We start from the raw sequence: 70,713 nt of genomic DNA, 5'->3' as shown, positions 1-70,713 counted from the left end.
ATAATGTTTGTGGTACTTAATTATTGTTCTTATTATATATAATTTATTTCTTAGCTTGGTATTGATAAGAATTTATTTATATTCTTATGTAGGACTTACTTCTTGTTAATTAATTTGGAATGAACATGGAGTATTTATTTGAAGAGTATAAAAAGGAACAACATGAAGAATCAAAATTACTTTCCATTATAGAAGAAGAAACATATGAAATTGAAAATATTTCTGCATTAATTGGTCAATATGCAGTTAATTATCTGTGCAAAAAACTATGCAGAACTAGTGAACAAACAGGTTATTTATGGGTGCAAGAAATTTTATGTGGCCATGGCATTCGTTGTTATGAAATGTTTCGGATGGAAAAACATGTTTTTTTTTAAATTTTGTGATGAACTAGTTGAACAAGGATTAAAATCTACAAGACAAATGGGAGTTCAGGAAATGGTTGCAATGTTCTTAAATACGGTTGGTCATGGAGTGGGTAATAGGATGATACAAGAAAGGTTTCAACATTCTGAAGAGACAGTAAGTAGACATTTTCATGAGGTATTGGTTGCTTGCTTGAGATTATCTATTAAATATATTAAGCCATCGGATCCTAAGTTTCAGAATGTTCATAGCAAAATAAAAAATGACCAACGATATTGGCCATTTTTTAAAAATACTATAGGAGCAATTGATGGTACTCATATCCCATGTGTGGTTAGCCCAAGTGATCAACCCAAATTTATTGGAAGAAAAGGATATCCAACACAAAATATAATGGTTGTATGTGATTGGGACATGTGCTTCATTTTTGCTTTACCTGGATGGGAAGGCACTGCGCATGATGCTCGTGTATTTGATAATGTTATTACAACTCCTACCATGAATTTTCCGCATCCTCCTCCAGGTTAATTTTTATCATTTTCTTACAAATAAACTATATTTACTTGGTTATCATGTAACTATTTTTTTTCTTCATTAGGTAAATATTATTTGGTAGATGCCAGTTATCCAACACCGAAAGAATATATTGGTCCATATAAATGTGAGCGCTATCATCTTGCAGATTTTAGGCGTTCTTCTGGATTCACAAATCATAATGAAGTATTTAATTATTATCACTCAAGCTTAAGATGCACAATAGAAAGGACTTTTGGAGTGTGGAAAAATAGATTTGCTATCTTGCGACACATGCCCAAGTTCAAAATTGAAACTCAAGTGCAGATAGTGTGTGCAACAATGGCTATTCATAATTTTATTAGAAGACATTCTGAAACAGATACTGAGTTTAATCAATATGAACATGCAAACATTCTTGATGGAGAAGATAATAGTTATGTTGGTGAAAACTCAGATCAAACTCTAACCATTAGCTCTTCTGCAGAAATGGACCGTGTTCGAGATTCGATTAGGGATCAAATTATTAATCACATGCAGTAGAAATAATAGTATTCTTATGTAATAATTTTGTATAAGATATTGTTTTTTATGTATTTTATTAGTGTTTTATATTTTAATTTAATATTTATTAGTATTTTTATGTATTAAAATATATTTTGTCAATTTTTATATGTTACTTTAATTTAGTAAGTAAATATTAACTTTATTATAAAATGAATTAATAAGATTTATTCAAATATCTAAAGTAAAATAATAGAATAATATAAAAATTATTTTAATTGATGTCTCTTTTAGTAATTTTTCATCTAAAAGTGATTTTGAGTAGTATAATCCAAACAACATTTACTTTACTATAATCCATTTTGACATAAAGATTGCCAAACATAAATCACGTTAACACAAACTTACTTTTCATCAAAAGCAAGTTTGCAAAATCACTTTTATGCAAACTCCCGTTTGCAAACTGAAATCCAAACACACACTATATCTTTGCATTGTCCATATTAATATAAATCTCATTCAGAATTCTTATTTCTTCTGATCTCTTCTCAAATTCATAAAGCTAGTTAAGATATGGGTTTTACTGGAGAATTGGTAAGAGGTGTCTTCTCCAGAAATGGTTCTGCTGCATCATACGAAAGCAAAGTGAGTCTCTCAAAAATGCTATATATATATATATATTGATCATATCACAAGTTTGTTACTTTTTCTCACGGTAGGCGAAATTCAACAGAAAATCGAAGATAGGGTTCTGTTAGATCATTCTTGTGTGGAAATGAATTCAATTCAGTTGTGGCAGAGGAGGATTCGGCTTCACTTAAAAAGTTCTGAAGTTACAGTTACACAACCAATAATACAAGAGAACTTCAGTGATAGAGAATATGCCAAAAGTGAAGAAACTATGGAGAATATTGTTGAGTTTGAAAAACTTATGTTTAATTAAATGACATTATTAAAATATAAATTAAGAAATTATTTAAATTATTATTAAGTGTCTTATTTAATAGCTTTCAATGGGTTGTTTGATATTTTTGTTAGTGTGCTGGAAGAAAAATAAAATTATTTTTTGGCCCAAGTGATGAAAGTCCAATTTAGTTACTAAACATGCTTAGTCTAATAATAGTTGTTTTCTTCAAGTGGCTGAATATTAAAAAAGAAAGGAAACCAAAGGAGTCTAAGTCTCTCAAAGTCTAATATTAATTGTTCACTTCATGTGGCTAAAAGGTAAAGAAACTCAAAGTGGTCCAAGGATTTCAAAAGCATGCTTTATTGCTCCATGCCTTAGTTATTTTCAATTCAATTAACTTTATTCCTTAGTAACCAAAAGTTTGACACGTGACTTTATTTCATAGTAACTGAAAGCTAAAATTCAATTGAGTTTAATGTGCTTTGAAAGCTTCACATGGGGAATAAAAGTGGAAATTCAATTTGATTTAATTTCACTTAATGCTTTCACTAAAAGCTTTCTTCATTCTCTCTCTTCTCTCTCCTTGCTTTCGCTTATATCACATCCATAAGAGAAAAGAAGCAAGTAGAAGTTATCAGAAGAAGTCATCAAAGCCTAATGAAAGAAAAGGCTAGGATGGAAGAAAGACTATGAGGAAGAAAGATCTAAAGTAAGTCAAAGCAAGATTTTTGCCATTGAAGGCATGATTTGAAGAAAAAACTTCAAGATTTTATTTGCCAAAAAAAAGGAAGGATCTGCCTCGGTGAAGAAGCAAATCTGAGGTGCAAAAGTTCACTTCCATTTTTATTCATCAGAGAAGGAAGTTAGCTGCTGAGCTACACATAGGAAGAAGCAAATATGAAAGGCAAGCAGCCAGCCTGGGTCAGAACTACGTCAATGCTTAGAATCAAAACTTGGAACCAAAGCAAAGTTCAACGGCTCAGATTCAAGATGCATGAAGAAAAAGGTTGAAAGAGAAGACTGAAGATATGGTTGCATGTTTGATTTGGTCACTTTTTCTACCCTCTCTCTCCTCTGTCACGCCGCTGCTACATGTGTATTGGGAGAAGAGAACCATAGAAAAAGCCAATGAGTGGAAAAAGGTAGAAAGTTAAAGAAAAATCCATAGTTATCTCAGAAATTCTTTGTATGTATTTCTGTTTTGTTGTCATGATCTTGAAGGGATTCCCTTGCAAGTTGAGTTAGCACTTTGCGGATTAAAAGCTAGGTTTGAATCCTAGTCAAGTTCAGGTTGGGTTAGAATCTAGACTTGTTCCCTTGTAAGCTCGGTGAGCACTTTGCAGTTGAAAGCTAGGTTTTGAGTCCTAGTCAAATTCAGATTGGGTATAGAATCTGGATTTGTACCAGATAGGAATGGGCAGTTCCTAGGGAGAAATTGGTGTTTGTAATGTTGTGATAACATTACGAAATTCTATCATTGTTGTGATGGAGACTAGATGTAGGCCACATTACACTTAGTGGCTGAACCAGGATATATCAAGTGTTAATTCTTCTTTTCTACTCATTTCTCTGTTTCTGTTAATCTGGAGATGAAAACAAAAGTGTCTCTCAACTCGGCAAGAGACAAAACAAAAGTGTCTCTCAACTTGTCACGAGACAAAAGCAGAAATATCTCCTGAAGGTTCTCTAAAAGGCGAAAATTAATATTCAGCAAAAAGGGGTTAAGATTCAACCTCCTTTCTCTTAGCCACTAATTACCATCAAATATAATAGAACAAGAAGAAATTCCAAATTCAAGTAGTTCTACATTCTTGAGTGAAGAAACAGCAGCAATTCGAATTCAATAAGCATATAGAAGCTTTCTGGTTAGCTCAATAAACTTAAATTACATCAATTTGCATATATTTACATCAGTTATATCAATAAATTCATTATCTATATGATGCTTAGTATTTTTTCCTTCTTCTTATGATTATTGTGCTATAAATTTCAGTTAAGGCATCGAAAGGATGAAATCAGATGCAATAATGGTAAAGTTCAACTCAATTTAGTAATTGAAAGTCCAAATAGAAAGTCCATGGGAACCTCAGTTGAAGACGAAAACAAAGCAGAAAGTATAACAGAAGACGGTGTTAAATTCATGAAACTAACAAGTAACAGCTCATGATTTTGTTAGAAGAAAAACAAGTATCTTTGGTTCACTTGAAATGTTGTCATAAATTCAAAGACTTGAATTCAGATTAAGCTTAAAATAATTCACCAAAGCTCATCTTATTCTTGCATAAATAAAAAAGTGTTAAAAGAGTGATTGAAGGTGCTAAGCTTATCAATTTAGCTATAATTTGCTATAGATCGAATTCTGTTAACTAGCATAGTGCATGAGATTTTCAGGAAGAATGGGATGATACCACTGTGAGTAGCTATGTATCGAAAATGCGAATGCAGAACAGAATGGAGGCATCAACCAGAAGAGAAAGAGCACTAGCTTATGCTTTCTCCTAACAGGTAAACATCTTAACACTATTTTCATAGAAAGAATGGATAGTGCAGGGAGGGAGTTATCGGAAGGGAGAGGTTGACGACGGTGATGAAGAATGAGGAAGACGGCGATGGAACCAAGAAGACGGCAACGCTCTCTGGAACACACAAGATGATGACGCTCTCTGACGTGACGATGTTCTTCTCGGCTGGGTGAGGTGCGCACAAAAGCTGCGGTGATCTTGGTAGGGTGCTGTGGAGGAAACTTGTTTTTTGTCTTCTTTACCAGGGAGAAGAGACGAGATTGAAGAGAAGAGAAGGAGATACAAACACAAAAGAGATACGAAGGTTGGGTGAGAAATCTAGCAAAACAAAGAACAAAGTAATTTTTTTAGTATTTTTTAGATTTGTTTAACTTTTTTTGTATGAATGATTGATTAGGATTTATGGAAGGATAAATAATTTTGGTAAATGTGTTTTTGTTTTTGTTTTTTAGATTATTTAAATTTTAAAATGATAAAATTAAATATTTTGATTAATTTAAAAGTGTAATTTTTGTCTAATATATTAAAAAGGGTATTTAAGTCTTTTAAAAAATTAAATAAAAATATTTTTTATTTTTATTAAATTATAAGAGTATTTTAGTAAAATTAGTGATATGATATATATTTTTTAAAAGAAATCTGATGCTGACGTAAAAAATAAATTTCATATGGCTTGTTGTTATTTATCCATATTTTAAACGTATCGGTACATATGAATTTACCATCGTATCGAAGCAAACACCAAAATAAAAAGAAAAGAAATTTTAAATATAAAATGAGTTTACATTTATTTTTGGACAATTTACCAAAATAAATAATTTGGCTTCCAATTTTACCAGAATACACATTTTACAAAATGGATACCAAAATGCATTTTTTTCTTAAATTATGTAAACCGCAACAAGGACCCACGGTTTACAAATGAACGTAAACCGCTGTAGGGGTCTCGCGGATTACGTTTGAAGCCAAACTGCACATAATCCGCGATAGGGGTGTGCCGTTTGTGTGTGAATTGCAAACGTCCATGAACCGCGACCTTTTTCGCTTCTGTATCTCCCTTTTCTTGCTCTCCATCACCATGCATCATTATACCCCTGGTATTAGTCCCACTACTTGATTCTCCCATCATGCTCTCCAATTCTCAGGTTATTCCGCTTTGTGTTTATTTATTTAGTTTTGTTTTCATTTTTTTTCCAGGCGATGCCTTCTCTAACTATTTGTTCATTTCATTGGCTAAGTTCTCTGCCATTTGATCAAGGAAATCTCAATGATACTCTTGATTTTTACTCCATGTTTAAGAACAATTTATTTTTATATAATATCAAATATGAAATAAATTACAATCTTAAAATAATTAATTGTATTTATATAGATCAACCATCAAAAAATAAGACTAGTCACAAAAAACCATTAAAAAATAAGACTAGTAAATTAATTTATTATTCACCATAACTCTTTTAATTCAGGTAGTACGTACTCAGTACTAAATAAAAAAATTTAACAAATATACTTGTTCAATCCTAAATTTTAGAACTAAATTGACTATAAATTCAACAAATGTATTTCATGTTTGATATTATATAAAAATAAATTGTTAACTTAATAAAAAGTTAAATAACTAAAAACGTGCATTTAATAAAAATATAATTTTATATTTTAAAATAAAAAATACATTTTAAAAATAGACCAGCTAAATATATTTTTATTATTTTCAACATTTAAAAATAAGGTATTTTTTAAAAAAATTAAATGTAAAAAATTAAAAATAAAAATTATTTTTAAAAAAATAAAAATAAAAAACGAAATCTAAACCCGTTCTTAACAACTCCTTCTCTCTTTTTGTTAAACATCCAAGTTTATTATTGTTTAAGTAGGAAGATTCAATATGATCATTCCTTATCCATTCTAATATTCTAATGGAAGTCATTTCGCTTGCGACAGTAGAAAAATGGCCACTGCTCTATTTTGTAGGAGTCTCATTTCACAGGTGTCAGTTGTAACACCCTAATTAGCTTAAGCTTTACCTCGCGTCATAAGGTAAAGGTTAATCAAAGGTTACGACAATTCTAAGCTTTTACATATATTATATAGAAGGAATTGATAATATTTAGAAGCCCGATGAAAAATATAGCTCAAAAATAGGATTTCAAAAGTGCAAACGTAGTAACGAAGCTATTGACTTAACGCATAAGAACAGATTTAGAACAACAAACATCATAGTATAATAGTATAATATCATAAGGCGCTAGCCACGTCTCGTGGAGTTTAAGCCGGCTAGCCAAGTACAAACCATATATAAAACCAGATAGTAAAAATAGCTTATACAAGTTTTTGTTCTCTCAAACACAAGCCTCTAGGCGAAACAAAATACAAAAGTGAGAGACATATTCAAAATACATCAAAGATTCAAAAGAAGTATCCGGATCCTCCGTTTCTGTCACCAACCAGACAACTTACCGAGGTGGATTGTGACATGCATCTGAAAAATACAACAGAAATATGCTATGAGAACCAGAGGTTCTTAGTATGGTAACAGTGCCCAGTGATGTAGGATATAAGACCTCGGGACGCCAAAGGCAATCCTAGACTCCATATCCATCACAAGAATTCAAACTTAAAGCATTCCAAAACAAATCAGCATAAAAGTAATTCCTTAACTCAACTTAAGCCGTAGTACCATATAAGGGTATTCTATCTTAGGGGATTTCTATTCTAATCAAATACCGCTGTCCCACAGCTTTCACCAACCGAACCACCATGCGATCCTGTCACCACCGCCTTTCGAACCTCCTCAACCCCAGTAAAAGTATAAGTATATACAACACAAGTAAAACACAAGTAGAGGCATATACAGAAACTAATACAAGTAGCAATTAGACACGTTAAACAGATAGGGAAAACAATATCAAGTCGACAAAGCATACAAATAGGTAGAAAATACACATGATGAATGCCTGCCTTACTGGCTGTGATATCACATTGTCGGTTCAACTGCCAACCTGACATATCTCCATGGAGATGTTGCCCTTCGGATTCATGGTGTGGGAACCCCCGAGATATAGTGCTCAGATCACTGCCCAGGATTTTGCGTCTATACGCTCTGATGATCCGAAGGGATGTGAGCGGGATCTATTACCTCCGACCTCATATCTAAGCGCAAGCGGGATGAAGCACCGCTCTTACATTGCCGCCGCTACCTCGACAGGTGGGATCCAACCTCGGCCCCTGCCGGGCGCATAGCATCTCATAATCTCAATGAAAAAGTGGCACAATGATTTTCAAAACATTTTTAGTACAAGACAGATCCATCACTTCATTCAGAGTCCTAGACTCTTTTCAACTACTGTTCATTCATATTTCAATTCCTTGATTTTGCATCTCATTCATCCACCATTCATCACACGTCATCAAGCCTTTCCCAAAACAACAGAAACCTAGTACTCAGTTTGCTAACTTTTTCCAAATAATAATGTCTAAAACCTTAAACCATTTCCCATGTTTGAGCGCCCAAAAATATGTCTAAAAATCTTAAAAAGGTGTTATAGAAACTTACAAGATACAACCTCATCGGGAAGGTGAAATAGTTGAAAACAAAGCAAAATTTGAGAAACAGGGCGTGTGCGTCCGCACAGGGGTGTGCGTACGCACGCCAAGAAATTTTTTTAAAAGTGTGCATACGCACAGGGGTGTGTGTACGCACAGGTGTCAAAACATAAAAGGGTCTGTTCACTCGCACAACCTGTGCCAGCGCCTCCAACAGATTGGCCTCCCCAACGTGTGCGTGTGCACAGGTCTGTGCGTACGCACATGTTGCAATTTTTCCATTGGTGTGCGCGCGCACAATCTGTGCCAGTGCTGCAGGCAGATTGCCTGCCTCTGTGTTTGCAGTGCGCAGGTGCGTACGCATGGTGCACGAAATTGCAATCACACTTTTGCAATTCCGCACAACTAACCAGCAAGTGCACTGGGTCGTCCAAGTAATACCTTACGTGAGTAAGGGTCGATCCCACGGAGATTGTCGGCTTGAAGCAAGCTATGGTTATCTTGTAACTCTTAGTCAGGATATCAATAATTATCAAAGTTGATTGTAAAAAGCAAAAGAACATGAAATAAGTACTTGTTTTGCAGTAATGGAGAACAGGTTGAGGTTTTGGAGATGCTCTATCTCTGAATCTCTGCTTTCCTACTGTCTTCTTCTTCAAGCACGCAAGACTCCTTCCATGGCAAGCTGTATGTAGGGTTTCACCATTGTCAATGGCTACCTCCTATCCTCTCAGTGAAAATGTTCAACACGCTCTGTCACAGCACGGCTAATCATCTGTCGGTTCTCAATCAGGTTGGAATAGAATCCATTGATTCTTTTGCGTCTGTCACTAACGCCCAGCCTTCAGGAGTTTGAAGCTCGTCACAGTCATTCAATCCTTGAATCCTACTCAGAATACCACAGACAAGGTTTAGACCTTCCGGATTCTCTTGAATGCCGCCATCAATTCTAGCTTATACCACGAAGATTCTGATTAAGGAATCCAAGAGATATCTACTCAATCTAAGGTAGAACAGAGGTGGTTGTCAGGCACACGTTCATAGGTGAGAATGATGATGAGTGTCACAGATCATCACATTCATCGGGTTTAGGAACAAATGATATCTTAGAATAGAAGCAAGCGTGATTGAATGAAAAACAGTAGTAATTGCATTAATCCATCAAGACACAGCAGAGCTCCTCACCCCCAACCATGGGGTTTAGAGACTCATGCTGTAGAAGATACAATGAGAAACGTATATAGTGTCATGAGGTGTCGATACAATGTCAAAAGATCCTATTAATAGTGAACTAGTAACCTAGGGTATACATAAATGAGTAAATGACGTAAAAATCCACTTCCGGGGTCTACTTAGTGTGTGCTTGGGCTGAGCATTGAAGCTTTCATGTGTAGAGACTTTTTCTGGAGTTAAATGCCAGCTTTTATGCCAGTTTGGGCGTTTAACTCCAATTTTTATGCCAGTTCTGGCGTTAAACGCTGGGAATTCTGAAGCTGATTTGTAATGCCGGTTTGGGCCATCAAATATCGGGCAAAGTATGGACTATTATACATTACTGGAAAGCCCAGGATGTCTACTTTCCAACGCCATTGAGAGCGCACCAATTGGGCTTCTGTAGCTCCAGAAAATCCACTTCGAGTGCAGGGAGGTCAGAATCCAACAACATCTGCAGTCCTTTTCAGCCTCTGAATCAGATTTTTGCTCAGGACCCTCAATTTCAGCCAGAAAATACCTGAAATCTCAGAAAAACACACAAACACATAGTAAAGTCCAGAAAAGTGAATTTTAACTAAAAACTAATAAAAATATAATAAAAACTAACTAAAATATACTAAAAACATACTAAAAACAATGCCAAAAAGCGTATAAATTATCCGCTCATCAACGCACAGGTCACAATTTTCACAGAGTGTGCGTGCACACAAGGCTGTGCGTACGCATATACCAAAAAACTCAGAATTCTGTAACTTTGCAAAATTTTCAAATTTTCAACGCCAACTTTGAATGGTCATAACTTCCTCTACAAAATTCCAAATTACACAAACTTTATACCGATATAAAGGGTTTTCAAAGATCTTTAATTCTAAATAAATTACAACCAATTTTGAAAACCGGGGAAAAAGTTATGATCAGACAAAGTTCACCAAAATTCCACTTTTATCCAAAACCACAATTTTCACAATTGCTTTGCAAAACACAACCAAAACCAAACCAAACCATTCCAAACTCCACTTTTCATCAAAATCAACCCCATATATCATATTACACCAAACTTACCACAATTTTTCCTTCACTTTTTCTTATCCACAACATCAATATCAATATATCTCATATGTCAAACTTCATTAACAATTTTTCAACTACATTAACAATCAATCAACACCAATATCACACTTATTAACATAATTCACTCCTCAACTTCCCAAATCATTTATCCTCATCATACCACTATTAATCATTAATATCAAACTCAAAATCATCATTTCATCAAACATCATCATACAATATCATTCAACCACTCATCAACCATCAAATCCAATCCTATCTTATGGGTCACTAGCCTAGGTGTCCATGAGTATTATATACAACATAAAGAAAACCAAAACCATACCTTGGCCGATTCCCAATATGAATCAAATAAGCTTTCAACCAAAAATCCAACCACCAATGTAGCTCCAACAAGCACCAACAAGCCCCAAACTCACAATAATCAAGCTATATACATATAAATCACCATAAAATCAACCTGGGGCTCAACATAAATCAAAATTTCACAAGGGATCAAAGTCTCTTACGTTTTCCAACAGATTTGGATGGCAAAACCCAAAGCTAAGCAAGGATTAGAGTGAACCTAAACATCAAGAATCACAAAAACTCACTTAATCAAAAATCCTAGGTACCCGAAATTTTGGAGAGAAGAACTGGGAGAACTTCGAGCTTATCTCTAGATTTTCTTGGATGGATTTTGTAGAGCTCTTCACAAGAAATGCGTAGCCGCTGACGGCACGCAAATCGGAGCTCTATAGCTCAAGAATGAGCTTGGGAAGATTGAGGTAGAAAGGGTTTTCTTTTTCCTCTCCTCCCTTTCTCAATTTCTGAAGTGTGTGTGTGTTTATGAGGCTAGGGTTCATTAAATGAACCTTTATATATGTTGGACTTGGGCCCAACTTGGACCCAGTTCAATCCATTAGCGTTTTTAGCCCGTTTAGGCTAACTTCGGGCCAAACTTTAAAAATTAACGCCCGGTTTTCCATTTCTACTGTTTTTCTAAGGTTTTTGACTATTTCTACTTTTTCTCACGCAGTACCGGGCAGACTTGAACCGGTTCAATCGATTCAACTCCGGGTCGTGGTTTTTCATGGTTTTTCGTAGAAAACACATTTTCTGACTCGGAAACACCCACTGAGTCCAAAAATATTGTTTAAAACCTCAAATTCTCATTCTAACTATTTGGAATCAAAATTGGGCAATATAACCACTTAATTAACTGGTTCGATTAATTGCGGTTCTTACATTCTCCCCACCAAATAAGAAATATTGCCCTCAAAATTTGAATTACGTGAGAAAAGCTCGGGATAATCCTTTCGCATCTCAGATTCCAATTCCCAAGTATGCTATTCAAATCCTGCTCGCTTCCAAGCAACTTTGACCAACTAAACTTCTTTTCCTCGCAGTTTCTTTACACTGGTGTCGTCAATTCTAACCGGTGTCATTTGGAAAGTCAAGTTTTTCCTCAACTCGACCGTCTCAGGCTCTAACACATGAGCCGCATCTGACGTGTACTTACAGAGTTGTGACACGTGGAACACGTCATGTAGTTTAGATAGGTGAGGTGGCAAAGCCATTTGATATGCCACCGGTCCGAAACGCCTTAGGATCTTAAATAGTACTATATACCTCGGATTCAATTTTTTGGTCTTGATTGCTCTTCTAATCCCAGTTGTGGGTGTAACTCGTAGAAACACAGGCTCTCCCACTTTAAACTCTAACAGTTTTCTTCTCTGATCCGCATAACTCTTCTGTCGACTCTGAGTAGTCAAAATCCTTTCTCGTATTTTCTTAATCTTCTCCGTAGTCTCTGTTACCACATCTGGACCCAATACACTTGCTTCGCCCGATTCATACCAATAAAGTGGAGGCTGACACTTCCGTCCATACAAGGCCTCATACAGAGCCATCCCAATGCTTGCATGAAAGCTATTGTTGTACGCAAACTCCACCAATGGCATGTAGCGATCCCAACTCCCGGGTTGATCCAAAACACATGACCTCAGCATATATTCCAACATCTAAATATATAGTCCTTTTCGACTATCCATCTGTTTGTGGATGATATGTCGTACTAAGACATAGCTTCGTACCGAAAGCTCTTTGGAAAGCTCCCTAAAATCTTGAAATGAATCGAGGATCACGATCCGACACTATGCTCGACGGCACACCATGCAACCTTACTATCTCCTTTATATACAACCTTGCTAACTCTTCCATAGAACATTTTACTCGAATAGGTAGAAAATGAGCAGATTTGGTTAAACGATCCACTATCACCCAAATCGCATCAAATCCTGACCTAGTCCTCGGTAAATCAGTCACAAAATCCATTGAAATTCCTTCCCACTTCCACTCAGAAATTTCAAGTGGTTGAAGCATTCCCAACGGTTTCTGATGTTCTATCTTCACCTTCTAATACGTCAGGCACTTTGAGACATGTTCTGCCACATCCTTCTTCATACCAGGTCACCAGAACATAGTCTTCAGATCATGGTACATCTTAGTACTTCCAGGGTGAATAGAAAATCTACTGTTGTGCGCTTCTCTCAAAATATCTTGCCGCAATGTCCCTATATCCGGCACAATGACTCTTCCCTTGAATCTCCACAATCCGTCTTGATCCCATGATACCCTCCATTGCTTCCCTTGTTCGATAGCTGGCAATACCTTTGGTAACACGTCATCGTTCTGATGAGCCTTCAGAAGTTCAGATTTAAAGTCGCTTGAGATTTGTAACTGATTCAGGCAAGCTCTTCTAGCAACTTCATCCATATCCAGCTTAAGATCCACAAACTTCTCCATCAGCTCCTCTTCCTTAATTCTCATCCAGGCTATTGTTAAGGATTTTTGACTTAATGCATCTGCTACCACATTCACCCTTCCAGGATGATAACTCAATTCAAAATCATAATCCTTAAGCAACTCCATCCACCTCCTCTGATGCATATTTAGCTCTTTTTGATCAAAGATGTACTTGAGACTCTTATGATCAGAAAAGACGCTAAACCTCACTCCGTACAAATGGTGTCTCCAAATCTTCAATGCAAACATAATTGCCGCCGATTCTAAGTCATGAGTTGGATAATTCACATCATGCGGTCTCAGCTGACGCGATGCGTAAGCCACTACATTCCGGTGTTGCATCAACATGCAACCCAAACCCTTCAGAGAAGCATCACAGTACACTTCAAATGGTTCATGCGGTTCCTGCAAGATCAAAACAGGTGCTGAAGTTAACCTCTGCTTCAAGATTTGAAAACTCTCTTCACACTCCGACGTCCAAACAAAAGGCACTTCTTTTCTTGTCAACTTCATCATTGGTAGTGCAATCCGGGAAAATTCTTCAATAAATCTCCGGTAATATTTGGCTAACCCCAAGAAACTCCTAACTTCTGTTACTATGTCAGTCTTTCCCATTCCATCACCGCTTCAACCTTAGAAGGATCTACCGCTATTCCTCCTTTGCTCAGCACGTGACCTAGCTAGGAACTTTACTTCTTCCATCCAGAACTCACACTTCGACAACTTAGCATACAATTTCCGCTCCTCCAGGATTTGCAACACAATCCTCAAATGCTCCTCATGTTCCTTTGCCGTCTTGGAGTAAACTAAGATGTCGTCTATGAAAACCACCACGAACTTGTCCAAAAAGGGACGAAAGACTCTGTTAATATAATCCATAAAGACAGCAGGTGCTTTCATTAAACCAAAGGACATCACCGCAAACTCGTAGTGTCCATAACGTGTTCTAAACGTGGTCTTAGGGATGTCATCCTCCTTCCCTCTTATCTAATGGTAACCGGATCTCAAATCAATCTTGGAAAACACTCCAGCTCCTTGCAGCTGATCCATCAAGTCATCTATTCTTGGCAGTGGGTATTTATTATTCACAGTCACTTTATTCAACTGACGGTAATCCACACACAATCGCATTCCTCCATCCTTCTTCTTTACCAATAAAACTGGCGCTCCCCACGGTGATACACTCAGTCGAATGAACCTCTTGTTCAGAAGCTCCTCCAACTAAACCTTCAACTCGGTCGGCTCTTTCGGAGCCATCCTATACGGTGCAACCGACACTGGTCCGGCTCCCGGCACTAATTCAATCACAAACTCAATCTCTCTTTGAGGAGGGAACTCAAGAACATCTTCCGAAAATACCTCCGAAAAATCCCTAACTACCGGGATCTGATCTAAGCCTTGGGTATCACCCGAAGCATTAGCAGTTAACAAGATATAACCCTGACACTCTTCTCCACTACAGTGCACCACAACAGAGTTCAGGTAATATCCCGCGGTTATCACTGCTCCACTCTCTCCTTCCGGCATAAATCGAACTGTCCGCTCAAAGCAATCCAACAAAACTCAATTTTTTGAGAACCAATCCAACCCCAAAATCATCTCCAACCCAACCATAGGTAAACAGATCAAATCATGAACAAAGTCTCTACCCTTAAGCTTGAAACATACTTGTCTACAACCTAACCTAGTCATAACTGTCTGATGCGGAGTATGTACATGCAGATCAAAAGATAACTCTGACATATTCAAGCCTAACTCCTCAACTTTAGCAAATGAGATAAACGAATGCGATGCTCTAGTATCATATAATGCAATTAAAGTCTTATCACCAAATAAACAAATACCTCTCATCAACGGATCTGCCTTGGAAGCATCCTTGGCATTCACAGCAAAAACTTGCCCCTGGTGCTGACTCTGACCCGTATTCGGGTTCTTTCCACGAGTGCAATCCCTCGCGATATGACCAGGCAAGCCACAGTTGAAGCACCCACTCTGACTTCCTCTTCCTTTGCCACGCTGAAACAGATCATGAGTATTCTTCCTGAAACCTCCTTGACCTTGATGCGCATATCCTCCTCTGTTAAAGCTCTGACCCCTCGGATGGTAATACTTGCCACGTTTTTTGCTACTGCTTCCTCCATGAGTGTCCTTGGACACAGCCATTGTCTTGGCATATTCTTCCACCACCCTTGCTTTGTTCACCAAGTCAGAGAAGACATGGATCTCCATAGGATCCACAACAGTCATAATGCTATCCTTCAAACTCCTCTGGTACTTAATACACCTCTAGCTCTCAAAAGTCTTTGGGTCACCCTGACACACCCGAGAAAACCTACAAAGCTCTTCGAACTTGTTGGTGTACTCTGCCATAGACATGGAACCTTGCTTCAGCTACATTAGCTCCATCTCCTTTGCTTCCCTTGCAGACTCAGGGAAGTACTTCTTGTAAAAGGCCGTTTGGAACACATCCCACGGAACATCAGCGTTCTGTAGCTGTAGCAAGCGACACTCTGCTTGCCACCATGGCTGGGCCTCTCCCGCAAGCTGATAAGCGGCAAACTCCACATACTAATTGTATGGAACATGCTGCGCCTGTAAAGCACGCTCCATGGCCTGGAACCAGTGGTCCGCTTCAGTAGGATTAGTTGATCCTCAGAATGTTGGTGGATGAACCTTGAGGAAGGTTGCCAAAGTCCTCGGAATGCCTCCCATGTTATCTCCGTTCCCTTCAGCGTTAGCATGAGCATTCCCTTCGCTATTCACATTTTCGTTGCCGTTCCCATTTCCGTTGCCGTTTTCGGCCGATTGACCTAGCTTCTGCACAGCTTGCAGAGTCGTAGCAGCATTCACCTCCATAGTGTTGGCCAGATTCGCCATCGCTGCCATGAATTTGGCTTGGTTGTCCGCCGGTTGCTCATTTCTACTCTCACGTGAACGTGCTCGACCTCGTCTGCGAGTGGCCATGTATGATTCCTGTCTACACCAAACAATTGATATTAAGGTGATCAGTCTCAATATCAAAAGTCTAGTGCTTCAATTTATCCCAAACAGGCACTCATAAACAAGCATGCTATGCATATATCAAACAGATAACCTAATAGCATCAAAGAAAAGACACACAGAGTATGCAACGATGCACAATCGGTCTATCCCTCAGGCTCATGAGGACGAACCACTCTGATACCACTAAATGTAACACCCTAATTAGGCTAAGCCTTACCTCACATCGTAACGCAAAGGTTAATCAAAGGTTACGATAGTTCTAAGCTTTTACATATATTATATAAAAAGAATTGATAATATCTAGAAGCCCGATGAAGAATATAGTTCAAAAATAGGATTTTAAAAGCATAAATGTAGTAACAAAGCTACTGACTTAATGCATAAGAACAGATATAGAACAACAAAACATCATAGTATAATAGTATAATATCATAAGGCACTAGCCACGACTCGTGGAGTTTAAACTGGCTAGCCAAGTACAGACCATATATGAAATCAGACAGTAAAAATAGCTTATACAAGTTTTTGTTCTCTCAAACACAAGCCTCTAGGCGAAACAAAATACAAAAGTGAGAGACATATTCAAAATACATCAAAGATTCAAAAGAAGTATCTGGATCCTCTGTTTCTATCACCAACCAGACAACTCACTGAGGTGGGTTGTGACCAGCATCTGAAAAATACAACAAAAATATGGTATGAGAACCAGAGGTTCTCAGTATGGTAACAGTGCCCAGTGATGTAGGATATAAGACTCCGGGATGCCAAAGGCAATCCTAGACTCTATATCCATCACAAGAATTCAAACTTAAAGAATTCCAAAAACAATCAGCATAAAAGTAATTCCTTAACTCAACTTAAGCCGTAGTACTGATGAGCGGATATTTTATACGCTTTTTGGGGGTAATTTCATGTAGATTTTAGTATGTTTTAGTTAGTTTTTAGTAGATTTTTATTAGTTTTTAGGCAAAAATCATATTTCTGGACTTTACTATGAGTTTGTGTGTTTTTCTGTGATTTCAGATATTTTCTGGCTGAAATTGAGGGAGCTGAGCAAAAATCTGATTCAGGCTGAAAAAGGACTGCTGATGTTGTTGGATTCTGACCTCTCTGCACTCGGAATGGATTTTTTTGAGCTACAGAAGTTCAATTAGCGCGCTCTTAATTGGGTTGAAAAGTAGATATCCAAGGCTTTCCAGCAATATATACTAGTCCATACTTTGCATGAAAATAGACAATGTAAACTGGTGTTCAACGCCAGTTCCATGTTGTAGTCTGGCGTTCAGCGCCAGAAACAGGTTACAAGTTGGAGTTCAACGCCAGAAATAGGTTACAACCTGGCGTTCAACTCCAGAAACAGCCAGGCACATGAGAAGCTTAAGTCTCAGCCCCAGCACACACCAAGTGGGCCCCAGAAGTGGATTTCTGCACTATCCATCTTAGTTTACTCATTTTCTGTAAACCTAGGTTACTAGTTTAGTATTTAAACAACTTTTAGAGACTTATTTTGTATCTCATGACATTTTTAGATCTGAATTTTATACTCTTTGACAGCATGAGTCTCTAAACTCCATTGTTGGGGGTGAGGAGCTCTGCAGTGTCTCGATGAATTAATGCAATTATTTTTGTTTCCCATTCAAACATGCTTGTTCCTATCTAAGATGTTCATTCGCGCCTCACTATGAAGAAGGTGGTGATCCGAGACACTCATCACCTTTCTCAATCCATGAACGTGTGTCTGACAACCACCTCCGTTCTACATTAGATTGAACGAATATCTCTTAGATTCCTTAATCAGAATCTTCGTGGTATAAGCTAGAATTGATGGCGGCATTCATGAGAATCCGGAAAGTCTAAACCTTGTCTGTGGTATTCCGAGTAGGATTCAAGGATTGAATGGCTATGACGAGCTTCAAACTCGCGAGTGTTGGGCGTAGTGACAGACGCAAAAGGATCAATGGATCTTATTCCGACATGATCGAGAACCAACAGATGATTAGCCGTGCTGTGACAGAGCATCTGGATCATTTTCACTGAGAGGATGGGAAGTAGCCATTGACAACGGTGACACCCTACATACAGCTTGCCATGGAAGGAACTTTGCACTTTTGAAAGTGAGGAAGCATTATGTTACAGGAATTCAGAAGACAAAGCATCTCCAAAACTCCAACATATTCTCCATTATTGCATAATAAGTATTTCGAATTTTTCAACATTATTTACGATTTTTATTCCAATTTCGTATTAATTAATCCATGTCCTCTTGTTCATTTGCAAGTCAACTGATAATCACAATTGGTATACTGACTAAGAATAATAAGATAACCATAGCTTACTTCAAACCAACAATCTCCGTGGGATTCGACCCTTACTCACGTAAGGTATTACTTGGATGACCCAGTGCACTTGCTGGTTAGTTGTGCGGAATTACATAGTGTGAAGTAATTTTTGTGCACCAAGTTTTTGGCGCCGTTGCCGGGGATTGTTCAAGTTTGAACAACTAAAGGTTTATTTTGTTGCTTAGATTAGGAATAATTTATTTTTGATGCTATAGAGTCATTAAATCTGAGTCCTTTATTTTCTTTTCAAAAATTTTTCAAAAATATTATTTTTCCTTATTAATTTTTAATTTTTATGTGAGTTTAGTTTTATACTTTAAGTTTGGTGTCAATTGCATATTTCATATTTTCCTTGAAATTTTTGAATTTGTGTTCTTTATTTTTTCTTGATCTTCAAATTGTTCTTGTCAAATTGTTCTTGTTTGATCTTTGATTTTTCCTATTTTGTGTATTTTTTTGTGTTTTCCTTGTGCTTTTTCAAAATATTAGTTTTTAAAAAATATATTTTTTATATACAATATTAAAACACATTACATTTATAGCTCAGTTGGCTAGAGCGTTGGCTTATGTTCTTGGCAATTGGGTATCTTCCTTTTAAAACTTTTTTTTCAAAAAAAAATTTTCTTTGATTAAATCTTGTGCCAAACTTTAAGTTTGGTGTTTTCTTGTTAATCTTTCTTTAATTTTCGAAAATTTTATTGTGATTTTCTAAAAATTTTAAGTTTGGTGTTCTTTCTTTTGTTCTTGGTGTTCTTGTGAATCTTCAAGGTGTTCTTGAGTCTTCCTTGTGTTTTGATCTTAAAATTTTTAAGTTTTGTATTTCTTGGTGTTTTCCCTCCAAAATTTTCGAAAATAAGGAGCATTAGATCTAAAAATTTTTAAGTCTTGTGTCTTTTGTGTGTTTTTCTCTTTCATCATAAAATTTCAAAAATAAAAAAACATCTTTTCCTTTAATTATTCATTATTTTCAAATCCTTTTGGTTGACTTGGTCAAATTTTTTAAAATCATATCATTTTCAAAACTTCCTAACCACTTTTTCTCTCTCTTCAATTTTCGAAAATTATATCCAAAATTTTTCAAATCTTTTCAATTAATTAATTATTTCCGTTTTCAATTTTTTTATTTATTTTATTTGGTTTTCTAATTTTTGAATTTTTATTTAATTTTTCATTCATTCTATTTTATCTTCCTTTTAATTTCCAATATTCAAAAAAAAAATTTAAATCCACATTACCTCCTTTACTCCAACATGGACCTAAGTGGAATTGAACAGTCCAGAAGGACTCTGGGGTCATATGCTAACCCCACTACTGCTTCATATGGGAGTAGTATATGTATACCCTACATTGGAGTTAGTAGTTTTGAGTTGAATTCTCAACTCATTATCATGGTGCAACAAAGTTGCCATTATTCCGGTCTTTCACAGGAAGAACCTATAGAGTTTCTGGCACAATTTTTACAAATTGCTGACACAGTACATGATAAGGAAGTAGATCAGGATGTCTACAGATTGTTACTATTTTTATTTGCTGTAAAAGACCAAGCTAAGAGGTGGTTAAATAACCAACCTAAGGACAGCATAAAGACATGAAAACGGCTATCAGAAAAATTCCTGAATCACTATTTTCCTCCAAAACGGATGACACAGCTAAGACTGAGCATCCAAGGCTTCAAACAAGGAGATAATGAATCCCTTTATGATGCCTGAGAGAGATACAGAGAGATGCTAAGAAAATACCCCTCTGAAATGTTTTCAGAGTGGGTGCAGTTAGACATTTTCTACTATGGGCTTACAGAAAGAGCTCAGATTTCTCTAGACCACTCAACTGGTGGATCTATACACATAAGAAAGACAATAGAAGAAGCTCAAGAGCTTATTGATACAGTTGCCAGAAATCAGCATCTGTACCTAAGTAGTGAACCTTCCATCAACGAAGAGGCTAAAATAGTAACTGCTGAACTCAGTCCAACAGAACAAGTTACTGAATTCAATTAGCAACTGGATTTTCTAACAAAACAGCTAGCCGAATTCAAGGAGATACTACAAGAAACAAGAATGGCTAATATGAATATGGAAGTACAGTTGAAGCAAACAGAATAGCAATTATCAAAACAAATAACAGAAAAGTGCCAAGCAGTTCAATTAAGAAGTGGGAAAACATTAAATAGCTCACTTCAAGATAGCAGGAAGCCAAGAAATGAGCAAACTAACCAAAATCCCTCTGAGGACAGTAAGTGCCCAGAGAAGAATAATTCTGGCGCTCAAACGCCAGAGAATGGGTGGAAAGCTGGCGTTGAACGCCCAAACCATGCTCAATCCTGGAGTTCAACGCCAAAAACAAGCAAGGAATTGGAATTGAACACCCAAAGGAAGCACAGTTCTGGCGTTCAGACACCAGAAACAGATAAGGAGTTAGCGTCTAACGCCACTCCAGCTTCCACTCCTGGCATTCAAATACCAGTGGGAGATCAGACACATACAAGTGCTGATAACAATCCTTCTAAAAAGGCTTCTCAACCCACATCTGTAGGCAATAAACCTGCAGCAACTAAGGTTGAGGAATACAAAGCCAAAATGCCTTATCCTCGGAAACTCCGCCAAGCAAAACATGATAAGCAATTTGCCCGCTTTGCAGACTATCTCAGGACTCTTGAAATAAAGATTCCGTTTGCAGAGGCACTTAAGCAAATACCCTCTTATGCTAAGTTCATGAAAGAGATCTTAAGTCAAAAGAATGATTGGAGGAAAACTGAAAAAGTCTACCTCACTAAAGAATGTAGTGCAGTCATTCTGAAAAGCTTATCTGAGAAGCTTAAAGATCCCAGAAGCTTTATGATACCATGCACATTAGAAGGTACTTGTACCAAGCAAGCTCTATGTGATCTTGGGGCAAGTATCAATCTAATACCTACATCTACTATCAAAAAGCTTAGGTTGACTAATAAAGTCAAATAAACCCGGATATGTCTCCAACTTGCTGATGGTTCCATTAAACACCCATCAGGCGTGATTGAAGACATGATTGTCAAGGTTGGGCCATTTGCCTTTCCCACTGACTTTGTGGTGTTGGAAATGGAGGAGCACAAGAGTGCAACTCTCATTCTAGGAAGACCTTTCCTAGCAACTGGACGAACCCTCATTGATGTCCAAAAAGGGGAAGTAACCCTGAGAGTCAATGAGGATGAGTTTAAGTTGAATGTTGTAAAAGCCATGCAACATCCAGACACCCAAAATGACTACATGAGCATTGATATCATTGACTCTCTGGTAAAAGAGGTCAATATGACTGAGAGTCTCGAATCAGAGGTAGAGGATATCTTTAAAGATGTTCAGCCTGATCTGGAGGAACCAGAGAGAATAATAGAACCTCTGAAAATCCCTCAGGAAGAGGAGAAACCTCCCAAACCCAAACTCAAACCATTACCACCATCCCTGAAATATGCATTTCTGGGAGAAGGTGATACCTTTCCTGTAATCATAAGCTCTACCTTAGAGCCACAGGAAGAGGAAGCACTAATTCAAGTGCTAAGAACACACAAGACAGCTCTTGGATCGTCCATTAGTGATCTTAAGGGCATTAGCCCAGCCAGATGCATGCACAAGATCCTATTGGAGGGTGATGCTAAGCCAGTGGTTCAACCACAGAGGCGGCTGAATCCAGCCATGAAGGAGGTGGTGCAGAAGGAGGTCACTAAATTACTAGAGGCTGAGATTATTTATCCTATTTCTGATAGCCCCTGGGTAAGCCCTGTTCAAGTCATCCCTAAGAAAGGTGGCATGACAGTGGTTCATAATGAAAAAAATGAACTGGTTCCTACAAGAACAGTTACAGGGTGGCGTATGTGTATTGATTATAGAAGGCTCAATACAGCTACCAGAAAAGATCATTTTCCTTTACCCTTCATAGACCAGATGCTAGAAAGACTAGCAGGTCATGAATACTACTGCTTCCTGGATGGATATTCAGGTTATAATCAAATTGCAGTAGATCCCCAGGATCAAGAGAAAACAGCATTCACATGTCCATCTGGAGTATTTGCATACAGAAGGATGCCATTTGATTTGTGCAATGCACCTGCAACCTTTCAAAAATGCATGCTCTCAATTTTCTCTGATATGGTGGAAAAATTTCTGGAAGTCTTCATGGATGACTTTTCAGTATTTGGAGACTCATTCAGCTCCTGTCTTGACCATCTAGTACTTGTTCTAAAGAGGTGTCAAGAGATTAACCTGGTTTTAAACTGGGAGAAATGTCACTTTATGGTGACTGAAGGAATTGTCCTTGGGCACAAAATTTCGAACAAGGAAATAGAAGTGGATCAAGCTAAGGTAGAGGTAATTGAAAAATTACCACCACCTGCCAATGTTAAGGCAATCAGAAGCTTTCTGGGGCATGCAGGATTTTATAGGAGGTTTATAAAGGATTTTTCAAAAAATGCCAAACCTCTGAGTAATCTGCTAGCTGCTGACACGCCATTTATCTTTGATAAAAAGTGTCTGCAGGCATTTGAAACTCTGAAAGCTAAGCTGGTCACAGCACCAGTCATCTCTGCACCAGACTGGACATTACCATTTGAATTAATGTGTGATGCCAGTGACCATGCCATTGGAGCAGTGTTGGGACAAAGGCATGACAACCTTCTGCACGTCATTTATTATGCCAGTCGTGTTCTAAATGACGCACAGAAGAACTACACAACCACAAAAAAAGAGTTACTTGCAGTGGTTTACGCCATTGACAAGTTTAGATCTTATTTAGTAGGATCAAAAGTGATTGTGTACACTGACCATGCTGCTCTTAAATATCTACTCACAAAGCAGGATTCAAAACCCAGACTCATAAGATGGGTGTTGCTTCTGCAAGAGTTTGATATAGAAATAAGAGATAGAAAAGGAACAGAGAATCAAGTAGCAGATCACCTGTCCCGAATAGAACCAGTAGAAGGGGCGTCCCTCCCTTTTACTGAGATCTCTGAAAACTTTCCGAATGAGAAACTCTTTGCCATCCAGGAGGTGCCATGGTTTGCAGACATTGCAAACTACAAGGCAGTAAGATTCATACCCAAAGAGTACAGTAGGCAGCAAACAAAGAAATTGATCACGGATGTAAAGTACTATCTTTGGGATGAAGCATATCTCTTCAAGAGATGTGCAGACGGAGTAATCCGTAGATGGGTGCCTAAAGAAGAAGCACAGAATATCCTTTGGCACTGCCATGGATCACAGTATGGAGGATATTTTGGAAGTGAGCGAACAGCCACAAGAGTCCTCCAATGTGGCTTCTACTGGCCTACTCTCTATAAAACTCCCGAGTGTTTGTACTTAATTGTGACAGTTGCCAAAGATCTGGCAATCTGCCTCACAGTTATGCCATGCCTCAACAAGGGATCTTGGAGATTGAGTTATTTGATGTATGGGGTATTGACTTCATAGGGCCATTCCCACCATCATACTCAAACACTTATATTTTGGTGGCAGTGGATTATGTATCCAAATGGGTGGAAGCTATAGCAACACCCACTAATGATACTAAGACAGTGCTGAAATTCATCTAGAAACACATCTTCAACAGATTTGGTATCCCTAGAGTACTAATTAGTGATGGGGGCACTCATTTCTGCAATAAACAGCTTGACTCTGCTTTGGTTCGATATGGAGTTAGCCACAGGGTAGCCACTCCATATCATCCACAGACAAATGGCAAGCTGAAGTCTCTAATAGAGAACTTAAAAGAATCCTGGAACGGACTGTGATTAACCGTAGAAGGGATTGGGTAAGAAGCTTGGATGATGCTCTGTGGGCATACAGAACTGCATTCAAGACTCCTATAGGGACCTCTCCATACCAGCTTGTGTATGGAAAGGCCTGTCACTTGCCAGTGGAACTGGAATATAAGGCCTACTGGGCAACCAGATTCCTAAACCTTGATGCCAAGTTAGCTGGAGAAAAACGATTGCTCCAGTTAAATGAGCTAGAGGAATTCAGACTCAATGCTTTCGAGAATGCAAAAATTTACAAAGAGAAAGCAAAAAATGGCATGATAAGAAATTGTCATCCAGAGTCTTTGAGCCAGGGCAGAAAGTTCTGCTGTTTAATTCTAGGCTCAGATTATTTCCCGGGAAATTGAAATCCCAGTGGAGAGTTCCATATGTGATTACAAGCGTGTCACCATATGGATACGTGGAGCTTCAGGATAATGATTCTAACAAAAAGTTCATTGTTAATAGACAGAGAGTTAAACATTATCTTGAAAGCAATTTTGAGCAAGAATGCTCAAAACTGAGACTTGATTAAAGCTCAGTAATAGTCCAGCTAAAGACAATAAAGAAGCGCTTGTTGGGAGGCAACCCAGCCATTTACAAGGCTTATTTGTTAATTAATTGATTTTTACAGGTTTATGTCAATGATCTTCAAGGTAAAATAGCAATTTCTTGAGTTCACAGAGTTACAGAAGGATTCAGAGGATAAAACAGCAAAAAGGAAGCTCACTGGTTTGAAAAAGCCAGTAAAAGCTGTTTTGGGCGTTGAACGCCAGTAAGGATAGCCATCTGTGCGTTAAATGCTAGAAAGGAGCATCTTCTGGGCTTTGAACGCCAGAAAGAAGCACCTTCTGGGCGTTTAATGCCAGATTTACAGCGTCCTGGGCGTTCAAAAAACGCCCAGTGACAAAGGAGTTCCTGGCGTTCAACGCCAGAAAGAAGCAACAGCTGGGCGTTGAACGCCCAGGAGAAGCTGCACATGGGCGTTAAACGCCCAAAACATGCAGTGTTTGGGCATTTAACGCCAGGATTGTGGGGAGGAGGTAATTTCGTTTTTAATTCACATTTTTCAAAATTTTTATATTCCAATTCATGATTTCTTGCATAAACATGTTACAAACTCTCATCCTTCAATTCCAAAAATTTTAATCCTAATTTCTAAAATCCCTTTTTTCAAAAATATCAAATGTATCTTAATTCATAAACACAAATCCTTTTCAAATCCAATCCAACTCTTTTTCAAATTTTTTTAAAAACTCAATTATCTTTTAAAATCTTTTTCAAAATAAAAAATTCAGATTTATCTTTTTCAAATATCTTCTATATCTTTTCAAATTTCAATTATATCCTTTCCTATCATATTTATCTTTTACAAATCATATCTTCTATCTTATCTTTCTTCAAAATTTTTGAAAACCCACCCCCTCCCTTTAAATCCACATTCGACCTCCCTCTTCTCCTCAACAATTCGAAAACTAGCTCTCCTTCTATCCCTCTCCTTTCTTTTCTTTTGCTTGAGGACAAGCAAACCTCTAAGTTTGGTGTGTTTATCCGTGATCACTAAATCATACCCATTAAGATCATGGCTCCTAAAGGAAAATAACCCACTCCAAGAGGCAAGAAAGAGAGTATTCCAAAACCACTTTGGAATCAAGGAACGTTCTTAACCAAAGAACATTCGGACCATTACTACAAAATAATGGGTCTAAGGTCAGTGATCCCGGAAGTCAAATTCGATCTGAAAGAAGATGAATATCCGGAGATCCAAGAGCAAATTTGAAACAGGAGCTGGAAAATCCTAGCTAATCCTGAAACAAAGGTGGGAAGAAACATGGTTCATGAATTCTATGCTAATCTGTGGCAAACAGACAGGCAGAGAATATCTGGAACTGCTCTCTATGACTATTGGACCTTGGTCAGAGGAAAGATTGTTCACATCCACCCTGATAAAATCAGGGAGATCTTTAAGCTACCTCAGCTGAAAGATGACCCAGACTCCTTTTATAGGAAAATGATGAGAACAAATAAGGGCTTGGACAAGATTCTAGAGGATATATGCATCCCTGGAGCCAGGTGGACCACCAGCACCAAGGGCGTCCCAAATCAACTCAAGAGAGAAGATCTCAAACCAGTCGCCAGAGGCTGGCTGGACTTCATTGGGCATTCTATACTGCCCACTAGCAACCGTTCTGAAGTCACCATTAAAAGAGTAGTGATGATCCACTGCATTATGTTGGGAAGAGAAGTAGAAGTTCATCAGCTAATTTCATGTAAACTTTACATAATCGCAAATAAAAACTCCAAAGATGCCAAATTAGCTTATCCAAGCTTAATTTCTATGCTCTGCAAAAATGCTGGAGCGAAGATGGGAATAACTGAGTATATCTTAGTTGAGCGACCAATCACCAAAATATCAATGGAAAAATAACAAGTGCAGGATGACCCCATCAAGAGGAGAGCACAGGAATTTCTCCCGGAATTTTCTCAATTTGAGTACTGGGAGCATCTTGAAGCATCTGTTACCAAGTTGCAAGAAGTTATAGACCAAATAAAAGAAGAACAAAATAATCAAAATAGCATGCTTTACAAATTACTTGGGGAACAAGAAGAGCAAAGGCGTGACTTAAAGGAACTGAAGCGTCAAAAACTATCTTTTGAAGGACCAAGCACCCCACAGACTAGAGGAACATCCAGTTCTCAAAATAAAGGTTGTTGAGTCCTAATCTTAGCTTTAATTATGTGATAGTTGTTCTTATAGGAATTTACCTTTGAAGTTATATAGGAGTAGTAGTAATTAGTATATCTATTTTGATTTTATTTTCAATTAAGCTATAATTTATTTTTCTCATCATCATTAAACATGAATAAAATAGTAGATTTTTAGAATAAAGAGACACTTTAATTTCGAGTTCTTAATAAGGAAAATTCTAATTAATTATATGTGGTGACAATACTTTTTGTCTTCTGAATGAATGCTTGAACAGTGCATTTTTTTATGTTGAATTTCATGAAAGAATGATGAAATAAAAATATTTTTGTTGGCTCTTGAAAGAATGATGAACAAGAAAAATATTATTGATGATATGAAAAATCATGAAATTGATTCTTGAAGCAAGAAAAAGCAGTGAAAAAAAAAGTGGCAAAAAAAAGAGGGAATCATTGGATAAAGAAAAAGAAAAGCCAATAACCCTTAAAACCAAAAGACAAGGGTGAAAAGGATCCAAGGCTTTGAGCATTAATGGATAGGAGGGCCCAAGGAAATAAATCCAGGCCTAAGCGGCTAAATCAAGTTGTCCCTAACCATGTGCTTGTGGCATGCAGGTCTAAGTGAAAAGCTTGAGACTGAGTGGTTAAAGTCGTGATCCAAAGCAAAAGATTGTGCTTAAGAACTCTGGACACCTCTAATTGGAGACTTTAGCAAAGCTAAGTCACAATCTGAAAAGTTTCACCCAGTTATGTGTCTATGGCATTTATGTATCCGGTGGTAATACTGGAAAACAAAGTGCTTAGGGCTACGGCCAAGACTCATCAAGTAAATGTGTTCAAGAATCAACATACTAAACTAGAAGAATCAATAATACTATCTGAATTCTAAGTTCCTATGGATGCCAATCATTCTGGATTTCAAAGGATAAAGTGAGATGCCAAAACTGTTCAGAAGCAAAAAGCTACTAGTCCCGCTCATCTAATTAGAATCTGAGCTTCACTTGAAACTCTAAGATATTATTACTTCTTAATTTCTTTTTATCCTATTTTATTTATCTAGTTGCTTGAGGACAAACAACAGTTTAAGTTTGGTGTTGTGATGAGCGGATATTTTATACGCTTTTTGGGGTAATTTTATGTAGATTTTAGTATGTTTTAGTTAGTTTTTAGTAGATTTTTATTAGTTTTTAGGCAAAAATCATATTTCTGGACTTTACTATGAGTTTGTGTGTTTTTCTGTGATTTCAGATATTTTCTGGCTGAAATTGAGGGAGCTGAGCAAAAATCTGATTCAGGCTGAAAAAGGACTGCTGATGCTGTTGGATTCTGAACTCTCTGCACTCAGAATGGATTTTCTTGAGCTACAGGAGTCCAATTAGCGCGCTCTTAATTGGAATGGAAAGTAGACATCCAGGGCTTTTCAGCAATATATAATAGTCCATACTTTGCGTGAAAATAGACAACGTAAACTGGTGTTCAACGCCAGTTCCATGTTGCAGTCTGGCGTTCAGCGCCAGAAACAGGTTACAAGTTGGAGTTCAATGCCAGAAACAGGTTACAACCTGGCGTTCAACTCCAGAAACAGCCCAGGCACGTGAGAAGCTTAAGTCTCAGCCCCAGCACACACTGCACTATCCATCTTAGTTTACTCATTTTCTGTAAACTTAGGTTACTAGTTTAGTATTTAAACAACTTTCAGAGACTTATTTTGTATCTCATGACATTTTTAGATCTGAATTTTATACTCTTTGACGGCATGAGTCTCTAAACTCCATTGTTAGGGGTGAGGAGCTCTGCAGCGTCTCGATGAATTAATGCAATTATTTCTGTTTTCCATTCAAACATGCTTGTTCCTATCTAAGATGTTCATTCGCGCCTCACTATAAAGAAGGTGATGATCCGTGACACTCATCACCTTCCTCAATCCATGAACGTGTGTCTGACAACCACCTTCGTTCTACATTAGATTGAACAAATATCTCTTAAATTCCTTAATCAGAATCTTCGTGGTATAAGCTAGAATTGATGGCGGCATTCATGAGAATCCGGAAAGTCTAAACCTTGTCTGTGGTATTCCGAGTAGGATTTAAGGATTGAATGGTTGTGACAAGCTTCAAACTCGCGAGTGTTGGGCGTAGTGACAGACACAAAAGGATCAATGGATCTTATTCCGACATGATCGAGAACCAACAGATGATTAGTCGTGCTGTGACAGAGCATCTGGACCATTTTCACTGAGAGGATGGGAAGTAGCCATTGACAACGGTGACACCCTACATACAGCTTGCCATGGAAGGGACTTTGCACTTTTGAAAGTGAGGAAGCATTATGTTACAGGAATTCAGAAGACAAAGCATCTCCAAAACTCCAACATATTCTCCATTATTGCATAATAAGTATTTCGAATTTTTCAACATTATTTACAATTTTTATTCTAATTTCGTATCAATTAATCCATGTCCTCTTGTTCATTTGCAAGTCAACTGATAATCACAATTGGTATCCTGACTAAGAATAATAAGATAACCATAGCTTGCTTCAAACCAACAATCTCCGTGGCATTCGACCCTTACTCACGTAAGGTATTACTTGGACGACCCAGTGCACTTGCTGGTTAGTTGTGTGGAATTACATAGTGTGAAGTAATTTTCGTGCACCAAGTACCATATAAGGGTATTCTATCTTAGGGGATTTCTATTCTAATCAAACACCGCTGTCCCACAGCCTTCACCAACCGAACCACCATGCGATCCCGTCACCACTGCCTTCCAAACCTCCTCAACCCCAGTAAAGGCACAAGTATATACAACACAAGTAGAGGCATATACAACAACTAATACAAGTAGCAATTAGACATGTTAAACAGATAGGGAAAACAATATCAAGTCGGCAAAGCATACAAACAGGTAGAAAATGCACATGATGAATGCTTGCCCTACTGGCTATGATATCACATTGTCGGTTCAACTACCAACCCGACACATCTCCATGGAGGTGTTGCCCTTCGAATTCATGGTGTGGGAACCCCCGAGATATAGTGCTCGGATCACTATCCAGGATTTTGCGCCTGCACGCTCTGATGATCCGAAGGGATGCGAGCGGGATCTATTGCCTCCGACCTCACATCTAAGCGCAAGCCGGACGAACCACCGCCCTTACGCTGTTGCCGCCGCTACCTCGACAGGCGGGATCTAACCTTGGCCCCTGCCGGGCGCATATGATCTCATAATCTCAATGAAAAAGTGGTACAGTGGTTTTCAAAACATTTTTAGTACAAGATGAATCCATCACTTCATTCAGAGTCCTAAACTCTTTTCAACCACTGTTCATTCATATTTCAGTTCCTTGATTTCGCATTTCTTTCATCAACCATTCATCATACGTCATCAAGCCTTTCCCAAAACAACAGAAACCTAGTACTTCGTTTGCTAACTTTTTCCAAATAATAGTGTCTAAAACCCTTAAACCATTTCCCATGTTTGAGCACCCAAAAATATGTCCAACCGTCTTAAAAAGGTGTTATAGAAATTTATAACCTCGTCGGGAAGGTAAAATAGTTGAAAACAAAGCAAAATTTGAGAAACAGGGCGTATGCGTCCGCACAGGAGTGTGTGTTCGCATGCCCAGGAAATTTTTTAAAAGTGTGCGTACGCACAGGTTGCAATTTTTTCATTGGTGTGCGCGCGCACAAGCTGTGCCAGCACTGCAGGCAGATTGCTTGCCTCTATGTGTGCAGACGCGTAGGTCTGTGCGTACGCACAGGTCACAATTTTCGCAGAATGTGCGTGCGCACAAGGCTGTGCGTACGCACATACCAGAAAACTCAGAATTCTATAACTTTGCAAAATTTCCAAATTTTCAACACCAACTTTGAATGGTCATAACTTCCTCTTCAAAACTCCAAATTGCACAAACTTTATACCGATTTAAAGGATTTTCAAAGATCTTTAATTATAAACAAATTTCAACTAATTTTTAAAACCGAGGCAAAAGTTATGATCAGACAATGTTCACTAAAATTTCACTTTTACCCAAAATCACAATTTTCACAATTGCTTTGCAAAACACAACCAAAACCAAACCAAACCATTCCAAACTCCACTTTTCATCAAAATCAACCCCTGTATCATATTACACCAAACTTACCACATTTTCCTTCACTTTTTCTTATCCACAACATCAATATCAATATATCTCATATGTCAAACTTCATTAATAATTTTTCAACTACATTACCAATCAATCAATACCAATATCACACTTATAAACATAATTCACTCCTCAACTTTCCAAATCATTTATCCTCATCATACCACTATTAATCATCAATATCAAACTCAAAATCATCATTTCATCAAACATCATCATACAATATCATTCAACCACTCATCAACCAGTCAAATCCAATCCTATCTTTTGGGTCACTAGCTTAAGTGTCCATGAATATTATATACTACATAAAGAAAACCGAAACCATACCTTGGCCGATTTCTAATATGAACCAAATGAGCTTTCAACCAAAATGCAACCACCAATGTAGCTCCAACAAGCACCAACAAGCCCCAAACTCACAATAATCAAGCTATATACATATAAATCCCCACAAAATCAACCTAGGGCTCAACATAAATCAAAAGTTCACAAGAGATAAAAAGCACTTACCTTTCCCAACAGATTTGGATGGCAAAACCCAAAGCTAAGCAAGAATTAGAGTGAACCTAAACATCAAGAATAACAAAAACTTACTTAATCAAAAACTCTAGGTACCCGAAATTTTGGAGAGAAAAATTAGGAGAATTTCTAGCTTATCTCTAGAATTTTTTGGATGGATTTTGTAGAGCTCTTCACAAGAAATGCGTAGCCGCTGACGGAAATCATTATCTTTGAGCCGTTATCTCCACTCACTTTATGCACATCAAACTAGCATATGGTATGATAAACATAACAAACCTTTCTAAAATATAACCTTATAGATTTTGAGCTCACCTTTTTTTTTCTTTTGATAAAATTTTCATTGACTGTCCATTTATTTTTATTTTATCTTCATTGATTATTTACATTTATACATTTTTCTTTTTATGTGATAATTTATCACTGTATCTCAATTTAACCATGCTAGGTATATACTAAAATCAGCCACTAATATAAAATACACATTAAAAATAAATATCCTTACTTCTGCAATTAGATTTTTGTTATATCCTTTTCTTTGCTTTATGTCTTTTAATTTTGTTTTGAACTGAGTTAATTGGAATTGAAATAGGTACTTAGAACAAGGGTAGCTTTAATTTTGATCAGAAACACCTTGGATGTTGTTGTCTTATTGTTCTAAAACTTTCATCTTATTATAGTTGCTGATGTTGTGTTGTTGGTGTTTTGTTTTGTTTTTTTAATTTATCTTCTTGCAATGCCGTCTTTACTATTGGATTTTTATCTGCAGTTCTATTTTTTGTTTTCTTTTCCACCAGGATTCAACTCTACACTGCGGGAAGGCAATGTTACTCATCATGAGTACATACAAGTTGGGAAGGGAAGAGATGTGGGTCTCAACCAGATTTCTATGTTTGAAGCTAAGATAGCTAATGGAAATGGAGAACAAACACTAAGTCGAGACATATACCGACTTGGACATCGTTTTGATTTCTTCAGAATGCTGTCCTGTTACTTCACCACAGTTGGATTTTATTTCAGCACTCTCTTATGTAATCACATGATTTGAATTTCAGTAACATATTATGCAGTTCTTTCTTTTACCTGGTCAATTAGGGGAGCCGATCTAAAAAAAAAAAGCATGCATGTGCACGTTTGTCTCGGCAAACACATAATGGCAACTCCTGAACTTTTAAAGATCAGTAGAACTACCATGCTAGCAAACACTCACTGATGATGCGCTCTAGTTATTTTTTTACCCCATTTTTAGTTTTTCTATACCATGGCTTCTGAACAGCTCCCCTAACTTTGTGCAGATAACTGTTCTCACTGTATATGTATTCCTCTATGGTCGTCTCTATCTTTTTCTGAGCGGGCTTGAAAGAGGTTTGACTACGCAGAAAGCCATTCGAGACAATAATCCTCTTCAAGTGGCTCTTGCTTCTCAATCATTTGTTCAAATAGGATTTTTAATGGCTTTGCCCATGCTGATGGAAATTGGCTTGGAAAGAGGCTTTCGAACAGCACTTAGTGAGTTCATATTAATGCAATTGCATTTGGCCCCTGTGTTCTTCACTTTTTCGCTTGGGACAAAGACTCGCTATTTTGGAAGGACATTGCTCCATGGAGGCGCAAAATATAGACCAACTGGCTGAGGGATTGTTGTTTTTCATGCCAAGTTTGCCGACAACTATAGACTGTACTCTCGCAGCCACTTCGTTAAGGGTCTTGAGCTCATGATATTGCTCGTAGTATACGAACTATTTGGTCATAGTTATAGAAGTGCTGTTGCATTTATCTTGATTACCATATCAATAATGTGGTTATGGTGGGAACCTGGCTCTTCGCTCCCTTCCTGTTTAATCCATCTGGCTTTGAATGGCAAAAGATTGTTGATGATTTGACTGATTGGAATAAATGGATTAGTAACCGTGGAGGTATAGGTGTACCACCTGAAAAAAGTTGGGAATCTTGGTGGGAAGAGGAACAAGAACATCTCCAACATTCAGGACTGCGGGGAATTATAGTGGAGATACTGTTATCATTGCGATTTTTTATTTACCAGTATGGTCTTGTATATCACTTAAATATCACTAAAAGGAACCCAAAAAGTTTTCTGGTAAGTCTTAACCTTTGTTGTTCCCTGTTCCTGTATTTTATCTCACCTCAAACTTGCAAGTTGAGTGGAATAACGTATATTCTTTCTTTGGCTAATCAGGTATATGGCATTTCATGGTTGGTGATCTTTGTGATATTGTTTGTGATGAAGGTTAGTAGCACCTTGCTTTCTGTCCTATAGCTGCATATCATAATTCATATAATTCTGCATGTTTGTTTTTTTTTGGTGTATTTTTTGTTCTATATCTAGCTGCAGCCTTTGGTTATGCATTTATAGTGAAAGTCTCTTTTGTGTTTTAGACAATGGAATGCAACTGCTACTTTCTGATGATCTAAGAGTTTCTGATTTCCTTTTCTCTTGTTTCAGACGGTATCTGTTGGGAGGCGGAAATTCAGTGCAAATTTTCAGCTTGTCTTCCGACTAATCAAGGGATTGATATTCCTAACTTTTGTGTCATTCTTGTCACTTTGATTGCCCTTCAGCACATGACAATGCTGGACATTGTCGTTTGTATTCTTGCCTTCATGCCAACTGGTTGGGGAATGCTGCAGGTGCTTTATTATTACTCTTTCCATCCCCTTCGCACTAAATAAATGTATGTTCTTTTCCGGTCTCGTGCTTTTGGATTTTCATTGTTATTTTTATTTTGCAGATTGCACAAGCATTGAAACCGGTGGTATGGCGTGCGGGATTCTGGGGATCAGTAAAGACTCTTGCTCGTGGTTATGAGAATGTGATGGGTTTGCTTTTGTTCACTCCCGTTGCATTTCTTGCTTGGTTCCCTTTTGTTTCAGAATTTCAAACACGTATGCTCTTCAACCAAGCCTTTGGCAGAGGATTGCAAATTTCCCGTATCCTTGGAGGCCAAAGGAAGGAGCGGTCGTCTCGCAACAAGGAATAGTTTGTCTAAGAAAGCCTTGCTATTTTTATTTTAATAGCCCGAATGGGACGTGGTTAGAGGCTCAGGCTTGATTACTATCAAACATTAATGCAAGTTTTTCTTTTCTAATTTGGTTTTACCTGTTGTCTTCTTTCACGATCTAAACTAAATTATTTAGGCCCTTTGATGTGCATCCTAAAAGGTAGAGGAACCCGAACATGGATGCACTGCCTCACGAGGCTAATGCCTTAACATGAATACTTGTAATTTGTAAATCACTCCAAGGTTGAACAACTCAGAAATTCAGAATAGTTCTCATTGCCGAGAGCACTTCTTCTAGCCGAAATAGCAATACCATTCGTTACCCTTAGGAGAAGGTTCATTTGCACTTCCCACATGCTGAATGACAGGTTTGGAGGAGTTTGATTGAATAACGCTAAGATAATAAACAGGAATGTAAGAAAAACGATAAAAACAAAAAACCATGACAGACATTAATTTTTTGGAATGTTCTTCCCAACAATCTTGGCTGGAGTTATTCGCAGAAGATTCCCTGGCTTACCAGGGACAGCACCTTTGATCATAACCACATTAAGATCCTTATCAATTTTGACAATCTTAAGCTTTCTAATCTTCCTCTTGGTTCCTCCCATCCTACCAGGCATCTTCTTTCCCTTGTATACACGGCCAGGTGTAGTTCCAGCACCGATTGATCCTAGTTGTCTGTGACTCTTAGAACCATGGGTCATTAGACCCCTCTTGAAGTTGTGACGCTTGATTCCACCTGCACAATACTTTAAGATAATTAAGTAATGTTCACCTCTGGCTGAGGGTTGAATGCTACTATCATGCATATCCAAACCATTATCTCACTTGATCTTCGGATTTCTTTTTCAATACCATCACAAAGAACATCACCTCTTGACGAAGGAAAAATAAGAAATTTAAGGTTACTGAATTTAGAAATTTAGGATTTGAAAAATAATCATTTAATGCCAAAGATTAATTAAGAGTATTATTATCTATTTAAAATAATAATTTGGTCTTTCTTCTTAAATTTTATTTAAATAAATATTTTTAAATAATTTTGATGTAATTTAGTCTTTCTTAATAATAGGTAGTCCTTAGGGTTAATTTTCCCTTAATTTTATGAGTATTCTAAAGACGTTGGATAAAAGAATATACATTTATGTTTACTTGCATTTCATATTTTCATTCAGTGTTTTGCCTGAGAATTTGAAAGCATGATTCTCTAAGAGAATGAGCAAAAGCAAATAGCAAGAAAAGAAAAGAAAAGAACCTTGGAAACCCTTGCCGATGGTGGTGCCGGAGACGTCAACAAGATCGCCCTCCTGGAAGATTTGATCGAAGACGAGACGCTGGTTGGGCTGAAAAGCGTCGACGGAGAGAAGGCGAAACTCCTGAAGATGGCGCATGGAGATGGCACCAGCCTTCTGGAGATGACCCATTTCGGGTTTAGTCAATTTTCTGTCCCTCACCCTTTGGTATCCGACCTGGACTGCACTGTATCCGTCAGTTGCTTCCGTCTTCACCTGCGTCACGATATTGCCTTCCTTGAAGCCCACCACCGTCACGGGCACCACCTCTCCGTCGGCTTCGAAGTAGCTCATCATGCCCAGCTTCGTGCCCATCACTCCAACTCCAGCCTCCATGCTCATCGTCACCACCGCTCTTCTCGGCCTCCTGCTGCTCCCCGCTTTCAGTTTCAGAAACGACTTCGACTCCCGATTGCTCAACAAATCTGGGCTCCGCCAGTAACACCCTGATATCGCTGGACAAATCGACATTATTGACATCTCAACTGAACTTCGCTTTACGAGAGGACCCTCAGTTGAAACTCACTTGGGTTATGGAAGCACAGGCGATAAGTTTCTTATCCTTTTTGTTCTGTTCCCCTATAAAATGGATACATATACCCGACCCAAATCCGGGCTTTTAGTTAATGAAAAAGAAAAGTGTTATTTTAGGTTTTAATTTTTTTCTTTTTAAAATTTTAATTATACCCGACCGAGAATCAGCGCGTAAATTGAGCAATGGCAACGATTCCCTCGACATATGCAGAGGCCTCAACGGAATGTGGCAGACCAGCGGAGGCTGGGACCGATCGACCGATACGACGCCGTCCACGCCATGCTCCGCTACGCCGATGCCAGTCTCTCCACCTTCCACATGGCCGATCACTGTAAGTTATACTCTCTCTCTCTCTGACGTGTAGTTTTCCATCTGAATCTGATTATGAATTACAATTAATTAATTAATCAATGGATAAAATATGTTCTTTAGTTAAAGCTGCATTTTGACCTGTGCAATGCATTTTGTTTTTTTTTTTTGGGAGTTTTTTCGTTTTTGGACTGTGTCTTTGAATTCTCCTTGCAGATAGAAAAGGTGTATAGCTGATTACATTTTTCGATACAGAATCCAAATGGTGCTCTTGTTTGTGTGTTCTCTGTCTCTGCCATTTCCTCTTCATATATTTAGGTCAAACTTTGGTCTAGCTCAACGAAAGCTTATTTCTACTGGTATGATAACTAGCTTCAATATTTATGATAACAGGGGGAGCAATTTCGTAATCGCTGCTGCCAGCGATTATGATTTTCTAGTTTTTCATGTCCGAAATCGCTTGATTTATTGCTGTGTTTTTCCTTAATCTTCTATTATTGCTCTTGGAAAGAGTTAGTAGGTGGAAAAAGAAACCGGTGTTGTTTAGTAATTTCTTAATCTTCTGTTATTGCTTTACTTGACACCTTCATACTTTTGGCAAAGATTATTCTGTTAATTTGTCTGCATCAATCCTGTTCGGCTATGGTTTCAGCTTTCGAACATTCTGAGTGAAATATATTATTCTGGAATATTGGTGATTTTTCCAGCCCTTGATATACGTGTGAAGAATGTTGCAAAGACATATTCTCTTGAACACAAGGTGAAAACAATCTTTTTGATCATCTATTTGAGCTGCTAAATTCTTCCACCCACAACGATGAAAGTTTTGCTAGAGAGTTAGCATCCTGCACAGGAGCTTTGCAGACGTCAGTTAGTCAACACATGGCAAAGGAAGAGGAGCAGGTATAAGTTTGTTTACTAGTCCTTACCTTGAATTTCCACTTGGACCTTATAAGATAAATCCAGAATAAGGCAATAGCAAAATGGACTTACTTTTTGCCATTCTTCATCCTAAAGGTACTAATGTTACTTCTTGATTAAACAAGACATTCATTAAAATGATGAGAAAATGACAGGCTACAAAGAGATTAGAGAATAAGGGATCCTCCTTATTCTAAAAGGAATTTAAATACTATTCTTAAATCTTGGAATGTGGGAGGATGCCAAATTGGCCAATGTGGTGGAACTTAGATCCAAATTAATCTTATGATGAGAGGTTTAATAAATTCTAGGACACTAAAGCCATATATGTGTTTCTATTTTTGGGTTTTAAAAATTATTTACTTCACTTGTCCAGTAGAAATGACCCAATACAGGAATTTTTTTTGTGCCCATCCCTTGTTTGGACTCGCGTTGGTTCTGGGCATAGCGTGGGGTTTAGGGGTTGTTGTATTAAATAGCTGGCCAAATGGGATGATAGTACCCTTAAGTTTGGGGCTCAGAGTGATATGGTGCCATCGACTAACATCAACACATCCAGAATATTACTCTGGCATAATGCAATTAGAAAATAGCTAAGTGAGATAGCAGTGGAGACCAGAAAGAAACAAAGTTCAGGGGATTTTACAAATCTATCCTCTTTTAATCAAAGATTGCAGTTCATTGCTGAAGTTTGTATGTTTCATAGGTATCACCTCAGTTTAGCTTACCCAATTATGTTTCTTTTAAAAATTTCCATACTTGATTCATGGTACTGTATGTATTTTTTCTGCAAACTTATAGTATTGTAAATCTGATGTTATTTGAATAGTAAAGACAACCTTCCATGTCTGAGGTATTGATTATTTTTTCCTGGCAATGCAGTTTTGCTGAGGACAAAGTTATTTTTCCAGCAGTAGATGGAGAATTGTCATTTTTTCAGGAGCATGCTGAAGAAGAGGAGGCCAGTTTAATGACTTCCGGTGTTTGATTGAAGGTATTCAAAGTGAAGGAGCAACATCTAATTCAGAAGTTGAATTCTTTTCAAAGTTATGCTCACATGCTGATCATATAATGGAAACCAAGAGAGACATTTCCGTAATGAAGAAGTTCAGGTGAGTCATAAATGTTTATGTGATAATGTTTGGAGGTGTTTGTTGGAAATTCGGAATTAGTTAGCAAATTTGATTTATTCTGCAACATAAAGATTGATATATTTGGTTTGTGGGATATGCATCATATGTTCAAAGTTGATAAATATGACCAATTCTCGTATATATCAGTTAATTAACCGAATTTTATCATAAGTATGACACTGAAAGTTTTTGTTTCATAGTGCATAATTAAATTTTATTCTGTGATTTTGACAAGATAGTTGCAGCACAAGTTACCTTTCAAGGAACGTTAAATGCGCTTAATTGATCTATTCCATAGGTCCTTCCACTTGCAAGAAAGCACTTTAGCTTTAAAAGGCAATGCGAACTTCTGTATCAAAGCTTGTGCATGATGCCTCTGAAATTGATTGAGCGTGTCATTCCATGGTTGATAGGATCATTAACTGCAGAAGAAACAAAGATGTTTCTGAGAAACATGCAGTTGGCAGGTTATATGTCTATTTTAATATATTTGCCTGCTTAAAGAAATGAAATTTCACAATTTCATCCGACAATTTTTCATCCAAAAACAAAAGTCTATATCTGACAATATCCCAATCTGTTTCAGCTCCAGAAATGGATTCTGCTATAGTTACACTCTTCTCTGGGTGGGCTTGCAAGGCTCGTATTGAAGGTCTATGTTTGTCTTCTGGTGCTTCAGGTTGCTGTCCTGTTCAAAGACTTTATTTTATGATTTGTAAGATTTTTCATGAGTGATTTAAACTGCATAAAGGCATAAAAAGCTTGAGATTTATTGACATGTAAATAAGTGCATGTATACCTAGAATAGGCATCAATGAAGGTGATAAAATCTAAAACTCAAATGAGAAATTAGAGGTGCAGGACCCCACACATAAGAAAACACAAGTTGCAATGGAGCATTGTATGTAGAAACAGAATCTGTAAAGGGTAATTTATGCATTTTTGCAACAACACAATTTTCACATACTGAAGGAACAGAATCATGAATTTTATCGGAATATTAGATATTACAATCAATCAGAATTCTCTGAACAATCTTATTAGATGCATGGCCAAGTCTTTTATGCCATAAAGTGAAAGAAGAAGATTTAGTAGACATAACATGTGTGTTAGCAACCATCTTTGTGAATCTTAGAACAGCAACATTGATAAATCTATAAATTCCTCCACTATGATATCCTTGCAAAAGAATCTTCTATGTATACTGGCATTTAACAAAACAAATATAAGCATAAAATTAAAAAAATATATGGTTGTCTTCAGCAAATTTTGAGACAGAAATAAGATTTTTTGTTATTTGTGGAGTATGAATTAATTGGAGTTTGAACCATCTTTTTGAATTAATATCATAAAGAATAGAATTACCAATGTGTGAAATGTGCATACCTGCCACAATACCTACTTTAACTTGTTCAGGCCTATTGTACTCTGATGATGACAAAAGATTGGATGAATGTGGAGTCACATGGTGTGAAGTTCTTGTATCTAGATACTAAGAAGGGTCACATATTGAGGAAGGTACTGCCATGAATGCTATAGGATGATGAAAAGATGAAGATGGAGGTGGTGGTGGATTTGTTGAATTTGGGTTTGGAGATGCAGCAAAATAGGTGGATGCAACTAAGGATAAAGATGGGGTTGAAGGTCTAAAATTTAGAGATTGGGAGGGTAGGGAGTTCTTGATCAAATCTGTGATAGCAATGCTATGCAATGTGGCCAATTCGGCCCCAAAGCTGACATTGTGGTCTTGATGAACCTGAATAGAACCTCCTCCTCTACCAGACCTACCACCCCTACCTCTTCTTCCTCCAGAATTCTGAGCAATGTTAGGAATTAAAGAAAAAGAAGCATGAGTGAGCTGAGCTTGAGCCATCAAATTATCTGAATTTCTAAATATTTCAATCATATCCTCATGTTGTAATATTAGGGCTTCAAATTATGGTAGAGTAAAGTTTTCAAGCTTTGAGTTAACTGTTGTTAGCAGCATCTAATAATCCTCATTGAGTCCTTCAAGAAGGATCTCAATGTGTTCCTCACAGGTCAAGGGACTGCCAAGGGCTGCTATTGAATCTGTCAGGAGTTTGATTTTTGATATGTATGCAGAAGTTGTAAGGCATTTTTTCTTGGTAGCCTTGATCTCTGATTGAGTGTTTCACTCTGAATTTTATGGTCTTGGAAAAGTATTCTTCAATGATGAACCATATTTCATAAGCATAAGTGCAAGATACCATCTTGTTCTTGAATTCTGGCTCTATAGAAGCAAGCAACTACGAGATGAGGTTGTTGTCGTTTTGTCTCCAAATCTTATGAGAGGATGCAGCAGGATTGCTATTTTGATTGGTGACAGAAACATTTTCTGATGGTACACGATCTGCATAGAGGTGATCTTCAAGATCCTGTCCTCTAATTGCTGCTAGTGCTTACTGTCTCCAGGCTTTGAAATTCTTCTCACCAACACCAAGTTTATTAGTAATTAGAGTGAAGGGTCTTTGGTTGAAGGAATTTCATTGCATGTTGGAGATATTAGAATTGTTATTGACATTGGCGTTGGAGTTATCTCCTGAGTTCACCTTTGAGAAAGCCATGGATCTTCACACCTTAGGCTCTTGATACCATGAAGGAATTCTGACTAGCTTGCACCATAAGACAGCCAAGAAGAATGCAGAATAATGCAGAGAAGAAAAGCACAGACTTGATGTAAAAATTCAATTGTGCACTATTTAAAACTAAAAGTAACAAGAAAATCAATAAGATGAAATACTACTACTGAATTCTATTCACGAAACTTGAAAAACATTTTTAGAGAGAGCTAGAGTATACTATTTATACACCCATTGTAACAGAATTAGTAACTACTAATACAACTAGCACCTCAAGAATGAATCTTTAACATAGCTAACTAATAGAATCTGTTTTACTCTCAACAAAACACACACTTTAATATGACAAAAAAGGAGGGGGATACGACAAAGAGTGAGGGACATGAGATTTAAATAAATGTGAATGTTATTTCATATATAAAAAAAAGTAGTAAAAAGTTTGAGTAATATGAGAAAATGAATAAATTTTAGTGCTTAATTATATCTATTAAAGAAAAATAATATTAATATTAAAGACAGAATAATTTATAAAGAGAAATAAATAGCAAAGAGAGATAAAAAAAAACAATAATAATAAAAAGTAAAGAATAAAACTATATTATCTAAAAGAACACGATATAATATATTAAAAGATTATCAAATTTCTCAAAATAATTGTATTCTAATTTTTTATATATTATAAATAAATAATTTTTATTTAGGTGAATTCTATGATATAGAAAAAAAAGATTCTTCTATATGTGTATGTTTGTGTTGTCAAAAGGATAGTGTGACAAGTATTTAGAAAGAGAGTAGTTAAAAAGACAAAATTTGACATGTTGCAGGGTGAAATGTAATGCATTTTATCTTATGTAATATGTGAATGATGATTGATTAAATAGGCTAATTATATTTATGTTAATTAGTTATTAAAAATAATGTTGGGCTGGTATGATTTTTTTTTATTTTTGAACTTTTTGAATGTACACTCTTTTTCCTAGATCATAGTAACATCTGAAAAGAAAATTTTTGAATCAATAAATCTAAGTTAAAGTTAATATAAAAAGAAATCTAAGTTAATAATTTTTCTTTCAAACTCATGTTACTTGGAAAAGAAAATTCAATTAATTATTTTTATTTACATAATAAATATCATTTAAAAAATTAATTTTTACACACAAAAATTTATTAATATTTATTTTAAATTAATTAATAAATGTATAATATATAGAAAAATTATTATCTTTCTTCAACACACTTCTATCGTCTCAAAAAGAAACTAATCATATAATTTTGTTAAATCTGTTCAGACATATTTTTTTTGTTTAATAAAATAACAAATATTAAATATTCACTCAATAACATAGTTTATTCATTGTAAAAAATTAATAATTTAATTATAAATAATAGGTTGCATCTAAAATGTTCCAATAATAACTTGAAGTATTTAATTTTTTTTAGACAATTTTTTTTGAAATATTAATTATTAAAAGATTTTTCTTTTTTTAGTTTTTGAAATTTTTTTTATTTATTTTTTATAAATAACTGTAAATAGATATTTTAATGCAAACAAAATAATAAGATAGCATCTACATAATACCAAAAAAATAACTATGTTTTCTTATATTTTTTTTAGTGTCTACCATGTTTTCCTATATGTCTGGTATTATACAAAATTTGGATGCACATATTTTCAGTGAGTTTAATTTTGATTTATTAACAGTGTAAAATGTGTTTTACACAGTCGTATAATGATATTTGGTATTTTGGATGACAATTCACACCGTCAATATAAAAATTAATTATTTTTATTGATGTAGTGTTACGTCATTAGATGTAAATATAAAATTATTTTATACTAACACTGCATTAAAATTAAATTTATTTTTAGTTTCCTTTTATAACAAAAAACAAAATCTCTTATTACAATTTTCATTCTTAAAAAAAATCAACTTTTCCATAATATATATTCTTTCTTTCTACACCATAAAAATGGCAATATTACAAATGCTATTTTGACATCAATATTTTTTAAATAATTAAATATAAATTTTTTTGTTTTATTAATTAAAAAATAATTTAAATATATAAATAATTAATAACATACTATTTTTATAAGATGTCAAGAATATGTAGTGTTTGAATAATATTTTTTTTATAAATATCTATATGTACCCAGAACAATATTGACAAATATATTAATATAATATTTAAACTAAATATATATAAATATTACCGTTAATTTAAATGTATGTAAATACAGAAAGTTATATGTTTTTTTGTTGGTTAAAAATATAGATACATTTTTATATTTGTGAAATTGACATCAAAAAAGAAAAAAGATATATTAAATAAATATTAATACATTTTTGTGTGTAAAGTTAATATTTTTGGAGAGAGAGAACGTACATTCAAAAAGACCAAAGATAAAAAAATTATACAAGGTCCAATATTATTTTTAATAATTAATTAACATAAATATAATTAGTCTATTTAATCAATACATTATTTACATGTATAAGTGAATTTATGAGTTAAATCCACTTCTTGAGATTCGCAAATTGCACTAATTTAGTTTACAAAATTTCAATTGCTCTAATTTAATTTTTCATATTTAAAAAATTGTACCATGTTAATTCATGTATATTTTCCGTCACCGGAGTACTAACGTTGTGAGTGACGTGGCTTACTTTTTGTGAAGAACTAGCAGAGTAAGTGTAATTGCACCAATTCGATCATTTTTTTCTCTTTATAACTTAAACCAGAAAATACTCATAATCATCTTCTTCTTCTTTTGGATAAAATATTGAACATAATGTATTTGGTATAGTTTAAATTGAATACATTTGGATTGTAGCGAGCACAGATGAATCTAAATATGGGGCAGTGACAAGAACAGAAACAGATCAGTCATAGAAGATTAAGGATGGTAGACACTTGATGGACTTGATGCAAAGCTTATTTTAAATCCACTTCGACTTGCATTTGAGACAGAACTTGACAATTTTAAATTCTACTTTGGATTGTCTTCATGTATGTGCATCTGTTTTTGATGTTGTTGAATGAGTTGTTAAACTAGTTCTTATAGCTATTATGATGCGGAAAAAGTTCAGGAATTAAAATAATTCAGCTATAATTAGTAAAAAATTTCCAAAATTGACTTCATTTATATAACCTCTTTACATATTATTTTTTTTTATCTCACTCTTTTATCACGCAATCTATCACACATTATATGGTCCCCACATGTCAATGATGATAATATATCCCTAACTATTAGGATATAACCTAATCATATATTAATGATACCTTTTATTATTTGATTATCATACTATTTCAGTAAAGACAAATCACAATCATATATTTTAATTGATCATGGTGATAATACTTTCAAATTCTTTTTTGAAAAGGAAAATGATTTAATCTGGTGGAGAAAGAGATACCATGGCTATTCAAAAGCTATATCTTGAATATTAAAAGATGGTCAATGAACATGAAAATGGTGAAGGATAATTTTTGTTTTGTTCCAATCTGGATCCAATTATGGGAGCTGCTAGAGTATTATAAAACAAAGAAATTGAAAAGAAAAATTGGATAATTTCTCGGTGTTGTTCTTGATTTGGGTATCTTTCTTGTCAAAGAAAAGGAAGTGAGGATAGTGAAGGTGAGAATCTTCTCAGATGTAACTCAGAAATTGGAGCAATTGGTAAAAATTGCAGGTCCTAATGGTAGAGTAATAACAGTTCAACTGCAGTATAAAAGAATAGGATGCATTTGTTTCTTATGTGGCCATTTAGGTCATGAGACTCGGAGTTGTTCTAATACTCAAGAAGGTGGTAATAAATATAATAGCCTAGAAGGTGAATGGGGGGAGTAGTTGAAGACAGACCAAACAAAAAAAAGAATTGAGGCTATGAAAGAAAACACTAATTCTAGTAACCCGAGATTTGGCTGACAACAGGGAGAGAGATCGAAGAAGCCTAATTCAGTGTGTTTGCTTCGGAGTTTAGAAGCCTTATCAATGGAGGAAAAAGGGAGAGGTAACCAGGATGGACAACCTCTAATATTGCAGACTAGGAGAGGCAATAATAATATGCACAACGAGGTTACAATGGTGGTTCAACAACAAGGGCCAATAAAAAATACAATCACAGAAGATAGCGAGCAGAATCTCAATCAGTCACTCAAGGCCATTTAGTTTTTTTTCTCAATAAACAATTAGCCTTGCAGTGAAAAATTTACATTCTAATCAGAACCGAGATATAAGAGGTACTTAAGCTGGGGTTTCAACTAATAGACCAAAACTCAAGCATTTGAGTATTGTGGTGGGGAAAAATTTAGTAGCAAGAACTAAACGAATATACTCTGAACTCAAAGAGAGAATAGGTAGCAGGGAGATAATATGGAGGATATGATCATGGCTGAAATGGGGGAGGGTGCCAACCTACAATTCGCAACCTAACTCAATGAAGATGCTCTTCTGGAACTGTCGGAGTTTGGAGAAGACCCTAGCAGTTCACAATATTAAAGAAATTTGTCAATTCCATTCCCCCGAAGTACTATTTCTCTATGAAACTAAAAATAATGCTTCATTTGTTTGGTTAGTGTGACAAATTGGGCTTAAAAAACTCTTACTGTATTGACCCTCAAGATACAATTGGGGGTTTGGAACTTGCTTGGAATGATGAATTTGAAATTTTAGTGATTAAGTCTACGGATTTCTTTATACATTATAGCTAGTTGAATTCTAGCAATAGCAAATTATGGAATATGGTGGCTGTTCATTTTCATAGTAAGAAAAATCTCAGAAATCATCAATTTGAAAAGGTAACCCAAATTCTTTCTCCAATGTTCATATTTTTTAGTAAACTCAAACAGTGTCGTCACAACATTGTTCAGTAGCATATTAGCAATCAAAGCAATTCGGTGAAACTGATTCAAGAGACAAAGGTAAAGCTAGAAGCTGAAAAAAGCAAAGAATGGCCTGACAAACAGAGCTACTATCCTCCTTTTGGAATCCACCCTATAAGATTCTATAAAGAAAGAGGAATGGTATTGGAAGAAGTCTACAATGAAGTAATTACAATGGGGAGATCAGAATACTAGATTCTTCTACTCCAAGTTTAGAATGCATTCTAGACACAACCAAATTGAAAGGTTGAAAGATATGAATGGTGAGTATTATTTAGAAACAACTGGTATTGGCAGAATTTTTCAATCTTTCTACGATGAATTGTTCACTACTTCTAATCCAGATAATCTTATTGAAGTTTTGGAGGGTTTGACAACTAAGGTGACAAGTAGAAAAAACTGCATTCTTACAATACCAATAACTGAAGAAAAACTTAAATATGCTATTTTTTATCAGTCTCTTAACCAAAATCTTCAGTAGGTTTCATAATTACTTCAGACTGGTGGTCATTGGAATCCATCACTGATTAACACCTATTTTTTTTCTTTCTGTAGCTCAAAATATACTTAGCACTAGAAAAAATTAAGGCCTAGACAAATTAATATGGAGTAAAGAAAAGAGTGGTTCTTACTACGTGAATTCTGGTTATGCAGTTGCATTCAGATTTTTTCACGTCCCAATAGAATTTTTACCCTATCTACGAGTTATTTAATGAGGGACAGAAGACTCTTCCGAGCCTTGGTCGATTATGCACAAGGGAAGAAGATCAAAACTTTGACTACTATTGAAGGATTCGAGACTTCGAGGTAAAAGAGGCTCTAAAGCAGATGAAAAATGGCAGGGCAGTTGGACCTGATAATATCCCGATTGAGGTTTGGAAGGGTCTTGGAGAAAAAGGTATCAACTGGCTAACCAAACTTTTTAATGAGATTTTAAGGTCAAAGAAGATGCCTGATGAGTGGAGAAAGAGCACCTTGGTACCTATTTACAAGAATAAGGGGGATATACAAAGTTGCGGAAACTATAGAGGGATTAAGCTTCTGAGTCATACTATGAAGTTATGGGAAAGGGTGATAGAACGGAGGTTGAGAAAAGAGACACAAGTAACAGAGAACCAATTTAGATTTATGCCAGACAGATCTACCACTGAAGCGATATACCTATTAAGAAGGATGATGGAGAGGTATCGTAGTAATAAAAGGGATCTACATATAGTGTTTATTGATTTGGAAAAAACGTATAATAGGGTACCAAGGGAGGTCTTATGGAAGGTTTTAGAAAAGAGGAGAGTAAGGATCACATATATTCGGGCAATTAAAGACATGTATAATGGGGCACAACTAGTGTGAAGACTCAAGGTGGTGTGACAGAGGAATTTTCTATTGGTATAGGATTGCACTAGAGATCATCCTTAAGTCCATACCTTTTCACATTAGTCTTGGAAGTACTCACAGAGCACATCCAAGAGCCTGTGCCATGATGCATGCTTTTTGCCGATGATATCGTCTTTATAGGAGAGTCAACGGAAGACCTAAATAAGAAGTTGGAGTTATGGAGAGAAGCTTTAGAAGTGTATGGTCTGCGCATAAGCCGTAGCAAGACGGAATATATGGAGTGTAAGTTCAGTCTGAGAAGGGAAAACCCCAATATAGAGGTGAAGATTGGAGAAAACATCCTACGAAAAGTTAAAAGTTTTAAGTATCTTGGGTGTATCATACAGGATAATGGAGAGATTGAACATGATGTAAATCATAGGATCCAAGCAGGTTGGTCAAAATGGCGGAGTGCATCTGGTTTTATATGCGACAAAAAAGTGCCTCTAAAACTTAAAGGTAAATTCTATCGCACCGCTATAAGACCTATGCTGTATGGTACGGAGTGTTGGGCGGCTAAAGGGGAGCACGAACATAAGCTGAGTGTGGTAGAGATGAAGATGTTGAGATGGATGAGTGGTCATACGTGATTGGATAAAATAAGGAATGAAGATATAAGGGAGAGAGTTGGAGTAGCACCCATTGTGGAAAAGATGGTTGAATCGCGTCTCAAGTGGTTTGGACATGTGAAAAGAAGACCGATAGAACATCCAGTCAGAAGGGTGGATGAGATGGAAGATGGAAAAAGGGCGAAAGGTAGAGGAAGACCTAAGAAGATCATCCATGAGGTGGTCAAACAAGATCTACATGTCAATGGTCTCTCTGTAGACATGATACATGACAGAGCATAATGACGTCGTTTGATTCATGTAGTCGACCCCACTTAATGGGACAAGGCTTTGTTGTTGTTTGTTGTTGTTGTAGTTTTCACCTAGAAGATGATTTGGAAGTCAATTTGGTCCATCAAAGCCCTAGCAAAAGTTAAGCTCTTCGTTTGGAGAGCTATCTATGGAGACATTTCGGTGAATCAGCGCACTGAACTAGAATCCTCAATTTCTCAATCATATGTCCTAAATGTAAGAATGCTCCAGAATTAGTCATAGACTGCTTAATTAATTTTTTACAGGCATCAAAGATTTGACAAGACTAGGAGCAATGAACGCACCTACTATAGAATCTAGGGGTGGCAACGGGTGGGTAGGGCAGGTTTTTGCTCTACCCGACCCCGCCCCGCCTTACAATAATTCGCATAAAATCCACCCCGCTCTTACATGTGGGTAGTAAATGGTTGAACCCTAACCCGCTCTAGCGGGTACCCGCCCCTATAATTATTAAAATCTAATAAATAAAATTAAATTTTAAAATTTATATAACCATCATCACATAGATAATATAAATTAAAGTAAAATTTTAAATATGATACAATATTATCAATTATTAGACTAATTATTTTACATATATTACACATATTATGTATTAAAATTATATATATATATATATATATATATATATATATATATATATATATATATATATATATAGGGGCAGGTAGTACTTAAACTCGGTCCCGTCCCGCTCCACCTAAGAACCCGCCCCGCTAGAAACTCGCCGGTAAGGGTGGGGTGGGTATCCGCGAGTTTGGGTAGTGATGCCGCCCCTAGTAGATATAATATTCTTGTATACTTAAATATATATTCTTTGTTGAGGCCTCGATCAGGATTTATCATTTTCCTTGGAATAATATGGATTCTGCAAGAGACAACCAAAGTTCGAATACTACGATATGTTATCTTGTTCATAGGTAAATACCAAATACGGAGATTCACAATTAGCTTCAGTCAGTTAGGAATGTGACAATTTTCATTCACATTTTATATTACTAACAACTTGTAAAATAAAAATGCAGGTGTGATGAACAGCTTGTTTTCTGTTTATGGTATGTGTTTGAGGACTACATGATCCAATTTATTGATAATCTGGTGATACATTATTCTTCCTTATATGAAAATAAATTGCAGATATCTATGATGACTTGATATCGCGTCGAGTGCATTCGAGTGATGCAGAGAAATTCGCACAGGAGTGCCCTTGCCCTTGTTCTGGTGTTGGATGGGGTGTTATTTGGTGAGTGTATTTATTTGATTTGCTTAGCTTAGCTTAGCTTCTTCTAATGATTGGATTAATTCATAATCTACTTGATGGGTTGCATTTCATTTCAGGGGTTTGATATCATTTGTGTTTCTATGCGGAGCTGTGTACCTGGGTGCTGTCATCTTGTCCTAACGCAGACTCAATCTCATTTTCACCAAACCCAAAACCAAAAGTTCCATTTGTAAAGTGGAAACAAGACTCTGCTTTCACTTCAGAAGAAAAGACAAGAAATATGTACAATTCATTAAGGACAATGTTACCGATGATTATTTCCTTCACAATCTACTCTGTATTATAGCCTTTACTATCGCTGATTATTATCTGCATAAATTAAAATAATCTATTGACTCTTTATTTTAAAATTAAAAAAAAAGAATTGTTTTTCAAAAATATGAATTTTTGAAAATATAATGCTAAATATTTTTAGAATATTAGTTTTTCAAAGTAAGTTTTTCAACTCCATAAATGTTAGAATATTCGTTTCTCATCCTTAAATTACTACTAATTATAGATAGAATAGCAACTTCCAACAGCATTACAAGATAACATAGATTGTGCATCAAGGAAATACGGTTAGTATGTTGTAGTGCAAGGCTCTCTTCAACACACAAACAGCTTTAATATAATGAAGAAGAAGAAGAAGAAGACATTCACATTGTTGAATTGATATCAAGAAAGAGATGTCGCGGATACTCAATTGGGACGAGTTATCCCAAGCATCCACGTGGCAGTTCAAAAAGTGCTGCAATAAGGAGCAGGTGGCGTTCATGATCACTGTCTCTGTTTACAGCATCGTGATTTTGGTGCTATGGAGAACCTTCTTGCTGAAACCGTTTAAGCTTATAACGGTATTTCTGCATGAGTTAAGCCATGCCTTAGCTTGTGTTCTAACATGTGGCAGTGTGGAAGGAATGGAGGTTCATTCCAACGAAGGCGGAGCCACCAAGACCCGCGGAGGCTTGTACTTATGCATCTTGCCAGCTGGATATCTTGGTTCATCATTTTGGGGCATGCTCTTCATCCTTGCATCCACCAACCTTGTTTCTACCAGAGTTGCTGCTGCTTTTTTCATTGCTGCTCTTTTTCTTGTCCTCTTCATTGCAAGAAATGTATGTATAGGATCTCATCTTATTCAGTTCTCATCTCTCATTTTAATAGATTGATGAATGTAACCTTTATTGTTGATGTTCATGCAGTGGAGTCTTGGAGGAATATGTGTTGGTAGGCATGTACTTTCCATATAGTGCATCATCATGATCATATATATATATATATATATATTCTTAGCATTATTTCCTTGTGTTGCTTGCTCTCAGGATTTATAATATTCATGGGAGGAACATGGTATCTGCAAGAGACAACCCCAGTTAAAATACTACAATTCATTATCTTGTTCATAGGTCACATTTTCTTTGAAGCACGGTTTATTTTATTTAATGGAACCCTTGATGCAGTTTTCAGTTTTCATTTGTCTTGTATATAATCAAAATGCAGGTGTAATGAACAGCTTGTTTTCCATTTATGGTACGTATTTGGAGATATCGAATTGGTGAATTACATCACATTCTTGATTGTATGATGAAAAACTAATGAAAGGATAATGCAGATATTTATGATGACCTCATATCGCGAAGAGTAAATACAAGTGATGCAGAAAAATTTGCGGAAGTGTGCCCTTGTTGCTGTAATGGCGTTGGATGGGGTATCGTTTGGTGAGTATATCTTGTTATGTTTGATCAGATTTTGAAGGAGAAAACAATGAATTTTTACTCATCATGTCATTGCAGGGGTTTCATATCAATCGTATTTCTTTGTGGAGCTATGTATGTGGCTACCGTGATCTTGTCACAATGAGCCAGATTCTAATTCTTCAATATTCGAATGACAACTCAACTGCTGTATACATATCATGATATCAAGATTCTCGGGTCATTTCAAAGTACACATGTCCATTTTTTACCCATCTATCTACTCATAAAGAAAAATGCTATATGTTTGTTGGGTATCTTGTCAAAACTAGTTCCGGCAAAACCGCAAAAGGCATTAGGAGTGCATGTGAATATGGAACTACCTTATTTTGTCATCAAAGTAATTCCTCTCTAAAACGAACACAAGGGAACATCTTTCATTCATAACATAAAGTGGAACGGTTTTCACATTCTTTTATTCACCAAGATTTTATTACTGTTCTTTTTCTGCTTATATGATGATCTGATTAGTGACATCAAATGGAGTTGCTTCTCAACAAGAAGCTTTTCTAAAAATTATACACCTGCGAATAAATTAAACTTTTTATCGGAGCATAAAAATTAGATACTACATTGTCAAAAACCAGTAATACGAGAAGAAAACATGCTCAAGCAAAAAATAAGTTAGGCAAAATTTTAACAAGCATTAATCATATGCAATTCTGAAAACAAATTCCAAGCTAACACTGAATCTAATTCTCTGCTATGGGATACTCGAACACAACATCTTTGCCAGACAGCTTCCTGTACACAGCAGAAAAGGTCTCCAACTTGTACTCCGTGTTGTTTCGCTCCTTTGGATCCAAGAAAACCTATCCCCATAAAAAGCACCAATGAAACATTTTATTAGAATTTAAAATATAAGAATGATTCAAGAGATGAATAAAAAGTTTTGTTGAAAGCAAAGGCTTTACCTTCATAACTTTGGATCCATCCAGTCTATACCTCACACGCTTTCCAACAATCTCAGCAGGCAATACAATGTCCTCCATCATTGCCTCGTGAACAGCAGTCAAGGTGCGGGTTCGGGGGCGTTGAACGGCAGAACCCTTCTTTGGAGGTCTCACTATCCTCCGGGTGGCAAGCAAGACTACATCCTACAGGATTATGAGGAGTCCATTAACAAGATATAGCTACTTTAAGAAGTTAGATCAGAGAAGACATCGATAAGATTAACCAGGTAAAAAGTGTATTAAATGGGCAACTATTTGTCTACTTTTAAGGAGCTAATGAAGGAATTGACACTTTCTCAGGAAGAGGGAGTACTTAGCCATATCATGTTGACACCAAACAAAATTAATTCCCAACCATAACATATGAAGTTGATAAGACATGCAATCCTCCTCATAGCGTTTATCCAATCAAGTATTAAACGACCCAGGATTACCATTCAATGAGCAGTAAGTTGCACCAAAACGCATGGTATATTAGTAAATCTAGATAAAGTAGTAAGGTAGTAGATTGGTGCTGAGATTAACAAAGGACAGCCCGGTGGATAAGCATCCAGCGTAAACGCAGGGTCTGAGAAGGGCCACACCACAAAGGGTGCAATGTATGCAGTCTAGCCCGCTAATTACAAACTTCTCAAGTTATAGATGATGCCACCGAGGCAATAGTTACATCAGAATGGTTTAGGCATAAACAAGATATAAATTATACCATCTAGTGAGAAGATGATGATGATAATAAGCAAAAATAGAAAAAGGGGGAAAAGAGATGCAAAATTAAATGAGAAAAGGGTAATAAAAAGATGGGGGCCATAAGAAGTGTATCCTGAAAGTGAGGTCTGAAGATGGTTCCTAGTTTCATCAAACTTGAGAGCAGAGTAACACAGAGTAGTTCTCTCATTCTCATATCTCCACTCTCAATCAAACAATTATGACTATGGAAGAAGGAAGTGTTGGGAGTGAGGAGTACACACAAGATGCAACAGTGAATATTAAAGGAAAACCTGCTCTTAGATCCAAACGTGGTGGTTGGAAAGCTTGCTCCTTTGTTGTTGGTAACTCCCCTTTAATTTCCCCTCTCATTATAAAAACTTGCAACTTTCATAGATTAATAGAAAGTTTAATTGCTCATTTTTATCAACTAGGACGTAGTTTCTTTGTCATGTCTCTTAAAATGTGGGACAGAGTAGTGATTGTTCTTTTTCTCTTCTGCATCTTCGATTTCTTTCTTGTTGCTACTAATAACATGCATTTTTGTTTGTTTTGAAAAGTATACCAATTACCAACTATTAGTTATTATGAGAAGTAATGGGTCTGTATTTTTCAAAACCGTTCATAATCTGCACCTTTCTCTGCAACTCCAACATGTATGTTGATGCAGTACCTACTTATAGAGTCTCATGACTTTTTAATCATACCAAACTTATTCCAATCATCAAAGTAATGAACAATGAACATTGAACATTTTTTGGCTTATTTTAATGTATTATTATTGGTTACATGATTGCATATCTTAATAATAAAGTAAAGTAAATTAATAATAGAAGCCATGCGACTGTTTATTTTTCTTCCCTGCAGTTGATACTTGATAATATCCATTGACTTCTGTCAGAGGTTACGTATAAATAATAAATGTAAAACTAGGTTATACGACTTTTGTCTACACTCAACACAGGAAAAATGTTAAGGGTTTGCTAACCTTGCCGCTAAACTTCTTCTCAAGCTCCCTAACAAGCTTAACATGAATCTTCCTGAAGCCTTTCCTCAATCTGTAAGGGACATGGATAACAACAGCCTTGCGGTTCCCAGAAACATCAACTTGACTGCAGATTAAGGAAAATGCTATCCATAAGACATACTTAAATCAAATAAACCTTCATGCTCAGAGAAGCATGTAAGAGAGATCCTTACACTGCGGAATTAATATATAAATCCTTGAGGTCACTCTTAAGATCTTGGTTGGTGTTTTCAAGATCAAACAATGCCTGCAATAACAAAGGTTGAATGCCCTCAGTGGCTGTAATTAATACCAATTAGCAATATTTCATATTTCAATGGCAATCTCAAAATCAAACCTGCCCAACTGACTCTTCAAACTCAGTTGGCTCAGCATCCTTGTCTTTGTGGATTTTTTTCCTTGATGTGAACATCTTCACAACTCTACACAAACAAAAGGAATCATAAAATGGTACAATTAAGTTATAGCTTTATAAACAAAAAAGAAAAAAAATGCACAATCAGAAGAAAGAAAAATAGGGCAAACATCAAATTGACCATACAAGAAATCATCTTAACAATTTTGAATCAGCAATATAGCATTAAAGAATGTTTCTTGAAATTTTGACTGATTTCTGTAATCGATTAAAAGAATGAGGGAAAAGTAGAAGCTTTGTTGAATAGAAGAGGGACCTGAGCAAGATGCAGGCGACGGAGATTTGTGAAAGGAGTGAGAGTCACCTGCTCTGAGTTTGCAGCAAAGAGAAAAGGTTGCATTGATACCGCGCCTTCAAGCCCGCTGTTTTGCTCCTCTGCTTCCGAGGATGACGACTACGATTCGTTCAATATTGCAAACCTCGTGTTCTATGGGCCTTAAACCCTTTCAATATTTTTGGTAGGGATATGCTAAACAACTTACATGGGCTTTGTGTTTCACAGGCCTATGAAAATGGAAGTCAAAAAATAAAACGCTTCTATGTTTACCTGAAAGGTTCATCCTACCGTGCTGAAAAGAATTTTTTTCTGCCGCTGCTGAAAGTATGTGGCATGGTGAAGGAAAAGACGTGTGGTTTTGCTGCTTTCAAACTGCCCATAATTTCTGCGTCAAAACTGATGGTGATATATACTGGAAATTTGGTTAGATGATAATAATCTTTTATTAATGATACTAGTTATGTTATTGGGCCTATTTTTGAGAACTCAGTAAATATTTGATTTTATTGTTTTATATTATATTATGGAACAAAAATAAAGTGAACATAAAGTGAACATAATTACGGTTTTTATTTTACATTTTGGACCATGAAATATGTTTTTGGACATGAACATGAAATTAGATAATAAAAATACTATTACAGTAGTAATAAATAGTAAAAATATATCATAAAAAAAAAATAGTAAAAATATAAAACTAAAGAAAATAAATAATAATAATTATAATATTTAAAAAAAAAGAGAAGACATTTCTAAAATTACGGATTTAGGGTACAAAGGGAGAAGATGCTTTTTTCTAGTCTATGTTGTTGTAAAGTCCATATTATTCAGTTCTAAAATTTTTTTCTTTGCAATAAAAAAATTAATACCTTTATTTATTTTTAAAAAAGAATATTTGTTTAGATATTTAATTCTTTCGGTTTAATTATTTTTAATTTTGAAATTAAATAAATTGAAAATTTTAAATAGTAGTATTTTGAGTTTAAATATAAATTTTGAAAGTCTATGTTGAAGCGAAAATCTATGTTTAAACTTAAAACAATTTGAAATAATTCGAGATATGAAATCTTAAATTTTTTGTATTTGCATTCAAAATGTTGTATGTTAAGACGGTTCTGAAAAACGCACTGGGCCGGCCGGCCGCTGTAACCGTGAACCGACAACAATGTCGGTAAATCGGAGGATCTGAAAATCGGTTCGAACCGATCGGTCGAACCATGAACCAAGAAGAAAAACAGTTCGAATAATAGGTAAAACCACATATTTTAAAAACCGTGATCAAATAGGTGAACCGCTTAGGAACCGATCGGTCGAACTGAACCGTGACCCGACCGGTTTTTGGAGAAGGCAACTAAACGTCGTCGTTTTTCACTCACTGAACCTGCAATCTCTGATCTTACTCCATCGCGCAAGCCCTAGCCCCTAATCAATCTCCTCTCCGTCTCTCACACACAGAGTCTAGGGAGGAGAGTTGCCTCTCAAGTCTCAATCTCATCGAGCTCACCTCTGTCCAGCCACTGCCTTGTGCTGCTGCGGTCGTCGTTCCTTCCGACAACCACCGTCTCGTGCTCGCTCACTTCGCCTCCATCGTGCAGTAGTCATCGCAACCTTCGAAGCCTCTGTCGCACAACCTTTGAAGCTTCCATTGCGTAGTAGCCATCGCAACCTTCGAAGCCACCTTCAGTGGAAGTCACTCACTGTCGCAAGTTCCTGGAGCCAGCTTGGAGATTCGCACAGCCCTTTTCATCTCGAAGTCAGTCGTGGAAATCGCAGCCATCACCACCACTCTTTGCCGTCGCGCAGTATCTTCCGTCGACGCCAGCCCTGTTCGACCCTTCCACCCCAGCCACTGTCTCTTCGCCGCCAACTCTGAATTCTTCCCTGTCTTCCACTAACCCTAGGTATAAATCTAATTCATTGTAATAATAATTGTTGAAGCATGATTAATTGTTAGTTTTAAACCTTGCTATTGATTGTTTGAAGCATGAATCTGAGCACAGGCTATGATAGCCGCAGATAGTTGGACTGCAGAGTTTTTTTATCGATCCGAGGAATCAGTATTTATGTCTCCAGTATTGCTGTGGTAGATAACGATGCGCCAGTCTTTGCTAATCTGTTCAATATAGATAAATTCACTATATTTAAACAAATATTGTTTAAAAGCCTTGATTAATTCTTTGGTGCTGATTGCTTAAAGCATTATTAACTATTAAGTGATTAATTGTTGAAACTAATTTTTTGAAGCATGATTAAATGATTAATTTTTTGGTGCTAATTGCTTGAAGCATGGTTAAATGATTAATTATTGAAGCTGATTGCTTAAAACATGATTATTTGTTATAGTAGTGCCTTAATATATATATATATATAATTTAGCTAGCTTCTTCTTTTGCACTTAGCAGAGGAGGAGTTTGTTTTATCAGAAAAATGAATGTCTAGTGACCAAAGATGGGGTATTTATAAAAGTGAAAAAATAGGCCTTTCATCCAACAAGATACTTTTTTGCATTTGAAACTACATATATTAATGTACTCAGATATATCTTTAAATGATTAATTTTTTGGTGCTGATTGCTTGAAGCATTGTTAAACGATTAATTGTTGAAGCTGATTGTTTGAAGCACGATTAATTCTTATAGTTTATTGTTTGAAGCATGATTAGTTGTTGGGTGCTAAAACTTGCTGTTGACGCATTGATTAGTTGATTAGTTGTTAGATTGTATTGTTATTGGATTGTTGGTAATTTTTAGGTATGGATGATAGTATCAACCAAGAATTACCTAGGAATAATAATTATATTAGACCATAATTATGTTTTAATGTGTTTTTTATATTTTATAATATTTTATTATAAAACAATTTTTTCGATTTTATATTATTTTTAATTTGTTCCTAACTCATGATATATTTTCAGGTCTCTAGAGGTTATGCTGATGTTCCATGGGAAAGGAAGATAAAGTTAAGGTAATTAGACGTTGTTCATGTTAGAATTTCTTAATACATTTCACGCTGATATAGAAGAAATTGTGCTTAGATTGTGATTGATAAAAGAAGAAAATATGAACTTATAACTGATTGAATATGAATCTAGGTTAAATGAATTGTTAATTTATATTTCATTTAGGTCAGATTGAATTGTCCAAATATACTCAAATATTTTGAAAACAAAAATTCTTTCAATTGTAATGTTGTTTGTTTTTTCCTTTTGGACCGAGAAATAAAATTAAAATTTTGTGGATAATAATAATAATAATAATAACAACTTGTTGGTTAAAGGCAGATGAAACAAAGAGGGGTAAAAAGAAGCTAGAAGCAACGACACATGCTGGGAGTTGGTAGTTTTTTGTATTGCCAAAGATCTGGGGCCAATCCAAGGTTGACGGTTTCGGCAAGAACGTGAGAAGCTGCAAGGGATTTTGCATCCTGGGAAGCACATTAGGCAGTAATCGGTAATTATATAGGATAGAAAACAATAGTTTGGTATGTATTTTTTAATTATTTTAATTTTCTGGGGTGACGTAGTGATATTTACTCTTTTGGGGGTGGTGAAAATCCACTAGAAGGGAAAAGGGTGAAGTTTATTTCGAATTCGATATATGTATACATGAAGTGGTTAGCAGAGGTGCATCGGAGGTTATGAAAGAGTATATTCTGGTGGATTTGTTGAGTTGCGTTGTTCATATTTGTGCAAGATAGTTTAATAATACATTAAGGAAGTCTAAAATTGTTAAACGTATTTGTTTCCGGCTTTGTATTTGTTATACTGATCGTGTTGATTTTAGTAATAATTATGTATGCATGATTTAAATGGTTAATTGTTGGTTGGGGAATGTTGTATATGCAGTTAGTTTGGGTAGATGAGTCTGTTTAGTAGGATTAAAATTAGGGAAATTTAGCTTCTGCAAAGCATTTTTTATGGGAGTTGGACATGCCGCTAATTCTTGAGTTCAGTGACAGCAGAATGCAGCATTAGTTTTATGTTCCAAAAAAAGTTGTCAACTCTTTTTATCTAGTTAATAAATTCTGCAGAATATATTTTCAATTTTGTTGTTGTAACAATAAAAAACTAGAGATCTGTGTTACTTGGTGCAGTTAATGTGTTTTATTTGATGTTGTAAAGAACGATGTGTAGTTGATGTTAATGGATTTTGAGTATGTTGATTTTGCCATTTGATTTGAGCAAGTAAAGGTGATTTGTGCCAATGGTGTAATTGTGCGGATGGAGGCTAAACTAGATGATGGAGTTAACCGAGGTGCTGGAATTCAAGAGGATGCTAGCGACGGAACACAATCTGAAACAAAAAAGACACTGATTGGAGACGGTAAAACTGATGCTTGTGATGAAGGGGTGGAGGAAGAAGCCACTGAATATCGAGAGTGCTAATGTTGACCGAAGCCGATATGATGAGGAAGGTGTTCTGCATGGATGAAGTAGTCTATGAGTTTTATAAGAGATATGGCAAATGTCATGGGTTCGGTATTAGCAAGGGTGACTCGGGAAAGGATGATAATGGAAGGGTGATTAGGAGGAGGTTTTTTTGCAACAAAGCAGGGCTGAGGTAGCGCAAACATTACGAAAGGCTTGACAGGAAGGGACCACAGATTGAATACGCGCACAAACTGTGACACAAAGTTGTCAATCTTATGGGATGAGGTCAGCGAAATTTGGAGGGTTAGAAAAGTTATACTAGATCACAACCGTGATTTAACTCCTATGAGGATGGTTCATATGATCAACAACTTTAAAGACATGAATTGTTCAGCTAAGGCACAGATTAATGGCATGCAGGGACATGGTGTCCCGACGTCGAAGATCCTAGGTTATATGACAGGGCAAGCCAGGGATATTCTCTGATGGGTTTCACCAAAAAGGATATCCGCCTATAACTACATCGAGAAAATCAAGCGGGAGAAGATTGTTGATGGAGACGCTAACGCCGCAATAATTTATTTAGAGGGAAAAGCAGTGTCGAATTCGATGTGCATGGCTAGGTACAATTTGGCGAACAACAATATGTTAGCGAACTTGTTTTGGGCTGATGGTGGGAGCCGGGTTGATTACCAACACTTTGGTGATGTGCTTTCTTTCGATTCGACTTACAAGAAAAACAAATATAGGAGACCTTTGGTAATCTTTTCTGGTTCGAACAATCATATGAAAACAACCATATTTTGGTTTGGTTTGGTGTTGGATGAAAGCATTAGGTCATACACGTGGTTGCTTGAAAATTTATTGGAGGTAATGTGCAACAAAAAGCCATCGGTGATTGTGACAGACGGGTGTGACTCAATGAGGGCAGCAATCAAGGCCGTGTTTCCAGAGGCCACTCATAGGCTATGTGCTTGGCATGTGGAGAAGAACGTGACTTCCAGAGGCCCACTTCAAGTCTATTCACAGTAACTCAGTGATCACGACTTGCTTGGACCCACTCAAGTGGTTTGCTGCCGCTGTTTACACACGAGAGTTATTCTTGGACGTGAGGAGGGAAATTGAAGGTGTCGGTGCGGTCAAAGGTTCACCGATCCACGACTATGGTGTACACAGTTGAAGATTACAACATTCCGGGTAAGCCACTAGCGTTACTGTATGATAGGGCGGTGAATAGGGTTCAGTGTCCTTGCCAATTTTGGTTGCAAAAAGGTTACCCGTGTCAACACATGTTTTTCGTTTTGAAGCATGAGCATGCAAGGGAAATTCCATCAAGGTTGGTGCTGAAGAGGTGGTATAAGGACGCTAAATTATTGGATAACTATGGGAAAATATGAGTTAAAGAGTGCAGTGAGAGGGGATTTCTATTATGTCAGGGTGCATTGCACTCTGCATCGCAATGGTTTTCGTTCGTAGCTGCACGGAGTCCGAGTTTGTTTAACAGAGCGATGAGTGGCATACGAGCTTTATGTGAACAAATCGAGGCTGCATGCGATCAGAAGGGTCCGTTGACGAAGGAAAGAGATACTCCCAGTGTGAAGGATCCCGTGGTGGTTAAGACCAAAGAGGCTCCCTGGATTAAGAAAATGAGTGGTAGGAAGAGGCGGTGTAGCATGTGTCGGAAAGCCAGACACACGAAGCGACACTGCACCAAAAAGAGTGGAGTGAATATGCAGGCAGACCCACAGGTGGATGAGAAGGCAGTAAAGTTAGGGTCGAAAGGTTCCTCACCAACAGAAAATGCAAAGGTTTGTTTATCAGAGTTACTAGGAATCCTAAGTTGTCTATGTTAGTAGTAATAGGGTTTAGGGTGTTGCTGTTACGTATTTCCGTAGATGTTATAACAACCTTGTTAGGTGCCGTTTGCATATCACATAGTGTAACGGTTAGCAAGGGGCAGCTTTTAAGTCTTTGTGTCAAAATTTTATTTATAATTGCATCTGTTTGCCGAAATTACTAGTGACACGGTTTCAGGTTTTTTTGGATTCACCAATCACATGCTTGTTTATGTTAGGGTCGATGTGACACGTCGAAAGTGCTTCCACCTAAAGCGGGTGAACTGGTGGATGACTCAGACGTGGAAGAATCCATGTTCCGACCAAACGAGGGGGGTCAGACTAGGCATACCCGTTTTGAAAGTTGGGATTCTGTCCTCCCAATGTGCTTTAACAATGACAATTGTGTGAAGATTGAGGAGGTACGACTGTTAGTTAGAATAGTTAAATTTGTTTCATCAGGTGTGTGCAACTAATTGACATCTATATGTTGTCGATGCAGATGATGCATGACATAATCAGGGTTACCGAGAGGCTAGCAAGTAATCCGAGACAAGTTTGAGACTAACCAATCAATGAATGAATGGTGGGATTTTTGGCAACATGTAATGTTATGGTACATTTTTTCAATTTGCTTGTCGTAGACAACTAAGCTACACTAGTTGGATTATGTCGTCGGTGGTTATATTTAGTAAATAGTGGACAAATCATGATTACTTGTATCCTCCATGTGGAATGACTATGTTGTAGTGGTAGCTAAAAAGGCGCGAGCCCCTGGTAGAAAAGCCTTTGCTTTCTCAGTGAAAATATTGCAGTAATTGACCTCTTTGAGTTATGTGCCACGGTACTTCAATCTGAAAATATTGCGCGTCTCTTGAATTTATTTTAGGTTTTTTTTTTTTTGCATTGGCCAAATTATCATCTGGTGACAAATTCGTGTTTGTTCTCATAAGTTCAGTGTACTCAATTTAAATTTAATTTGCTTGTTTCTGCAATTTACATGGTCATTCCCTGAGATGTGCATCCAAATTTACTGGATTTCTTTGTTCCGTAGTGGTGGTGCCAAGTGAAATTATCACAGTAAGTGAATAATCATTTGATTTGATTCTATGTAGGACCATGAAATATGTTTTCCCATATAGCAAACATGAAATAAAACAATTTGAAAGGAGTAACTAGATCAGGAGAACAAGTTCCGCAATCCTTCCATCTAAACTATAATAATTTTTTGGCATACGTAAATATAATGTGCTAACACACTACAACAAATAAGGGTTTTCGCAACGGTCGAAAACTGTTGCCATAGATCAGAAAACCGTTCTTAAAACTTTAGGCAACGCTTTGGCAACGGTTTTTGACCTGTGGTATATGCGGCCGTTACCAATGCTTATAGGCAACGGTTTTTTACCTAAGGCAACGGCAACCAAAAAACGGTTGCCATAGTTACTGGCATAGACAACGGTTTTGACAACAATTTTTAAAGAACGGTTTAGAACCGTTATTGGATAGACAACGGTTTAAAACCGTTCTCTTTCATGACGTAACAGTTTAAAACCATAACTAGATAGGCAACTGTTTTAAATTGTTGTAGTTTTGTTGTTCATAAAGACAACGGTTTAAAAGTGTTGCCTTTGGTGGTGTTTTTTTGCAACGGTTTTAGTACCATTGTCATTTTTTAACTGCTTTTGATAACGATTTTTAATACCATTGCTTTTTGTGACTTTTGACAACGGTTTTCTATAATTATATCATTTTTTATTTACAATAGTTTTCTCATGTTGCATTGAAATTAGTTCCAACTATTTTTTTAATTTAATATCAACAAATAAGCTTAACTATTTGAATCAAATTACTAAAGAAAACTAATAATTGAACATTTACCATCAAATTTGATTTATAAAGTATTATGTAAGATCCATAATCACATTATATCATCATTGCAAAATACCATAATACTAATCTAAGTCATAACTACTTCAAATTATATCATCATTATTTTTCAAAATATAATAGCAAGGCATAATCTTAAGTGAAAATACTAATTCATTTTGAATATGACAATGCTGGAACTTAAAAGTTATTACAGACAAATTTTTGCGTCCCTGAAGTTTGACTAAAGAAAAATATACATAATAAAGAAAAGTAGTACTCATTGCTTTGCATCATTTTGACAACTTAAAATGCGCCAAACTAAATTCAAATCCAAATCAGAATCAATTAATTCATTGTTTGCACACTCAAAAACCTTCAAAGTTTAAAATCTATACAGGTTGACACTAGCCAAGCCATTACCGACTTAGAAACATGCAACACAAAGTATACCACAACTTTGATCTTAGCAACAATGTTTGCTCTCTCTTTATCTGTTGAGGAACTCATAAGGACTTGACTCTCAGATAAGCTGCGGAATTTGTTTCCAGGTCTGCTACAACCGAGAATGTCCTCAGCCAAATCATCAAACAAATTTTGTCCCTGAATATTACCATAATTTAAAAACTTATTTTGTGAAACATTAAGACATCCATTGAGAGAATCAACTCGGGATTCCCAGCCACTTTACATGCTAACAAAATAAACCAACCAGTAATTAAGAAACAACCATTAACATTAACATTATGCTCAATAAAACAACTTAGCTTAATTTCAAACTAAATTAAATTAAAACAAAATTTCTATGCTTAACTTTTTACACAGAGAGAACATGTTCAGCTAATCTTTGATTTATAACAAAAAATAAGCTTAATACAAACACACACCGTAACCGAACCTCAGCAGACGAGGTAGGGGACGGTGCAGTAGATGCAAGCGGAGAAGAGAGCATGGACAACAGTGGATGACAGAGTAGGAACTGATGATGAAGCATAACTATTTTCTCCTAACATTGCTCAGAACATAATATCATTAAAGAAAAAAATTCAATCTACAAAGTAACTAATGGCAGAACAAACCAACATCATCATAGCAACAATTAACAATAAACAAAATTCATAATTGAAACATGTTTATGCAGAAAATTATGAATTAAAACATGAAAATTTGAAAAAAAAAACGAATTGGAAATAAAATTATCTCCCCCTGCTATTCTGGCGTTAAACGCCCAGAACGATAGCCATTCTGGCATTTAACGCCCATCTGGTGGCCAATTTGGGCGTTTACTCTGGCTGGCATCAAACGCCAGAAATCCTTTGTCACTGGGCATTTTTCTGAACACCCGGATGTTGCTGTTTCTGGCGTTAAACGCCCAGAATGCTGCCCATTCTGGCATTTAATGCCTAGAATGGTATATTTACTGGCGTTAAATGCCCAGAACGATAGCCATTCTGGCGTTTAACGCCCAAAATGCCTCTTTACTGGCGTTTTAACGCCAGTGAGCTCTTTTTCTCTGTGATTCCTCTGCTTTATGTTCTGAACCTTCATTTTTCTAAATTATTTTTTGAAATATATTATCAAACATGAATTACAAAATTAAATAAACTCAAAACATCTAATGTCTGCTAATGACTGGGTTGCCTCCCAACAAGCGCTTCTTTACTGTTTTTAGCTGGACTTTACTAAGCTTTAATCTAGTCTCAGTTTTGAGCATTCTTGCTCAACATTTCCTTCAAGATAATGTTTAACTCTCTACCCATTAACAATAAACTTTTTGTCAGAGTCAATATCCCGAAACTCTACATATCCATATGGTGACACACTTGTAATCACATATGGTCCCTTCCATCGGAATTTCAGTTTTCCAGGGAACAATCTGAGCCTAGAGTTAAATAGCAGAACCTTCTGTCCTTGCTCAAAGACTTTAGATGATAGCTTTCTGTCATGCCACCTTTTTGCTTTCTCCTTGTAAATTTTAGCATTTTTGAAAGCATTGAGTTTGAACTCCTCTAGCTCATTCAATTGGAGTAATCTATTCTCTCCAGCTACCTTAGCATCAAGGTTTAGGAACCTGGTCGCCCAGTAGGCCTTGTGTTCGAGTTCCACTGGCAGATGACAGGCTTTTCCACACACAAGCTGGTATGGAGAGGTCCCTATAGGAGTCTTGAATGCGGTTCTGTATGCCCACAGAGCATCATCCAGACTTCTTGCCCAATATCTTCTACGGGTACTTACAGTAAATTCCAAGATTTATTTTAGTTCTCTATTTGAGACTTCAGCATGCCCATTTGTCTGTGGATGATATGGAGTTGCCACTTTGTGGTTAATTCCATATCAGATCAGAACAGAGTCAAGCTGTTTATTGCAGAAATGAGTGCCTCCATCACTAATTAGTACTCTAGGGACACCAAACCTACTGAAGATATGCTTCTAAAGGAATTTCAACAGTGTCTTAGTATCATTGGTGGGTGTTGCAATTCCCTTTATCTATTTAGATACATAGTCTACTGCCACCAGAATATAAGTGTTTGAATATGATGGTGGGAAAGGTCCCATGAAGTCAATACCCCATACATCAAACAACTCAATCTCTAAGATCCCTTGTGAGGCATGGCATAACCGTGAGGCAGATTACCAGCTCTCTGGCAACTGTCACAGTTACGTACAAACTCTCGGGAGTCTCTATAGAGAGTAGGCCAGTAGAAGCCACATTGGAGAACCTTTGTGGTTGTTCGCTCACTTCCAAAATGTCCTCCATATTGTGATCCATGACAGTGCCATAGGATCTTCTGCGCCTCTTCTCTAGGTACACATCTACGGATTATTTCGTCTGCACACCTCTTAAAGAGATATGGTTCATCCCACAAGTAGTACTTTACATCAGAAACCAATTTTTTGTTTGCTGCCTATTGTACTCTTTGGGTATGAATCTCACAGCTTTATAGTTTGCAATGTCTGAAACCATGGTGCTTCCTGAATGGCAAACAATTGCTCATTCGGAAAGATTTCAGAGATCTCAGTAGGAGGGAAGGATGCTCTTGCTACTGGTTCTATTCGGGATAGGTGGTCAGCTACTTAGTTCTCTATCTCTTTTCTGTCTCTTATTTCTATATCAAACTCTTGCAGAAGCAACACCCATCTTATGAGTCTTGATTTTCAATCCTGCTTTGTGAGGAGATATTTTAGAGCAGCATGGTCAGTGTACACAATCACTTTTGATCCTACTAAATAAGATCTGAACTTGTCAATGGCATAAACCACTGCAAGCAACTCCTTCTCTGTGGTTGTGTAATTCTTCTGTGCGTCATTTAAAATATGGCTAGCATAATAAATGACATGCAGAAGCTTGTCATGCCTCTGTCCCAATACTGCACCAATAGCATGGTCACTGGCATCACACATTAATTCGAATGGTAATGTTCAGTCTGGTGCAGAAATGACTGGTGCTGTGACCAGTTTAGCTTTCAGAGTCTCAAACGCCTACAGACACTCTATGTCAAAGACAAATGGTGTGTCAGCAGCTAGCAAATTGCTCAGAGGTTTTGCAATTTTTGAAAAATCCTTTATAAACCTCCTATATAAAAATTGTTTGTTCTTGGATATCCTTATTGTTTTTCCAAATTAATCCCGCAGATACATATAATTCAGAGGAATCCTAGATGCCCCAGAAAGCTTTTGATTGCCTTAAAATTGGCAGGTGGTGGTAAGTTTTCAATTACCTCTACCTTAGCTTGATCCACCTCTATTCCCTTGTTCGAAATTCTGTGCCCAAGGATAATTCCTTCAGTCACCATAAAGTGACATTTCTCCCAGTTTAAAACCAGATTAGTCTCTTGGCATCTTTTCAAAATAAGTGCTAGATGATCAAGACATGAGCTGAATGAGTCTCCAAATACTGAAAAGTCATCCATGAAGACTTCCAGAAATTTTTCCATCATATCAGAAAAGATAAAGAGCATGCACCTCTGAAAGGTTGCAGGTGCATTGCATAGACCAAATGGCATCCTTCTGTAAGCAAATACCCCAGATGGACATGTGAATGCTGTTTTCTCTTGATCCTGAGGATCTACTACAATTTGGTTGTAACCTGAATAGCCATCCAAAAAGCAGTAGTATTCATGACCTGCTAGTCACTCTAGCATCTGGTCTATGAATGACAAAGGAAAATGATCATTTCTGGTGGCTGTATTGAGCCTTCTATAGTCAATACACATACGCCACCCTGTAACTGTTCTTGTAGGAACCAGTTCATTCTTTTTATTATGAACCATTGTCATTCCTCCCTTCTTGGGAACAACTTGGATAGGGCTCACCCAGGGGCTATCAGAAATAGGATAAATAATCCCAGCCTCTAGTAATTTAGTGACCTCTTTCTGCACCACCTCCTTCATGGCTGGATTTAGCCGCCTCTGTGGTTGAACCACTAGCTTAGCATCATCCTTTAATAGGATCTTGTGCATGCATCTGGCTGGGCTAATTCCCTTAAGATCACTTATGGACCACCTAAGAGCTGTCTTGTGTGTCTTTAGCACCTGAATTAGTGTTTTCTCTTCCTGTGGCTCTAAAGCAGAACTTATGATCACGGGAAAAGTGTCATCATCTCCCAAAAATGCATATTTCAGAGATGGTGGTAGTGGTTTGAGCTCGGGTTTAGGAGGCTTCTCCTTTTCCTAAGGAGTTTTCAGAGGTTCTTTTGTTTTCTCTGGTTCCTCCAGATCAGGCTGAACATCTTTAAAAATGTCCTCTAGCTCTGATTCGAGACTCTCAGTCATATTGACCTCTTCCACTAGGGAGTCAATAATATCAACACTCATCAGTCGTTTGGGGTGTCTGGATGCTGCATAGCTTTGACAGCATTCAACTTAAACTCATTCTCATTGACTCTCAAGGTCACCTCCCCTTTTTGGACATCAATGAGGGTTCGTCTAGTTGCTAAGAAAGGTCTTCCTAGAATGAGAGTTGCACTCTCGTGCTCCTCCATTTCCAGCACCACAAAGTCAGTGGGAAAGGCAAATGGCCCAACCTTGACAATCATGTCCTCAATTACGCCTGATGAAATTTTAGTGGAGCCATCAGCAAGTTGGGGGCATATCCGGGTTGGTTTAACTTCATTAGTCAAACCAAGCTTTTTGATAGTGGATGCAGGTATCAGGTTGATACTTGCACCAAGATCACATAGAGCTGTCTTGGTACAAGCATCCTTTAATGTGCATGGTATCATAAAGCTTACGGGATCTTTAAGCTTCTCTGGTAAGCTTTTCAGAATGACTGCACTGTATTCTTCAGTAAGGAAAACTTTTTCAATTTCTCTCCACTCCTTCTTATGACTTAAGATCTCTTTCATGAACTTAGCATAAGAGGGTATTTGCTCAAGTGCCTCTGCAAATGGAATCTTTATTTCAAGAGTCCTGAGATAGTCTACAAAGCGGGCAAATTATTTATCATGTTCCGCTTGGCAGAGTTTCTGAGGATAAGATATATTGGCTTTATAGTCTTCAACCTTAGTTGCTGCAGGTTTACTACCTACAGAAGTGGTTGGAGAAGTCTGCTTAAGGGGGTTGTTATCATCACTTGCAGGTGTTTGATCCCTCATTGGCGTTTGAATGCCAGAATTGGGGGCTATATGGGCGTTTAACGCCAAATTGCCACCCTTTTCTAGCATTTGGACGCCAGAATTGGCCATCCATTGAGTGTTTAACGCCACTTTTTCACCCTTTTCTGGCATTTGAACGCCAGAATCATTCCTCTCTGAGCTCTTATTGTCCTCAGAGGGATTTTGGGCAGTAGGTTGGTCATCCTTTGTCAGTTGCTCCTTTCTTGGCTTCCTACTGCCTTGAGTTGAAACATTCAATGTGTTCCCACTCCTTAAATGAACAGCTTGGCACTCTTCTGTTATCTGTTTAGATAACTGGTGCACGAAATTGTGATCATCAATGGCGCCATCAACATGGTACGCTCAATTGCAATCTCAACTATTTATCACAACTTCGCACAACTAACCAGCAAGTGCATTGGGTCGTCCAAGTAATAAACCTTATGCGAGTAAGGGTCGATCCCACGGAGATTGTTGGTATGAAGCAAGCTATGGTCACCTTGTAAATCTTAGTCAGGCAAACTCAAATGGATATGGGTGATATACGAATAAAACATAAAGATAAAGATAGAGATACTTATGTAATTCATTGGTGGGAATTTCAGATAAGCGTATGAAGATGCTTGTCCCTTCCGTCTCTCTGCTTTCCTACTGTCTTCATCCAATCCTTCTTACTCCTTTCCATGGCAAGCTGTATGTTGGGTATCACCGTTGTCAGTGGCTACAATCCCGTCCTCTCAGTGAAAATGTTCAACGCACCCTGTCACGGCACGGCTAATCATCTGTCGGTTCTCAATCAGGTTGGAATAGAATCCATTGATTCTTTTGCGTCTGTCACTAACGCCCAGCCTTCAGGAGTTTGAAGCTCGTCACAGTCATTCAATCATTGAATCCTACTCAGAATACCACAGACAAGGTTTAGACCTTCCGGATTCTCTTGAATGCCACCATCAATTCTAGCTTATACCATGAAGATTCCAATTAATGGATCCAAGAGATAAACATTCAAGCCTTGTTTGCTTGTAGAACAGAAGTGGTTGTCAGGCACTCGTTCATAAGTGAGAATGATGATGAGTGTCACATAATCATCACATTCATCATGTTCTTGGGTGCAAATGAATATCTTAGAACAAGAATAAGCTGAATTGAATAGAAGAACAATAGTAATTGCATTAATACTCGAGGTACAGCAGAGCTCCACACCTTAATCTATGGTGTGTAGAAACTCCACCGTTGAAAATACATAAGTGATAATAGTGATCATTGGCTTCGGCCCCAGAGAGGGAACCAGAAGAACCAAGATCTGATCTAAGATCTAAAGTGATCAAAGATCAAAATACAATAGCAAAATGTCCTATTTGTAGAGAACTAGTAACTTAGGGTTTACAGAGATGAGTAAATGAATAAAAATCCACTTCCGAGCCCACTTGGTGTGTGCTTGGGCTGAGCATTGAAGCTTTCATGTGTAGAGACTTTTCTTGGAGTTAAACGTCAGCTTTTGTGCCAGTTTGGGCGTTTAACTCCCATTCTTGTGCCAGTTCCGGCGTTTAACGCCGGGCAGTTTTGAGCTGATTTGGAACGCCAGTTTGGGCCATCAAATCTCGGGCAAAGTATAAACTATTATACATTGCTGGAAAGCCCAGGATGTCTACTTTCCAACGCCGTTGAGAGCGCGCCAATTGGGCTTCTGTAACTCCATAAAATCCACGTCGAGTGCAGGGAGGTCAGAATCCAATAGCATCTACAGTCCTTTTCAGCCTTTAAATCAGATTTTTGCTCAGGTCCCT

At 36.8% G+C, this 70,713-nt stretch overlaps 6 protein-coding genes and 2 pseudogenes across 21 annotated transcripts; 5 read left to right on the top strand and 3 right to left on the bottom strand.

Moving 5' to 3' along the window:
- Positions 1-1,956: 1,956 nt before the first annotated feature.
- LOC112776310 (protein IQ-DOMAIN 33-like) lies at positions 1,957-5,226 on the top strand (annotated as a pseudogene).
- A 7,866-nt stretch (positions 5,227-13,092) lies between these two features.
- LOC140183431 (uncharacterized) lies at positions 13,093-14,043 on the bottom strand. Its single transcript, XM_072231851.1, has 2 exons — positions 13,811-14,043; positions 13,093-13,504 (listed from the first exon to the last, which is right to left on the bottom strand). Exons 1-2 carry the CDS (start codon positions 14,041-14,043, stop codon positions 13,093-13,095), a joined length of 645 nt encoding a protein of 214 aa, XP_072087952.1.
- An 18,306-nt stretch (positions 14,044-32,349) lies between these two features.
- Positions 32,350-34,907, top strand: LOC112776296 (callose synthase 3-like; annotated as a pseudogene).
- A 265-nt stretch (positions 34,908-35,172) lies between these two features.
- On the bottom strand, positions 35,173-36,703 carry LOC112790300 (large ribosomal subunit protein uL3c). Its single transcript, XM_025832631.3, has 2 exons — positions 36,187-36,703; positions 35,173-35,670 (listed from the first exon to the last, which is right to left on the bottom strand). Exons 1-2 carry the CDS (start codon positions 36,701-36,703, stop codon positions 35,381-35,383), a joined length of 807 nt encoding a protein of 268 aa, XP_025688416.1. The 3' UTR covers positions 35,173-35,380.
- LOC112790301 (zinc finger protein BRUTUS-like) lies at positions 35,506-41,901 on the top strand. 15 transcript variants are annotated; one of them, XM_072232819.1, is made up of 7 exons: positions 36,950-37,089; positions 37,284-37,426; positions 37,720-37,970; positions 38,871-39,100; positions 39,420-39,588; positions 39,708-39,800; positions 40,538-41,332. In XM_072232819.1, the coding sequence occupies exons 5-7, from the start codon at positions 39,489-39,491 to the stop codon at positions 40,615-40,617; spliced, it is 273 nt and encodes a 90-aa protein (XP_072088920.1). In that variant the 5' UTR covers positions 36,950-37,089; positions 37,284-37,426; positions 37,720-37,970; positions 38,871-39,100; positions 39,420-39,488; the 3' UTR covers positions 40,618-41,332. The 15 variants fall into 15 exon arrangements, 6 of the variants coding, with proteins under 6 accessions (XP_072088918.1, XP_072088917.1, XP_072088916.1 ...); XR_003196597.3 differs by lacking the exons at positions 37,284-37,426; positions 40,538-41,332 and adding an exon at positions 35,506-35,835 and having other exon boundaries at positions 36,107-37,089; positions 39,708-40,138; XR_011879809.1 differs by lacking the exons at positions 37,284-37,426; positions 40,538-41,332 and adding an exon at positions 35,735-35,835 and having other exon boundaries at positions 36,107-37,089; positions 37,775-37,970; positions 39,708-40,138.
- Positions 41,902-48,716: 6,815 nt separating this feature from the next.
- Positions 48,717-50,360, top strand: LOC112776288 (uncharacterized). Its single transcript, XM_025820387.2, has 5 exons — positions 48,717-48,741; positions 49,703-49,786; positions 49,892-49,921; positions 50,004-50,109; positions 50,205-50,360. Exons 1-5 carry the CDS (start codon positions 48,717-48,719, stop codon positions 50,266-50,268), a joined length of 309 nt encoding a protein of 102 aa, XP_025676172.1. The 3' UTR covers positions 50,269-50,360.
- A 360-nt stretch (positions 50,361-50,720) lies between these two features.
- Positions 50,721-52,054, top strand: LOC112790299 (uncharacterized). The gene is made up of 6 exons (XM_072232821.1): positions 50,721-51,245; positions 51,333-51,357; positions 51,453-51,536; positions 51,631-51,660; positions 51,743-51,848; positions 51,924-52,054. Exons 1-6 carry the CDS (start codon positions 50,817-50,819, stop codon positions 51,988-51,990), a joined length of 741 nt encoding a protein of 246 aa, XP_072088922.1. The 5' UTR covers positions 50,721-50,816; the 3' UTR covers positions 51,991-52,054.
- Positions 52,055-52,415: 361 nt separating this feature from the next.
- On the bottom strand, positions 52,416-55,649 carry LOC112790297 (small ribosomal subunit protein eS7). Of its 2 annotated transcripts, none has more exons than XM_025832629.3 (6): positions 55,241-55,649; positions 54,907-54,991; positions 54,743-54,816; positions 54,531-54,654; positions 52,799-52,981; positions 52,416-52,696 (listed from the first exon to the last, which is right to left on the bottom strand). In XM_025832629.3, the coding sequence occupies exons 2-6, from the start codon at positions 54,979-54,981 to the stop codon at positions 52,577-52,579; spliced, it is 576 nt and encodes a 191-aa protein (XP_025688414.1). In that variant the 5' UTR covers positions 54,982-54,991; positions 55,241-55,649; the 3' UTR covers positions 52,416-52,576. The 2 variants fall into 2 exon arrangements, with proteins under 2 accessions (XP_025688414.1, XP_025688415.1); XM_025832630.3 differs by having other exon boundaries at positions 55,289-55,634.
- Between the last annotated feature and the right edge of the window lie 15,064 nt (positions 55,650-70,713).

This window comes from Arachis hypogaea, chromosome 3 (genome assembly GCF_003086295.3).
Source record: "Arachis hypogaea cultivar Tifrunner chromosome 3, arahy.Tifrunner.gnm2.J5K5, whole genome shotgun sequence".
Lineage (NCBI taxonomy): Eukaryota > Viridiplantae > Streptophyta > Magnoliopsida > Fabales > Fabaceae > Arachis > Arachis hypogaea.
Note: the sequence above shows the minus strand (reverse complement) of the source record. Positions and strands in the feature narration are given on the sequence as shown.

Coding starts and splice junctions, on each gene's coding strand:
- LOC140183431 (XM_072231851.1), bottom strand. CDS start 14,043: ATGGGAAAGACTGACATAGTAACAGAAGTTAGGAGTTTCTTGGGGTTA. Junction 13,505..13,810: donor CCGCATGAACCATTTGAAGT/GTACTGTGATGC, acceptor TCATCCTGGAAG/GGTGAATGTGGTAGCAGATG.
- LOC112790300 (XM_025832631.3), bottom strand. CDS start 36,703: ATGTCAATAATGTCGATTTGTCCAGCGATATCAGGGTGTTACTGGCGG. Junction 35,671..36,186: donor CATCGGCAAGGGTTTCCAAG/GTTCTTTTCTTT, acceptor AGTATTGTGCAG/GTGGAATCAAGCGTCACAAC.
- LOC112790301 (XM_072232817.1), top strand. CDS start 39,489: ATGATGCCTCTGAAATTGATTGAGCGTGTCATTCCATGGTTGATAGGA. Junction 39,589..39,707: donor GAGAAACATGCAGTTGGCAG/GTTATATGTCTA, acceptor AATCTGTTTCAG/CTCCAGAAATGGATTCTGCT. Junction 39,801..40,537: donor TTTGTCTTCTGGTGCTTCAG/GTTGCTGTCCTG, acceptor TAACTTGTTCAG/GCCTATTGTACTCTGATGAT.
- LOC112776288 (XM_025820387.2), top strand. CDS start 48,717: ATGGAAGATGGAAAAAGGGCGAAAG. Junction 49,787..49,891: donor ATATGTTATCTTGTTCATAG/GTAAATACCAAA, acceptor ATAAAAATGCAG/GTGTGATGAACAGCTTGTTT. Junction 49,922..50,003: donor CAGCTTGTTTTCTGTTTATG/GTATGTGTTTGA, acceptor AATAAATTGCAG/ATATCTATGATGACTTGATA.
- LOC112790299 (XM_072232821.1), top strand. CDS start 50,817: ATGTCGCGGATACTCAATTGGGACGAGTTATCCCAAGCATCCACGTGG. Junction 51,358..51,452: donor TCTTGGAGGAATATGTGTTG/GTAGGCATGTAC, acceptor GCTTGCTCTCAG/GATTTATAATATTCATGGGA. Junction 51,849..51,923: donor GTTGGATGGGGTATCGTTTG/GTGAGTATATCT, acceptor ATGTCATTGCAG/GGGTTTCATATCAATCGTAT.
- LOC112790297 (XM_025832629.3), bottom strand. CDS start 54,981: ATGTTCACATCAAGGAAAAAAATCCACAAAGACAAGGATGCTGAGCCA. Junction 54,655..54,742: donor TTATATATTAATTCCGCAGT/GTAAGGATCTCT, acceptor CTTAATCTGCAG/TCAAGTTGATGTTTCTGGGA. Junction 52,697..52,798: donor ATGGATCCAAAGTTATGAAG/GTAAAGCCTTTG, acceptor TTATGGGGATAG/GTTTTCTTGGATCCAAAGGA.